This window comes from Rhinoderma darwinii, chromosome 1 (assembly GCF_050947455.1).
Source record: "Rhinoderma darwinii isolate aRhiDar2 chromosome 1, aRhiDar2.hap1, whole genome shotgun sequence".
NCBI classification, from domain to species: Eukaryota; Metazoa; Chordata; class Amphibia; order Anura; family Rhinodermatidae; genus Rhinoderma; species Rhinoderma darwinii.
Genome location: NC_134687.1, coordinates 130,969,529 through 131,041,617, shown reverse-complemented (window position 1 = coordinate 131,041,617; position 72,089 = coordinate 130,969,529). Strand labels below are relative to the sequence as shown.

Below are 72,089 nucleotides of genomic sequence, written 5' to 3'. Positions count from 1 at the left end.
CGCAACATCCATTGTATGCTGCGGACACCAAATTCCGCACCGCAGCCTATGCTCCGCTGCGGAATTTTCCGCATCGTCTAAACGAACACTACTAAAAAGCAGTGGAAGGCAATGGAGAAACGGGTCCGCTGCGGATTAACGCTGCGGAGTGTCCGCACCGGAATTCCAGAGCAATTCCGCCACGTGGGGCTTTGCCCTTAGGGTGCAGTCATCTGCGGCATATTTTGTTGCAGAAATTTCTGCGACTGAAAATCACTTCCATTTATCTGAATGGGGTTGTTTCTGCAGCAGGTGTATGGATTTCTGCAAGTTCCATTCAGATGAATCAAAATGATTTTCAGTGGCAGAAAATTTCTGCAACAAAATCTGCTGTGTGTGACTGCACCTTTATAACAGCCAGTTTAACTTGTCTGCCTTCACTAGCATTGGTCTATATCAAACCTAATATGCCATCTCCTTTACATTCTGCCTCTCGCCCAGACCTGTATATTTATTGTATTAAGTATTGTCACATAATTTCCATTCACATATTTCCTATTTTGATGCCAAAACTGGTGTTAACAGCAGGTGAGCACCGCCATTTATCACCTTACTTGACATAAAATTTCTCAGGAAAGAGGCAGCGTTAGAATAATAAGAAGACTCAGTAGGGGTTCGCTGATCAGCTCATGACTAAACCCCTGAGCTGGGTACATTCCAGATGTCCACGGTTTATTGACACCTTCTCTACTCCTTATTATGAGAGGCTTTATAGCTATGAATAAAATGTGCATGTGCCCCTCTTATGTGTAAGGGAATAATTGCTGGATTTCAGTTGCTGCAATAAAGGCCACACTTAGTAAGGGGAAAGACTTCCACCTCTAGCGACACCTTCAGCAGTAAAAAGTAATCAAAAACTTATGGCTTTCTCAAGTAACTTATAATAACATTTATGAAGTCAAAGCTATTAACCAGACCCAGTGCCTATCCCTGCAGAGTGATCACCATTAAATTCCATGTGCCGCGCTAGCGCTTGTATTACTGGAGAAGCTGACTGCTGGGATCATGCAGAATACTAGGGGTAGCTCGCTGGATTCCTATTATTGAATGCAGCATTTAGTGTAACCCATTACAGCATATCTTGCTCATGTGTTACTGATACATGGGTTTGGAGTAAAACATCTTTGCAGAAAAATACATTTACATAAAAAAAGTCAAAGACGTCTGATTTTACACAATCTTGGTTCTTGGGGCTTGTCTGCATGGCTGACCTTGGATACGTTGGACCAGTGCGATCAGATTAATCCTTTAGCTAGACTAAATAAAAGTTATATCTTAGTTTATTTCCACACATTTATTTGATAGCTGGGAAAGCTGGGTATTTTGTGTGCTCCTGCACAGTTGTCCTCTTTTGAATGTCTTTTGCCCGCCAGCTATCAGGGTCATTTCGTAGTCCGTGCACTACAAGGGGGCTGTGGGCAGTGTGGCTCTACCAACCAGGGGGCTGTGGGCTGTGTGGCACTACCAACCAGGGGCTGTGGGCTGTGTGGCACTACCAACCAGGGGGCTGTGGGGCACTACCAACCAGGGGGCTGTGTGGCACTACCAACCAGGGGGCTGTGTGGCACTACCAACCAGGGGGCTGTGGGACACTACAAACAAGGGGGCTGTGTGGCACTCCCTACCAGGGGTCTTTGCAGCACTCCCTACCAGGGGGCTGTGTGGCGCTCCGTACAGGGGGCTGTGTGGCGCACTCTACAGGGGGCTGGGTGGCGCTCTTTAGAGGGGGCTGTGTGGCGCTATCTACAAGGGGCCTGTGTGGCGCTATCTACAAGGGGGCTGTGTTGCGCTACCTACAAGGGGGCTGTCTGGCGCTACCTACAAGGGGCTGTGTGGTGCTACCCACAAGGGGGCTGTGTGGCGCTACCCACAAGGGGCTGTGTGGCGCTACCTACAAGGGGTTGTGTGGCGCTTCCTACAAGGGGCTGTGTGGTGCTACCTACAAGGGGGCTGTGTGGTGCTACCTACAAGGGGCTGTGTGGCGCTACCTACAAGGCGGCTGTGTGGTGCTACCTACAAGGGGCTGTGTGGTGCTACCCACAAGGGGGCTGTGTGGCGCTACCTACAAGGGGGCTGTGTGGTGCTACCTACAAGGGGCTATGTGGTGCTACCCACAAGGGGGTTGTGTGGCGCTACCCACAAGGGGCTGTGTGGCGCTACCTACAAGGGGCTGTGTGGCGCTACCTACAGGGGAAATATATGAGTGGTGGGCTGATGGTCATTTTACTGTGAGTGGTGGGCTGATGGTCATTTTACTGTGAGTGGCGGGCTGATGGTCATTTTACTGTGAGTGGGGGGCTGATGGTCTTCAAGTGGTTTCCGCCTTTGACCTCCAATTGAAATTAATAGGAGGCAGAAAATACCTGCGGCGCTCGTTTGGAGCTTTTTTTCCTGCGTCTTTTGCATTCGCTTCAACAGCTTAAGAAAAAACACAAAAAAAAGGTCACACAACGCTGTCAGTTGCTGAAGGAATTTTGAGGCAGATTTTTTTTGCTTTACAAAAAACGTGTGTGAACATACCCTACGAGTGGAGTGCTTGTTCTTAGTCGTTTTCTGGCTTTCTCGAAACAATTTCTGGTAGGGGGGCCCTAAGCAAATTTTATTTTTCCAGTGCTGCCTCGAGTCCGAAAAGGTTGGGAAACTCTGTACTAGGCTTCCTGTCATGGAGCAGCTCAGTTCGTCATGGGAACGGGGTCTAGGTGAGTACAATTTTTGTTTTTGTTTGGGGGCACTGTCTACAAGGGGTAGGTGGGAGACTGTATGGCACTGTCTACAAGGGGGAGGTGGGAGACTGTATGGCACGATCTACAAAAAGGAGGTGGGGGATTATGGCACTGTCTACAGGGAGGCTATATGGCAAAATCTACAGGGGGGCCCTATACTGTGTGGGGGCCACTAAGCGGACATTATACTGTGTAGGGGTACTATAGGTGGCATAATACTGTGGGCACAATTAGAGGACAAAATACTGTGTCCTTGAAGGGGTTGTAATTTATTATTAAATATTATTATTATACTGTATGGGGGCACTAAAGGGGCATTATAATTTTTTTATGGGCCATTTTTTTTTAAAGATAATTTCGCACAGGGCGCCACATATCCTAGGGCCGGCCCTGCTTGTCTGTACTAGATTTATTTTGCAGTTTGTCTTTTGATGACTGCGAACTAATGCAATGCAGTTTATCCAATAGAAGTTAATAGGATCTGTCGAACTAAGAATTATCTGTCCTGAAATAAACAGGAATATGCAAAACATAAAGTTAAGTTCAGTAAATTAAGCATATGGTAAAACTGTGAAGACTGCTTTATTGCTGTGACCATTATGGTCTTTTGGGGTTAAACAATTCTTCAGCGTTGCATTATAGCATTGATACTGGCAGTTGGATATTATTAATACAATCCTCCCTTTGAAGTCCCTACACGATGGTAACTAAACGGCAAGCATTCAGGTATTAGACTACAGGTCACTACATCTAATTTGGCTCAAGTATATATATATATATATACATATATATATATATATATATATATATATATATATATATATATACATATATATAAAAGACGGATGAATCTTCTTTTTATGTGACTACAAAAACTGAGCTATAAAACTACATCAAAACTGCATGTGCCATCCTGGCCGAAGGCTGGGTGCACATATTCTGTTTTGATTAAGCTTTCGGTGGTTTTTTTTTTAGCCAAAGCCAGAAGTGGATACAAAAGAGAGCAGATGAATTAGTATTTCCTCTATACTTTCCCTTACTTTTGTATCCACTCATGGCTTTGGCTCAAAAAACCGCATCAAATGTTGCACCAAAAATGGAATCAAAACTGCATGTGTGAATCTAGCTTAAAGAGGCTCTGTCACCACATTATAAGTGCCCTATCTCCTATAGGGCATGGCCAGACGTGGCGTTTTCTGCCAACACTGTCCGCATCAATGCCGCACGTAATCTGCGTTGCAGATTCTGTTGTGGCTCTGCCTAAAATGGGCAGGAAATTGATGTGGATTAGCCGTTGCGTCTTCAGGTGAAAGGTACTTCCCTTCTCTCTATCAGTGCAGGATAGAGAGAAGGGACAGCCCTTTCCCTAGTAAAAGTAAAAGAAATTCATACTTACCCGGCCGTTGTCTTGGTGACGCGTTCCTCTTTCGACATCCAGCCCGACCTCCTTGGATGACGCGGCAGTCCATGTGACCGCTGCAGCCTGTGATCGGCCTGTGAGTGGCTGCAGCCGTCACATGGACTGAAACGTCATCCCGGGAGGCCGGACTGGAGGAAGAAGCAGGGAGTTTTCGGTAAGTAGGAACTTCTATTTTTTTTAACACGTTGATCTATATTGTGATCGGAAGTCACTGTCCAGGGTGCTGAAACAGTTACTGCCGATCGTTTAACTCTTTCAGCACCCTGGACAGTGACTATTTACTGACGTTGCCTAGCAACGCTCCCGTAATTACGGGTGCACACACGTAGTCACCCTTAGTTACGGGAGCCCCATTGACTTCTATGGGCCTGCCCGTGCCGTAATAACGGCCCGTGATTACGGACGTTTTTACGTTAGTGACATGGGGCCTCAGTCTGGCTATAGACCTAGAAATACATAGGTCCAGCCAGAATGAAGAAATATCCTGTTCTTAAAACCAATACGCTACGCAACACACATAACATCTGCGGATTTCATTGCATAATTTTGAATCTCCATTGAAGTCAATGGAGAAATTCCGCAATGAGTCCGTAACAAGTCCGCTACACGTCCGCAAAAGCCAGTGTATGCTGCGACACCAAATTCCGCACCGCAGCCTATGGTCCGCAGCGGAGTTTTCCGCAACATGTGCACGAACCTAACAAAAAAGCAGTGGAAAGCAATGGAGAAAACGTCCGCTGCGGATTTCCGCAGCGGACTGGCCGCAGCGGAATTCCAGAGCAATTCCGCGACATCTGGCCATGCCCATATAAGGAGATCTGCGCTATAATGTAGGTGACAGTAATGCTTTTTATTTTCGAAAAATGATCTATTTGAAACCACTTTATGAGCAATTTTTAGCTTTATGCTAATGAGTTTCTTAATGCCCAAGTGGGCGTGTTTTACTTTAGAGCAAGTGGGCGTTGTACAGAGGAGTGTATGACGCTGACCAATCAGCGTCATACACTTCTCTCCATTCATTTACACTGCACTAGCAATATAGTTATATCGTTATGTGCAGCTACATACACAAATACTAACATTGCTGTAGTGTCCTGATAATGAATATACATCACTACCAGCCTGGACGTGATGTTTATTCAGAATCCTGACATGTCTGTAGCGTCTCTGTGAGATTCCAGCAAGGCAAGCATAATTTCGCGAGATTACGATGTAACCTGTCATTTCAAACGAGATTACGCTTGCCTTGCTGGAATCTCACAGAAAAGATTTAGTAGTGTGAGGATTCTGAATAAACATCATGTTCAGGCTGGTAGTGATGTATATTCATTATCAGGACACTACAGTAATGTTAGTGTGTGTGTGTGTGTGTGTGTGTATGTAGCTGCACATAATGATATAACTATATCGCTAGTGCAGTGTAAATGAATGGAGAGAAGTGCATGACGCTGATTGGTCAGCGTCATACACTCTTCTGTACAACGCCCACTTGGTCTAAAGTAAAACATGCCCACTTGGGCATAAAGAAATACATTAGCATAAAGCTAAAACTCGCTCATAAAGTGGTTTAAAATAGATTGTTTTTCTAAATAAAAAGCATTACTGTCACCTACATTACAGCGCCTATCTCCTTATGTAGGAGATAGGACACTTATAATGTGGTGACAAAGCCTCTTTAAACAGAAAAAAAGAGGCATCTTGCAATATGTTGCACCAGGCCAGGTTTCTGTTACATCTTGTTTAGCCAAATCAAGGAGAGGATACAAAAAGGAGAACAAGAATCTCTTTTATACTGTACTCCCTTTGGGCCAGGATCACACACACAGTTTTGATGCAGTTATTGTGACAGTTTTCAGCTCATTATTTTGAGTAAACCACAGACGTGGACACAAAAGAAAGGATATGCATCAGTGTTTCCTTTATAACTTACATTCCTTTTGGATCCACGTCTGGCTTTGGATAAAAAAAAACAGCCAAAAACTGCTACAAAAACTGCATGAAAACTGTGTGTATGCGATCCTGGCCTAAGGACCCACTCTTGGCTATGGGTGAAAAAACTGCAAAAAAAACTCTGTAAATCTGGCCAATTTGTATAGTTGTGAAATAATCTGTACTGTAGTCATTATGATTTGCACTGTTGTCTCAATAATGACAGTTTAGACATTTATCATAAAGGGAGTTCGTCGACAGCTTCACCCTTTAGGTTGTCATGCCTAAAAGCAGGTCTAATGTCAGCACCAGGCAATCCTAGGCATGATTCTCCTGGTGGGCCCTGGCTTGGGGTCACATCTATCTCAGTAAACATGCTTTGTGTTTTTCAAACTGAGGGTGGGGTAGACAGGGGGCCCACGGTGACTCGTCCAAGCAACCACATATACCATGCACACAAGCCTGAGATCATAATACATAATGCCAATGATTTTTCGTAGTACCATTTATTTGGCCATATAATGTACTAGGAAACGGGAAAAAAATTATTTGTGGGGTAGAAAATGAAAAAAACAGCGATTCCTCCATGTTTTTTTGCACGCCGTTTTTACGGAATTCACTGTGCAATTAAAACAACATTTTAATTTCATTCTGCGGGTCAATACGATTACACCGATACCAAATATATGTAGTTTTCTTCTATATTTTACTACTTTTACAAGTAAAAACCTAAGTGTAAAAAAAAGAAAATGTATTTTGTGTCGCCAAATTCTGAGAGCCATAACTTTTTTATTTTTCCGTCGATTAAGTGGTATGAGGGCATATTTTTTGCGGAATCAGCTGTCGTTTTTAATAATACCATTTTGGTGTACATGCAACGTTTTGATCACTTTTTATTTCATTTTTTGTGGGAGATTAGGTGACCAAAAAAATAGAGATTCTGGCGTTTACAATTTTTGTTTTACGGCGTTCACCGTGCGGGTTAAATAATGATATATTGTGATAGTTCAGACTTTTACAGACGCGGCGATACCAATTATGTTTATTTATTTATTTTTTTACTATGCTCTAGGGGGAAAATGGGAAAAGGGTTTTTTTTTGAACTTTTTATATATATATATTTTTTTTACACAAAAAACAACTTTATTTAACTCATTTTTACTTTTTTTATTAGTCCCCCTAGGGGACTTCAACCAGCGATCGTTAGATCGCTTGCACGATATACTGCAATACTAACGTATTGCAGTATAACGTGATTCTGACAGGCAACTATTAAGCCCTGCCAGAGGCAGGGCTTAATAGAAGCACAAAGATGGCAGACCTGGGGGACTTCATTAGGCCCCCAGGCAGCCATAGCAACTATCGCCCCCCGCAATTGCGTTGCGGGGGGCGCGATGAGCTATTAGAAGGGGTTGCCCCCCTCTTTCTAACGATTTAAATGCTGCGGTCGCTATTGACTGCGGCATTTAACGAGTTAAACGAGCGGGTTCGCACTCTAGCGCGATGCCGCTCGTTACTCTGAAGTGTCGGCTGTAACAAACAGCCGACACCCGCATCGTATGGAGAGGGTTAACTCCCTGAGCCCGCTCCATACTTCCCCTACCCGACTTTGGCGTATGTATACGTCAAATGTCGAGAAGGGGTTAAAGAATAGCCTTAAGTGGACACTCACTTTTCAACAAACTTTGCATAAACCAATAGTACAAGCGAATATAGGAAACTTTGTAATATATCTTATGACACGACGCGCTCACTGAGAGCCCAGGTTAAAGAGGCTCTGTCACCAGATTTTGCAACCCCTATCTGCTATTGCAGCAGATCGGCGCTGCAATGTAGATTACAGTAACGTTTTTATTTTTAAAAAACGAGCATTTTTGGCCAAGTTATGACCATTTTTGTAGTTATGCAAATGAGGCTTGCAAAAGTCCAAGTGGGTGTGTTTAAAAGTAAAAGTCCAAGTGGGCGTGTATTATGTGCGTACATCGGGGCGTATTTAATACTTTTACTAGCTGGGCGCTCTGACGAGAAGTATCATCCACTTCTCTTCAGAACGCCCAGCTTCTGGCAGTGCAGACACAGCGTGTTCTCGAGAGATCACGCTGTGACGTCACTCACAGGTCCTGCATCGTGTCAGACGAGCGAGGACACATCGGCACCAGAGGCTACAGTTGATTCTGCAGCAGCATCAGCGTTTGCAGGTAAGTAGCTACATCGACTTACCTGCTAACGCCGATGCTGCTGCAGAATCAACTGAAGCCTCTGGTGCCGATGTGTCCTCGCTCGTCTGACATGATGCAGGACCTGTGAGTGACGTCACAGCGTGATCTGGCAGAAGCTGGGCGTTCTGAAGAGAAGTGGATGATACTTCTCGTCAGAGCGCCCAGCTAGTAAAAGTATTAAAAACGCCCTGATGTACGCACATAATACACGCCCACTTGGACTTTTACTTTTAAACACACCCACTTGGACTTTTGCAAGCCTCATTTGCATAACTACAAAAATGGTCATAACTTGGCCAAAAATGCTCGTTTTTTAAAAATAAAAACGTTACTGTAATCTACATTGCAGCGCCTATCTGCTGCAATAGCAGATAGGGGCTGCAAAATCTGGTGACAGAGCCTCTTTAAAGCTGCCCATAGAAGTCTATGGATAGCAGGAAGGGAGCAGGAGCAGAATGAGAGAGAGGTGGAGAGAGATACAGACACTGCTGCAGCTTCGTAATACGTGTTCTATCTCACCCCAGTGCTGTATTCACAGCTACACTGTTGATTACTGCTGTATAATCTCCTATATATCAGGCTTGATAAAGATCCTATTGTAGGATTGAAACGTTGCTGTTGTATCTGGAGTGAATAAACCACCACTTTTTTCATATTGGAGTGCTGCAAAGTTTCTTTTTCTATACATTACATTACGTCCGAGGATCGGGACGTTTTGCTGGGCACCTGATCAACAATTTCTGTGTGAGTGCTGCTGCTTTCTTTTTTGCTATATATATATATATATATATATATATATATATATATATATATATACACACATTTTGGAGTGTGTATGTGGGGATTTTTGCCAATTTATCCAGAAAAGCATTTGCGAGTTCAGACACTGATGTTAAACGAGAGGGCCTGGTTCGAAATGTCTGTTCCAGTTCATACAAAAAGGTATTCAATTGGGTGAAGGTCAGGGCTCTGTGCAAGTCAGTCAAGTTTCTCCACACCAAACTCACCCAACCTTGCCTTTATGGACCGTGCTTTGTGCAGTTGGACACAGTCATGCTGGAACAGAAAAGGTCCTTCCCCAAACCGTTCCCGCAAAGTTGGAAGCATACAATTGTCCAAAATGTCTTGTTATGCTAAAGAATTAAGATTTCCCTTCACTTGAACAAAGGGGCCTAGGCCAAGCACTGAAAAACAATCCCATAGCATTATGCGTCCTCCACCAAACTGCTGTAGAGTTGGCACCATGCAGTCAGGCAGGTAGCCTGGCATTCTCCAAACCCAGACTCATCCGTCAGACTGCCAGATAGAGAAGCATGATTCGTCACTTCACAAAACACGTTGCCACTGCTCCACTAGTCCAGTGGCGGCGTGCTTTACAACACTCCATACATCGTAGAAACAGGGGACAAAGGTAGGATCCAGCGCTGAAGGCGTTAAAATGGAAAACGATTTTCCAAGTTTAATTGAAGATTTAAAAGGAAGTCCAGTGGTATATGGTCCTGGGTGTATAAGAAGTTGAGGGAGGGTATCCTCTTGGGCCTACGCGTTTCGGACGACGCTGCGTCCTTAGACTTGGCTGTGGTAAATTTTGAATAGAGCGCGCTGTCATTTATATCCTGTGAAGGTTGAAAACAGCTGATGGATATGTAATGATTGCGTGTCATGGTTGTATTGTTGTGGAACGCAAACACCGAAGTTAATTATCAGGTGGCCATGACTTATTTATGTATAACTGTATAATGATGACAAAGTCTTCTGCATACTATTGTGTAACGTAGAATTACTAAAACTTTTGGTTTTTGTTTGTACGTGTATATTTTGAATCATGTCAGATTGCATATTTGTCTGTTTTAATAAAGTTTTGTTTGGTTCGATTGCGTTCCAGGACTCGTTCTGGGAACCAACATGAAAGGCGATCGACAGCCCGATTCCAGTTCCTTTTCAAGTCTATCTTTGGATGTCGGTAAGTATTATTGAATTGTGTTGAGTTTTGAATTGAAATATATCGTACGTGGTGATGATAAAGATATTACAAAACACCTCTTGTTATTCGAACGAATATTAAGTTTGTGAAATTTTTTCAATTTTTGTAATCTTTTGGTGTCTTATAGAATCGATTGGGCTTTCAAGCTTTGGTTTTCCCATGAGCAGTTATTATTTTATATATCTCAATTTCCTTTAAGGAATCTTATTAATTAACTGTTTTAGGTAGAATTTTTTTTTCCCTTTTTGTCATTGAACATATAGTCTGTTCAGAAGTTGTTTAGTAAATTTAGGACAGGGCTCTAGAATTGATTTATCGAGGATATGGTGTGGGGAGGGGAAGTGTGGGTTGGACCACAACTGTAACTGGTAAAGTGGGGAAACTTGACATTATACAAACTTGAGTTGGTGATGTGACAGTTTATATGTACAGGACAACTAGCAAATATTATGTCTGTACATATGTGAACATGGATAAAAATGGGGATGTGTGAATACCTCATATTGACTTTGAAATATATTGGCTTGCTTGCGTTGTTGGTCATAAAGATGTTTGTCATGGTTGAGGTCCTAATTTATTTATGAATGGATTAATAGAGATACATCAATTCTTTTCTTAGGTTAAGACCTTCTGGAAATCTTGTATTTAGCCTATATATCCAATATGCTTCTCTTAGATGGGTTTTATGTTTGATATCTCCACCTCGCTTTGGCGGTTGAATTTTTTCAATAGCATAGCAACTAAAAGTTTTTGTAGATTTGTTGTGATGAGATATGAAATGTTTGGCCGCATTAGATATATTGAGGATATTTGCATTTCTTATATAGCTGAGATGTTCCAACATTCTTGTCTTGAATTTCCGATTCGTGCAGCCGACATATTTGAGATGACATTCCGTGCATTCAATTAGATAAATAACCGACTCTGAATTGCAGTTGATGTAATTTTGGATTATGAAATTATCTGTTCCTGTGGAATTGCTGAAGTTTTTGGTTGGATATACGTAGGAACAGGTTTTGCAGGGATGTTGGCCACATCTGTAAAAGCCTTTGGTCTCTAGCCATGTTGTTGTTGTATTAACATTAGATGTATATAACGAGGGAGACAGAGTATTCCCCAAGGAGGGGGCTTTTTTCGCTACTATCCTGCAGCCTCCTGATAGAATTGTCCGAAGTGTGTCGTCTTCCATAAGAATGGGTAGGTAATTGGTCACTATATTTTTTATTTTCGTAAATTGGTTACTTTGTTGTAAAATAAGTGTGGGTTGATTGGCAACAGGTAGTAGTTTTTGCTTATTGTTTTTGTGTTGGTCAAGAAGTTGTTTTCTTGATTTTTTGTTTATGATGTTGCTAGCTCTGGTCAACGTCCATTTTGGATAACCTCTTTCTTGTAATCTTGTTTGTATTGTGTTATGTTCAAGTTCAAACTGTTTTTGGTTAGTACAATTTCTTTTCGCTCTATGCATTTCACCTAGAGGTATAGCTCTGATGGTATGTTTTGTGTGATCACTTTTTGCATGAAGAATGTTGTTGGTAGCTGTAGGTTTACGATGGGTTTTAGTGGAGATGACAAAACCTTCATTTCCTATTAATTCCAAGTCTAGGAATATGATGTGTGAGGTGTCATGGTGGTGGGTGAATTTTAGATTGCACTGGTTGTTATTGAGGGCTGCCACAAATTCAGGGATAATGTCCATTTTTCCTTTCCAGATGATTAGAATATCGTCGATATATCTACCGTACCATTCTATACAGTTACTGTAGATGTTGTCAGGCGAAAAAATGTAGAAGTGTTCCCACCACGACATTACTATGTTGGCTATTGATGGGGAAAATTTTGCCCCCATAGACACACCTTTAAGTTGTAAATAGTATTTTGTGTCAAATTGGAAATAATTATTGGTTAGTAGAAACATGAGTACTTCTAGTATATAGGCTTGAAAAAATGTTTCATACGTACTTTATTTTGTTAAGTGAAAATTGAGGGCAGTAAATGCTATTTCATGCGGAATTGACGTGTATAGTGATACTACGTCGCATGTGAGCCACGTAAAATGTTTTTCCCAAATTTTGTTGTGAAATATGTTGAGAACATGTTTTGTATCCTTGAGGAAACCTGGTGTGTTTTGTGCCAGAGGCTGTAAAAGTGTGTCTAGCCATTCTGATAGCCTTTCTAGGATTGATCCTATGCCAGAGACTATCGGTCTCATAGGTGGAGGTACGGTTTGTTTATGGATCTTGGGTAGTGCATGGATTATAGGGGTAATCGGTTGTTCAATGTAAATATACTCTTTTTGTTTCTGAGTAATGTATCCACCTTGTTGTCCATCGTCCAATAGTTTTTTCATGTGCTGTTTGATTGTGTCCACAGGATTTCTAGCCAAAGTTTTGTAGGTGGTTGCGTCAGATAGCATGTTGATAATTGATTGTTCATAGTCTTTTTTGTTCAGGACTGTGACATTTCCACCTTTATCAGACATTTTGATAGTTAGATTTTTATTTTCATGTAATGATTTTACTGCTTTTTTCTGTTTAGTTGACATATTTGTTTTTGGATATTGATTTTTGAGACTGTCTGCAAGGTTGTGTAGTTCTTTTTCTATGACAGTTTGGAAGCGGTCCATTGAATCCGTACGTGAACTGATGGGGTAAAATTTTGGATTTGATGTTGTGAATTTGTGTGCCGTTGTGAAAATTTGATCTGCAGTTTCATTACGTAAATGGTCTAGGGATACCATGGTCGAAAGTTCCTGGAATGTGAAATCTGTAGGTATTGATGCTATTGTCGCTCTTGGTCTTATCTCATCTGACGGTGTGATTGTTGGTGTTGTCTCTGTAGATGTAATGTCAGAGCTTGTTTCATTTTTGAAAAAATGTTTTTTTACCGTTAAATTACGGATAAATTTATTTACGTCTAATATTGTGTTGAATAGGTTGACATTTTTCTTGGGGGCAAAGTTGAGACCTAACGTTAGTACTTCATTTTGCTCTGGGGTCAGCACGATAGAAGATAAGTTGGTTACATTTGTTAGCGGTATTGTTGGTATTTTCTTGGGCGGAGGCGTCAGGTGAGCTGGAGGATTTCTCCACTTTTTTCTATTGTGACAAATTCTCGGCATATTTTTTCTCCTCACGAGCTCCCAATGCGCAATGTGCAACCAGTGAGTCCTTTATATACCTAATGCATGTATATTCACACATGTGTATACTGAAGTAACTATAAAACGTATTATTTTACCAACAAGGAAAAGGCCACAACTTTTCAAGGAAATATATACAAGTAAATATGTTTCATGGATATAAGTCCTAACTAAACAATAAGTTGGCTTCAATAACACTGTGTTTGTTTTTAATGCAACTCACTTTATATCAATATCTCAGAGGAATCTCTTAGCATATCAAGAACCATACAAGCATTATGACTCAAGAACCCAAACATACCCGCTTTGAATTAGCAGAGAAAGTATTTGGTCATCATGATAACCTCCCAGAAAATAATCAAGACATGGAAGATCTGTTCCATACGTTGGAAAAACATCTAGCCCAACAAGCAAAAATCTGGTGGGATCTGACCACCCTCAAAAACTACATTGCAAAAAACATGATTCCCAGAGGCTTACGACTCAAAAAAACACCCAGTTTCATATATACAGATGAATTCCAGAACCAATGGAATCAGATCCTTTCTACCTGCTCTATTAATCTGATGAAACTAATAACGGAACAAGAAGATTTAAAATTAAAAGAATTGGACAATCTTATATTAGAAACAAATAAATCTTTAGAAATATTCATAAACTCACCTTCTTATGATCTTCTTCACACCAGAACGTCAGCAGCCATCGACAAACTAGATCATGCTATTGCAGAAACGAAGAAAAACAAATTTCAAAGAGATACAAAGGATTATATCAACAATGAAGTATACGACTGGAGTCAAAAAACAATGAACTACACCAGACCAAGACCTAAAGAAAAGGAATCAACAATTTAAACAATATAGAGATCTACCCAACAGAGTCAGCTTTAGTTCGACCGAACTAGAATCTGCGGATGGCACTTCAGAAGATGACAATAGCCAAACATGTCCCCGTCTCAATCAAAGATCAGAAAACCAATCTTATTTTTCAAAAAACGGGGAAGGAGGGGCGGTAGGAAACACAAGTCGTGTAAATCAAGAACAAAATCGCCGCCTCCGCCCAAGAAAATACCAACAATACCGCTAACAAATGTAACCAACTTATCTTCTATCGTGCTGACCCCAGAGCAAAATGAAGTACTAACGTTAGGTCTCAACTTTGCCCCCAAGAAAAATTTCAACCTATTCAACACAATATTAGACGTAAATAAATGTATCCGTAATTTAACGGTAAAAAAACATTTTTTCAAAAATTAAACAAGCTCTGACATTACATCTACAGAGACAACACCAACAATCACACCGTCAGATGAGATAAGACCAAGAGCGACAATAGCATCAATACCTACAGATTTCACATTCCAGGAACTTTCGACCATGGTATCCCTAGACCATTTACGTAATGAAACTGCAGATCAAATTGTCACAACGGCACACAAATTCACAACATCAAATCCAAAATTTTACCCCATCAGTTCACGTACGGATTCAATGGACCGCTTCCAAACTGTCATAGAAAAAGAACTACACAACCTTGCAGACAGTCTCAAAAATTAATATCCAAAAACAAATATGTTAACTAAACAGAAAAAAGCAGTAAAATCATTACATGAAAATAAAAATCTAACTATCAAAATGTCTGATAAAGGTGGAAATGTCACAGTCCTGAACAAAAAAGACTATGAACAATCAATTATCAACATGCTATCTGACGCAACCACCTACAAAACTTTGGCTAGAAATCCTGTGGACACAATCAAACAGCACATGAAAAAACTATTGGACGATGGACAACAAGGTGGATACATTACTCAGAAACAAAAAGAGTATATTTACATTGAACAACCGATTACCCCTATAATCCATGCACTACCCAAGATCCATAAACAAACCGTACCTCCACCTATGAGACCGATAGTCTCTGGCATAGGATCAATCCTAGAAAGGCTATCAGAATGGCTAGACACACTTTTACAGCCTCTGGCACAAAACACACCAGGTTTCCTCAAGGATACAAAACATGTTCTCAACATATTTCACAACAAAATTTGGGAAAAACATTTTACGTGGCTCACATGCGACGTAGTATCACTATACACGTCAATTCCGCATGAAATAGCATTTACTGCCCTCAATTTTCACTTAACAAAATACAGTACGTATGAAACATTTTTTCAAGCCTATATACTAGAAGTACTCATGTTTCTACTAACCAATAATTATTTCCAATTTGACACAAAATACTATTTACAACTTAAAGGTGTGTCTAAGGGGGCAAAATTTTCCCCATCAATAGCCAACATAGTAATGTCGTGGTGGGAACACTTCTACATTTTTTCGCCTGACAACATCTACAGTAACTGTATAGAATGGTACGGTAGATATATCGACGATATTCTAATCATCTGGAAAGGAAAAATGGACATTATCCCTGAATTTGTGGCAGCCCTCAATAACAACCAGTGCAATCTAAAATTCACCCACCACCATGACACCTCACACATCATATTCCTAGACTTGGAATTAATAGGAAATGAAGGTTTTGTCATCTCCACTAAAACCCATCGTAAACCTACAGCTACCAACAACATTCTTCATGCAAAAAGTGATCACACAAAACATACCATCAGAGCTATACCTCTAGGTGAAATGCATAGAGCGAAAAGAAATTGTACTAACCAAAAACAGTTTGAACTTGAACATAACACAATACAAACAAGATTACAAGAAAGAGGTTATCCAAAATGGACGTTGACCAGAGCTAGCAACATCATAAACAAAAAATCAAGAAAACAACTTCTTGACCAACACAAAAACAATAAGCAAAAACTACTACCTGTTGCCAATCAACCCACACTTATTTTACAACAAAGTAACCAATTTACGAAAATAAAAAATATAGTGACCAATTACCTACCCATTCTTATGGAAGACGACACACTTCGGACAATTCTATCAGGAGGCTGCAGGATAGTAGCGAAAAAAGCCCCCTCCTTGGGGAATACTCTGTCTCCCTCGTTATATACATCTAATGTTAATACAACAACAACATGGCTAGAGACCAAAGGCTTTTACAGATGTGGCCAACATCCCTGCAAAACCTGTTCCTACGTATATCCAACCAAAAACTTCAGCAATTCCACAGGAACAGATAATTTCATAATCCAAAATTACATCAACTGCAATTCAGAGTCGGTTATTTATCTAATTGAATGCACGGAATGTCATCTCAAATATGTCGGCTGCACGAATCGGAAATTCAAGACAAGAATGTTGGAACATCTCAGCTATATAAGAAATGCAAATATCCTCAATATATCTAATGCGGCCAAACATTTCATATCTCATCACAACAAATCTACAAAAACTTTTCGTTGCTATGCTATTGAAAAAATTCAACCGCCAAAGCGAGGTGGAGATATCAAACATAAAACCCATCTAAGAGAAGCATATTGGATATATAGGCTAAATACAAGATTTCCAGAAGGTCTTAACCTAAGAAAAGAATTGATGTATCTCTATTAATCCATTCATAAATAAATTAGGACCTCAACCATGACAAACATCTTTATGACCAACAACGCAAGCAAGCCAATATATTTCAAAGTCAATATGAGGTATTCACACATCCCCATTTTTATCCATGTTCACATATGTACAGACATAATATTTGCTAGTTGTCCTGTACATATAAACTGTCACATCACCAACCCAAGTTTGTATAATGTCAAGTTTCCCCACTTTACAAGTTACAGTTGTGGTCCAACCCACACTTCCCCTCCCCACACCATATCCTCGATAAATCAATTCTAGAGCCCTGTCCTAAATTTACTAAACAACTTCTGAACAGACTATATGTTCAATGACAAAAAGGGAAAAAAAAATTCTACCTAAAACAGTTAATTAATAAGATTCCTTAAAGGAAATTGAGATATATAAAATAATAACTGCTCATGGGAAAACCAAAGCTTGAAAGCCCAATCGATTCTATAAGACACCAAAAGATTACGAAAAATGGACATATTTCACAAACTTAATATTCGTTCGAATAACAAGAGGTGTTTTGTAATATCTTTATCATCACCACGTACGATATATTTCAATTCAAAACTCAACAATTTAAATAATACTTACCGACATCCAAAGATAGACTTGAAAAGGAACTGGAATCGGGCTGTCGATCGCCTTTCATGTTGGTTCCCAGAACGAGTCCTGGAACGCAATCGAACCAAACAAAACTTTATTAAAACAGACAAATATGCAATCTGACATGATTCAAAATATACACGTACAAACAAAAACCAAAAGTTTTAGTAATTCTACGTTACACAATATTATGCAGAAGACTTTGTCATCATTATACAGTTATACATAAATAAGTCATGGCCACCTGATAATTAACTTCGGTGTTTGCGTTCCACAACAATACAACCATGACACGCAATCATTACATATCCATCAGCTGTTTTCAACCTTCACAGGATATAAATGACAGCGCGCTCTATTCAAAATTTACCACAGCCAAGTCTAAGGACGCAGCGTCGTCCGAAACGCGTAGGCCCAAGAGGATACCCTCCCTGAACTTCTTATACACCCAGGACCATATACCACTGGACTTCCTTTTAAATCTTCAATTAAACTTGGAAAATCGTTTTCCATTTTAACGCCTTCAGCGCTGGATCCTACCTTTGTCCCCTGTTTCTACTTGATATTCCGTGTGCCGACACGAGGATCCGGGCGCTATCTACGACACACCGGAGTGTGTCAGGTGAGCTGGAGGATTTCTCCACTTTTTTCTATTGACTCCATACATCGCTTGGCATTGTGTTTGGTGATGTAAGTCTTGCATGCAGCTGCTCGGCCATGGAAACCCATGCCATGAAGCTTCCGGTGAACAGTTTTTGTGCTGATGTTAATGTCAGAGGAGGTTTGGAACTCTGCAGTTATTGAGTCAGCAGAGCGTTGGTGACTTTTATGCACTATGAGCCTCAGCACTTAGCGACCCCTAAGTTACTATGTAAATTTAAGTGGTCTGCTACTTCGTGGCTGAGTTGCTCTGGTTCCTAAATGCTTTGCAATAATACCATTCACAGTTGATTGTGGATCGTATCTAGGAGGGAAGACGTTTCACAAACGAACTTGTTGCAATGGTGGCATCCTATTACAGTACCACGCTGGAATTCAGTGATCTCATTAGAATGACCCATTCTCTCGCAAATGTTTGTAAAGGCAGACTACATGGTGAGGTGCTGGATTTTATACACCTGTGGCAATGGGACTGAGTCAAACTCAATCGAATTCAATAATTAAAAGGTGTACCACTACTTTTGTTCATATAGTGTATATATATATATATATATATATATATATATATATATGTATATATATATATATATATATATATGTATATATATATATATATATATATATATATATATACAGGGTGGGCCATTTATATGGATACACCTAAATAAAATGGGAATGGTTGGTGATATTAACTTCCTGTTTGTGGCATATTAGTATATGGGAGGGGGGAAACTTTTCAAGCTGGGTGTTGACCATGGCAGCCATTTTGAAGTCGGCCATTTTGTATCCAACTTTAGTTTTTTCAATGGGAAGAGGGTCATGTGACACATCAAACTTATCGAGAATTTCACAAGAAAAACAATGGTGTGCTTGGTTTTAACGTTACTTTATTCTTTCATGAGTTATTTACAAGCTTCTCTTTGTTTACAGCCATTGACATGTCGCAGAGGTTAACACGTGAGGAGCGGATAGAAATTGTGTTGATGTCTGGTGAACGCAGTACCCGGGTCATTGCAGCAGATTTCAATGCAAGACACCCTACGAGACCACCCATCTCCCATGCTACAGTTTGCAAACTGCTTGCCAAGTTTCGTGAAACTGGTTCAGTGTTGGATTTGCCCAAATGTGGACGCATGAAAACTGTCACTAATGAAGAAACATCAGTGGCTGTCCTAGCTTCATTCAGCAAGAGCCCACAGCGTAGCACTCGCCGCATGTCACTGGAGAGTGGCATCAGTCGAACATCCCTTCGGCGGATATTAGCTACTCACAAATGGCACCCTTACAAACTCCAGCTGCTGCAGCATCTCAACGAGGATGACCCAGATCGGCGCACTGAATTTGCAGAATGGGCAAAACAAAAATTGGAACAGGACCCTCAGTTTACACAGAACATTTTGTTCAGTGATGAGGCAAACTTTTATGTGAATGGTGAAGTTAACAAACAAAACCACCGCTATTGGTCTGACACTAACCCACATTGGATAGATCCCTCCAAGACTGTTGGAACACAAAAATTGATGGTATGGTGTGGTATATGGGGTACAAAGATAGTGGGGCCATTCTTCATCAATGGAAACCTCAAGGCCACGGGATATCTGAAATTGCTACATGATGATGGGTTTCCCTCTTTATGCACTGAAGCTGGCACGTTCCCTGAGTTTTTCCAGCAAGATGGTGCACCACCACATTATAGGTGTCAGGTCCGAGCATTCCTAGATGAACAGTTTCCTGGAAAATGGATTGGTCGTCGTGGGCCAGTTGAATGGCCCCCTAGGTCTCCCGATCTGACCCCCTTAGACTTTTATCTTTGGGGTCATCAGAAGGCAATTGTCTATGCTGTGAAGATACGAGATGTGCAGCAACTGAAACTACGGATACTGGAAGCCTGTGCTAGCATTTCTTCTGCGGTGTTGCTATTAGTGTGTGAAGAGTGGGAGAAGAGGGTTGCATTGACAATCCAACACAATGGGCAGCACTTTGAACACATTTTATAAGTGGTCAGAAACTTGTAAATATCTCATGAAAGAATAAAGTAACGTTAAAACCAAGCACACCATTGTTTTTCTTGTGAAATTCTCGATAAGTTTGATGTGTCACATGAACCTCTTCTTATTGAAAAAACTAAAGTTGGATACAAAATGTCCGACTTCAAAATGGCCGCCATGGTCAACACCCAGCTTGAAAAGTTTCCCCCCTCCCATATACTAATGTTCCACAAACAGGAAGTTAATATCACCAACCATTCCCATTTTATTTAGGTGCATCCATATAAATGGCCCACCCTGTATATATATATATATATATATATATATATATATATAGCAGCTTGTGCTGGCTTAATAAACCAACATTGTTTTCACTAACACGGAGTGCTGTGTGACTTTCTTCAATTTATATATATATATATATATATATATATATATATATATATATATATATATATATATATATATATATATATATATACATATATATATATATATATATATATATATATATATATATTTAGTACTGTGCAAACGTTTTGGACAGTTGTGGAAGAATGCTGTAAAGTAAGAGTGCTTTCTAAAATAGAAGTGTTAATAGTTTGTTTCTCAATTAACAAAATACAAAGTGAATAAACAGAAGAGAAATCCAAATCAAATCAATATTTGGTGTGACTACCCTTTGCCTTCAAGACAGCATCAATTCTTCTGGGTACATTGCACAAAGCCATGGATTGTAGGATTATAGTCAGGTGTATGATTAACCAATTATACCATACAAGTGATAATGATCTTAATTTTCATATGCAGGTTGAAACACAGTCATTAACTTAACAGAAACAGCTGTGTTGGAGACTTAAAACTGGATGAGGAACAGACAAACTCTGCTACAAAGTTTCATGTCACCGGTACACCATGGCATGACTGAGCAAAGCAACAAGACACCAGCTAGTTATACTGCATCAACAAGGTCTCTCCCAGGCAAAGATTTCAAAGCTGACTGGGGTTTTAAGATGTGCTGTGCAAGCTCTTTTGAAGAAGCACAAAGAAACGGGCAACGTTCAGGACCGTAGACGCAGTGGTTGGCCAAGGAAACTCAGTGCAGCAGATCAAAGACACATCATGCTTACTTCCCTTTGAAATTGGAAGATGTCCAGCAGTGCCATAAGCTCAGAACTGGCAGAAACCAGTGGGACCCATGTACACCCATCTACTCTTCGGAGAAGTCTAGCCAGAAGTGGTCTTTATGGAAGAATTGCGGTCAAAAAGCCATACCTTCGATGTGGAAACAAGGCGAAGCGACTTAAATATGCACGAAAACAGGAACTGGGGTGCAGAGAAATGGCAGCAGGTGCTCTGGACTGATGAGTCGAAATGTGAAATATTTGGCTGTAACAGAAGGCAGATTGTTCGCGAAGGGCTGGAGAGCAGTACAATAATGAGTGTCTGCAGTGAAGTTTGCAAGTTTGGGGCTGCATTTCAGCAAATGGAGTTGTGGATTTGGTCAGGAGTAATGGTGTCCTCAATGCTGAGAGATACAGGAAGATACTTATGCATTATTCAATACTATCAGGGAGGTGCGAAATTGGCTCCAAATTTATTCGGCAGCAGGACAGGGGCCCCAAACATACAGCTAATGTCATTAAGAACTATATTCAGTGTAAAGAAGAACAAGGAGGCCTGGAAGTGATGATATGGCCCCACAGAGCCCTGATCTCCACATTATTGAGTCTGTCTGGGATTACATGAAGATACAGAAGCATTTGAGGAAGCCTACATCCACAGAAGATCTGTGCTTAGTTCTCCAAGATGTTTAAAGGAAGTTTGCCACCGGAAATTTGCCTATCAAAGTAGCAGTACAGTATTATAGTGTGGCCTCACCAAATCGCATGCGCCGATTCGGAAGCAGCGGCGCGGGTGTGCTCATGGAGAGTATGGGGCCAGGCATGATCACAGCTTCTACACTGCCTGTCCCTGTCAATCAAATAGGGAAGAGAGGGAGGGTTGGATTGGGCATAGAAGGTAGAGCAGTTTGGAGCAATGGTGACACCCTCATTGTCCAAAAAGCTCATTTGCATATAATGAATAAAGTTGTTACCACTGCAACGGAGCCACTCAGCTAAAAAATGAAAACAGCATTAGATTCAGGTGAGGTTACACTATATTACTGTAATGCTGCTTTATGGTGACAGACTCCCTGCCGAGTTCCTTTAAAAACTATATGCAAGTGTACCTAGAAGAATTGATGCTGTTTTGAAGTGAAAGGTCACACCGAATATTGATTTGATTTAGATTTCTCTTCTTTTCATTCACTTTGCATTTTGTTAATTGATAAAAAAAACTTCTACAGTATTTTTGAAAACATTCTTTGCAGCATTTTTCCCCAACTGCTAAAAACTTTTGCACAGTACTGTATATTTATAAATATATATATTTTATAGATAGAAATAGGAGAGCAGAATTATCCTCCTCTCTGTGTGCTGTGTATAAAGACATAATAGCAGTTAGGGTATGTTCACACGGCCTATTTTCGGCCGTTTTTCGGGCCGTAATGCCCGAAAAATGGCCAAAAAATCAGAAGCAGAATCCCTCCAAACATCTGCCCATTGATTTCAATGGAAAAACGGCGTTCTGTTCCGACGGAGCGTTTTTCACAGCATTTTTTTACGCGTGAAAAAATGGCCGGAAAAAGAAGTGCAGGACACTTCTTGGGACGTTTTTGGAGCCGTTTTCCATAGACTCTACTGAAAAAAGCTCCAAAAATGTCCGTAAAAAACGCAGCGAAAATCGCGAGTGGCACAAAAAAACGTCTGAAAATCAGGAGCTGTTTTCTCTTGAAAAAAGCTCCGTATTTTGAGACATTTTGGAATCTGCGTGTGAACCTACCCTTAGGCTTCATCCCCTTGCTCAAAGAACACGGAGAATAAGAGACAGAGCCTGCAGAGGGGAAAACTTCTAAAAAAGTCCTAAATAATGTTATTTCTCATGTGCTTATTCTGAAAAGTCACCTGAAAAGTTAGGTACGCTTCAAAGAAAAATGTCAGGCGTAATGATGAAAGCAGTGTGTAATCCTAAAGAACCCTGTACAAGCTGTATGTGAGGAAGATCACCTCACTTAGGGCTTATTTACACGAGCGCGTTAAACGTCCGTGGGATGGCCGTTGAAACAGCGGGCGTCCCACGGACCTATGTAATTCAATGTGGCCGTTCCCACAGCCGTTGTTTCAACGGACCGTGTGAAGGCTCCGTGCGAAAATAGGACATGTCTGTTCTTTTCGCGCATCATGCATCCCTCCATAGACTCTCAAATATGGGGGATGCGTGACATCGTGTGAATCAGGCTTTAGTCTGTGACTGGTTTGACCAGGAATGAAGGAAGCAGTGCATGGGAGAAACTGAATCCAGAATCTGCAGGTCCTGTTACGGTATGTTCCCAAAAGCAGAATACGTGAATGCTGCAGAATTCTGTGCGGAAAATTCGCAACATTCACCGTGGCAGCAAAATGTTTGATATTTCTGCAAATCTCAGCCACACACTGTGGAAAAATATCTCGGAAAAGTAATGCGGAAAGTGTTCTGCAGCCTGTCAATTTATGCTACGAGTTCTGTGTGGAGATGCTGTTTGATCTATATACTGTATTTGAAAGGGGAGCATACATTTTGCACTAAAATACGCAAGTTGAGTATTGTTGTGATTTGTGCAGCGGAAACGAGGTAAAATCCACTGTAAATCCGCAGGTGCAGATAAAGTATATACTTTTTCATTATTCAGTGATAAATGGAGGTGTCTCATGAAGATAACACCTGTCCATTTGCCCTATTAGGTCATATGGATATCATAGAGAGGGGTTCCCTTCTCATGACGCCGTCCATCAGCCAAAGCGGACACTAGCTCTTAACAAAAACATTGTTACTTTCTTTTTAAAGTGCATTTATCATTTTATTTTATATAAATAGGTTTAAAATTCTGTGCTTATTCCTTTCATGATAATATATATAAGTTTTATAGTGTATTTTTCGAATACAAAACTACAACTTCTCTTCACACAGTCTAAGGGTATGTGCACACACACTAATTACGTCCGTAATTGACGGACGTATTTTGGCCGCAAGTACCGGACCGAACACAGTGCAGGGAGCCGGGCTCCTAGCATCATAGTTATGTACGATGCTAGGAGTCCCTGCCTCGCTGCAGGACAACTGTCCCGTACTGTAATCATGTTTTCAGTACAAGACAGTTGTCCTGCAGCGAGGCAGGGACTCCTAGCATCGTACATAAGTATGATGCTAGGAGCCCGGCTCCCTGCACTGTGTTCGGTCCGGGACTTGCGGCCGAAATACGTCCGTCAATTACGGACGTAATTAGTGTGTGTGCACATACCCTTAGACTGTGTGAAGAGAAGTTGTAGTTTTGTATTAGAAAAATACACTATAAAACTTATATATATTATCATGAAAGGAATAAGCACAGAATTTTAAACCTATTTATATAAAATAAAATGATAAATGCACTTTAAAAAGAAAGTAACAATGTTTTTGTTAAGAGCTAGTGTCCGCTTTGGCTGATGGAGGGCGTCATGAGAAGGGAACCCCTCTCTATGATATCCATATGACCTAATAGGGCAAATGGACAGGTGTTATCTTCATGAGACACCTCCATTTATCACTGAATAATGAAAAAGTATATACTTTATGTTTTAGTTCTCACCATTTTGAAGATGTTTATCAGTGAATGGGAACATTCTTGTTATCATTAAGAGTCCGAAAACCACATGCCTTCTACTTCTCTCAGCTGAGAGTTAGTCGACAATATACAATCATTTTCTCATTCACCATTGATAATTTTGTCCATTTACATAATATGCTATTAGCATTATAAATAATATAATCTGAATAATAATTGCTGTGTGAGGTATAAGCAAGTTGCGTGACTACTATGTATAATGGCAGATATAAGAACAGGCAGTAGAATCAGTATGCATGTGCAAAGCTTTTACAATGACCTATCAGCAACGTAGCCATCATTACAAAAATAAGTCACAATCCCTTCTTTGACAGCTGTAAATGTATCTTATATATAATACAGCCAAGAAATATTGTGTACAACCTCTATATGTTGGGTCTTCTTGCTTCCCTCTGCTGGTTTCTGTAAATGCACAATTTTTCTTTCCATGCTTACTGAGTGGGCGGTCTCTTCCTGGCGTGATGTCATAGCTGTTCTGAGTGCTCTGAGCCATTCACATGTCAGATGTTTGACTAAGACACTACCTGGGAAATTGCAGCTGTGTCCCCCTCCTCCCCCTCCATATCTTCTATTTACTGTGTCACTCTAAAGATATTTTTTGGGCGAGGTAAGAAAGTTTCTCATCATTCACAGAGAGCCTGTATGAAAAGAGGAACTTTAGGCTGCTGGAAGGTAAGGAATACTTCACTTTACCTAAATAAGATATGTTACTCAGTTTCATATTCATATGAACTAATGGTTTATGAAAAAATTAAGCTATGATGAGCATTGAGTAATCCATGAAAGTCAGGGGAACGGAGATGTAATTTAGCTTTTAAAGTGATCAGGCATCTTTTGGTGAAAACCCTCTTTTCTAGTTTCCCTCACTGTGCGTCAGTACTCCGATACAAAGATCCTGAAATCTTGGTGTAGTTGATTCGATATCACTATTATTGCACCTGTTGGAAGCATTTTTTTTTAATTCTTCGAATAGCTGACATATCACTGTGAAATAAACATGTTGCTTTTTTCATAACACATTTAATATACACATTTCATTTTTTAATTTTTTTATGAGACCAGAAGTTGCAAATGAACTAAATCTCACGCTTGGTTCACTACCATAAAGACTAGTAAATTCATTGCGCCCCACACACAATGGACAATATAAAATATATAAAGTATGTTCAAGCCATGTTTTTTGCTTATGATTCATAGGATTTCTATGACCAGCATTATAGATTACATACTTACATTACATGTATCGTACCTGAGTGCCTGAGAGTGAACAGGAAAAATATCCCTGCCCCAAGGAGTTGGCATAAAGTCAGTGCTTGACAGCATTTGTGCCAAGAACCTGTAAACAGGGGTAAACAGAAGCCTGTGCCATGTTTACCTTATCATGTTCCTCTGATTATTACTTAATCCATGAAGATCTATCTCAATGTGTTGAAAGGAGGAGGATGACGGGACAGCTGCATGCTTGTTTACATTCATGTTCCTAGTCACATACCCTACGCAATATAATCACACAGGGGGCACGTAGATCATTTTATTTTCCATAGAAAATGTAGAGGTATATAATAGAAATGAGATGGGTTTAGTCCCATTGTATGTGCAGTATAAGGGAATCCCAGTCTTTTTTTTACTTCACCATGGTATGACCAATACTGGCAAAATACTTCAATATTTACTTAAAGCGTACCTAACCTTTCAGGGAACTTTTCAGAGTAAGCTGTCATATGTGTGTACATGAGGAATAACACTATTTCTGGCCATTATATGACTTGTATTCTGCATTTTTTAGCAGTTTTCCCCTCTGCAGGCTCTAGCTCTAATCTTCAGTTTTCTCTGAACTAGTGTTAGGGCATGGCCCCACGTGGCGGTTTTCTTCCGCAACCGTCCGTATCAATGCTGCACAGAATCTGCGTTGCAGATTCTGTGGCGGATCTGCCCAAAATGTGCAGTAAATTGATGCGGACTAGCTGCTGCGTATTGCGGTGAAAGTACTTCCCTTCTCTCTATCAGTGCAGGATAGAGAGAAGGGACAGCACTTTCCCTAGTGAAAGTAAAAGAATTTCATACTTACCAGCCGTTGTCTTGGTGATGCGTCCCTCTTTCGGCATCCAGCCCGACCTCCCTGGATGACGCGGCAGTCCATGTGACCGCTGCAGCCTGTGATTGGCTGCAGCCATCACTTAGACTGAAACGTCATCCTGGGAAGCCGGACTGGAGAAAGAAGCAGGGAGTTCTCGGTAAGTATGAACTTCTATTTTTTTTACAAGTTGATGTATATTGTGATCGGTAGTCACTGTCCAGGGTGCTGAAACAGTTACTGCCGATCGCTTAACTCTTTCAGCACCCTGGACAGTGACTATTTACTGACGTCGCCTAGCAACGCTCCCATAATTACGGGTGCACACACGTAGTCACCCGTAATTACAGGAGCCCCATTGACTTCCTCAGTCTGGCTGTAGACCTAGAAATACATAGGTCCAGCCAGAATGAAGAAATGTCATGTTAAAAAAGCAATATTCATCCGCAGCACACATAACATGTACATGACATCTGCGGACTTCATTGCGGAATTTAGAATCTCCATTGAAGTCAATGGAGAACTTCCGCAATGAGTCCGCAACCAGTGCGCCACTGGTCCGCAACATCCATTGTATGCTGCGGACACCAAATTCCGCACCGCAGCCTATGCTCCGCAGCGGAATTTTCCGCCTCGTCTAAACCAAGCCTACTAAAAAGAAGTGGAAGGCAATGGAGAAACGGGTCCGCTGCGGATTAACGCTGCGCAGTGTCCGCAGCGGATTAACGCTGCGGAGTGTCCGCAGCGGAATTCCAGAGCAATTCCGCCATGTGGGGCTTTGCCCTTAGGCTGGGTTCACACGACCTATTTTCAGGCGTAAACGAGGCGTATTATGCCTCGATTTACGCCTGAAAATACGGCTACAATACGTCGGCAAACATCTGCCCATTCATTTGAATGGGTTTGCCGACGTACTGTGCCGACGACCTGTCATTTACGCGTCGTCGTTTGACAGCTGTCAAACGACGACGTGTAAAATGACTGCCTCGTCAAAGAAGTGCAAGACACTTCTTTGAAACGTAATTTGAGCCGTTTTTCATTGAATTCAATGAAAAACAGCTCAAATGTTCGGCCGTCAAAGACGCCTCGCAAAATGCGAGGAGGAGCATTTACGTCTGAAACGACGCAGCTGTTTTCTCCTGAAAACAGTCTGTCTTTTCAGACGTAAAAGCCAGTTCTCGTGTGCACATACCCTTAGGAGCCTAACTGCTATCATGTCTTCTATAAACTGCAGACAGAGGAGAATCCTGCTCTCCTATCGCTATCTATCACATAGAGTGGCGTAACAACCGCTGTGGCAGCCATAGCAGCTGCTACGGGGCCCGCGGCATGAGGGGGCCCGTGCCGCCCACTGTCTTGGCCCCCCATGTCCGGTGGCACTGCTCGCAGCCACTATGGCTGCTACAGCGGTAGCAACGCTACATCCTAAGGACTCAGATACTATTGAACCCTATGGCATTGCAGTGAGGTTGCTTCCTACTCTGCCATTTACTAGGCTCCCTGCGCAGGCCAGCGTGATGACATCACTGGATCACGCCGGCCTACGATAGGATCCCGTCAGCAATGACTCGCTCTGTTCGTCGCGGGAACGGGGCCTAGGTGAGTATGAATTGTTTTTGTTTTATTTGTTTGGGGGTTACTATATGGCGCTATCTACAGGAGGGGGGTTGCTATATGGTGCTATCTACAGGAGGGGGGGCTTTATGGGGCTATCTACAGGGGAAGCTGTATTGCGCTCTCTACAGGGGGCTGTATGGTGCTATCTACAGGGGAAGCCGTATGGCACTATCTACACGGGGGTGTATAGCGCTATCTACAGGGGCGGGGTATATGGCACTATCTACAGGGGGGGCCGTATGGCGCTATCTACAGAGGTGCCTTATGGTGCTATCTACAGGGGGCTGCACGGCGCTATCTACATGGGGGCTGTATGATAAGATCTACAGGGGGGCTGTATGGCACTCTCTACAGGGGGGGCTGTATGGCACTATCTACAGGGCTTCTTTATGGTGACATCTACAAGGGGCTGTATGGCACTATCTACAAGGGGAGGTGGGGTGCGCTATCTACAAGTGGGGAGCGACACTGTCTACAGCGGGGCTGTATAGCACTGTCTATAGGGGGCTGTATAGCACTGTCTACAGGAGGGCAGCATGGCACAATCTACAGGGGGGCACTATCTACAGGAGGCACTGTCTACAAGGGGGGCTGTGTGTGGCACCTAGGGGAGGTGGGCCCAGTCAAACGTTTGCTATGGGGCCCAGTCTTTCCTAGTTACGCCCCTGATCACACACACACAAACACACACACACACTAGTACTAGTATATATAAAAGTGACATATAACTCTTACCAGCAGCCTATTTTTCTCACTCTGTTCCCTCCTCCTGCTCCCCCTTCCCTTTCCATAGACTTTTAGTGGCTGCAGTGCCTGTGTCTGTATCTCTCTCTCCCTCTCTCTCTCTCTCTCTCTCTCTCTGCTACTGCTTACCCCTCCACTCTCCATAGGCATCTATGGACACGCTGTGAAGATACTGGAGTGTGCATTGGCAGAGACACCCCCCACAAGAAACTCCAACTCTGAATTGTTTAAAAGAAACAAACTTAAGGTTTAGGAGTGGATGATACTGTGGCAAGACCTTAAACAAGACATTAAGGCCTTATTCACACGAACGTGTCCGTTTTGCGCGTGCAAAAAATGCTGCATTTTGCGCACGCAAAAGTTTAGTGGGGCATCTGTATATGGTGCGTGGCTGCGTGATTTGCGCTGCCGGCATCATTAAGACACTCTGTTTTTATGTTTACAAACATAAAAGCAGGAGGTGCTTTTCTGTTTTCCTTCACTTATTTTACTACTGTAGCTCGAATCACGCGTGGCACCCGGAAGTGCTTCCGTGTGCCGAGCGCGATTTGCACGCATTAATTGACTTCAAATGTGTGCGTGCTGCGCGAAAAACGGGCAAGTATAGGACATGTCGTGAGTTTTATGCAGCGGACATACGCTGCGTGAAAATCACGACCTGTCAGAACGGCCCCATTGACTTACATAAGTCCGTGCGACACGGGTGATTTCCACTCGCGTAGCAGGGACATAAAACGCGTTCGTGTGAATAAGGCCTTATGCTCGAAAACCCTCCAATGTAGCCAAATGAAAAGAATTTGGCAAAATTCCTCCACAGCGATGTAAAAGACTCATTGCAAGTTATCGAAATATTTAATTGCAGTTGTTATTGCCAAGGGTGGCACAACCAATTATTAGGTTTAGGGGGTGTAGCGGCCACGGCGCGGACCGTCGGGATTACTCACCCCCCGAAGGCCGCAGCACAGCACTGTGCTTTTCAATAAGGTATATGTAATACTGTTCTTAAATGGTATGTACACCTTTGCAACCAATTTTATTTTTATTATTCCAATACATCCAAAATAAGAAATAAAGCAACTGCTAATAATCTTGTTAAAACTTTTCCTACCATTTTTTGTCAATAGCTTCTATGCAGACATATGTGTTTCCATGGTAATAAACCATAGCATTTAGATATCCATTATATATATATCAGAGAAAGCAGCTGCACTCAGTCTCGGTGAGAGAAAGCTTACATATGTGAACGGGTGCCAGCAAGCAGTCCAGATCCAGGGACTGTATCAATATTCAAGAGAAATAAATCTTGCAGCACTCCAACAGGAGGAGTGAAAAAACTGTGATTTATTCAAGCCAACATATGGCGGTGCAACATTTCAGTCCAACATTAGGACTTTTTTCAAGCATGAAAAAAGTCCTAATGTTGGACTGAAACGTTGCACCGCCATATGTTGGCTTGAATAAATCACTGTTTTTTCATTCATCCTGTTGGAGTGCTGCAAGCTTTATTTCTCTTGTATATATATATATATATATATATATATATATATATATATATATATATATATATATATATATATTCATGTGGGCCCGGTTTGACTGCAGTATGCCGTTTTTGATGCAGTTTTTTAACCAAAGCCAGAAGTAAATCCAGCAGAAAGGAAAGATCCTTCCTTTATACTTCCCCTTCATTTTGGATCCACTTCTGGCTCTGGTTTCAAAAACGGCATCAAAAACTGCACCAAAAGCTGCGGTGTGTGATTCCAGCCTTAGGTTTTCTTATATTATGTCACAGTATGGCAATTTTGCGTGTTCACTGTATAGCAGTAATATATCACCCATGTATGTTGTTTTCATGTAATCTCTGTAATTAAACGCTATGTAAACCTTTGAAGACTTTTAATTTTTTTACTAAAACAATGTATGGTAGTGTTTAATGTAACTTTGTAATGCCCCATACACACGAACATGCTTTTGCGGCCGCAATTCTCCCAAAAATCCACGGGAGAATTGCGGTCCCATTCATTCCTATGGGGTCATGCACACAACCGTGGTTTCCACGGACCATGCATGGCCCGGGAGCCTGGACTGCAGAAAGAACGGGCAAGCCTTATTACGGCCGCATTCTGCGGTCCAGGCTCATTGAAAATAATGGCCGCGGCCATGTGCACGGCTCAGGACTTGCGAGCGGCTCGCAGCTGACACTCCGCTGCCAGCCGATCCGAAAATCCCAGCCGTGCACATTGCTACAGTCGTGTGCATGAGGCCTAATTGGTTTTTATTTAAAATAAAATAACTTTTTGAAATACAGCTTCTATGTATCTTGGACACATAGAGGCTGTATCTTGCGCTAAAAACCCGAATCTGGCAGATCAGCGGGACTGACAGGTCAGCGTGTCTCTGACTTTTTTTAAATAAAAAACAATTACAAAGTTTCATTAAACACTATAATACATTGTTTTAGTAAAAAAATGAATAAAGAAAAGTCTTCAAAGGTTTACATAGCCTTTGAAGGCTAGGTACACATTCGAAAATGATTTTTTTAAATAATAAGGTTAATTACTGTGTTTTTTGCAACTTTATAATTAGTTTTTATTAAAAACTATTTTTACAATTTGAGATAAATCTGCTCTGTATCCTGTATACAGAACAGCTGTATCGTGCGCGAAAACCTGAATCCATCAGGACCGCGGGACCAATGAAAACTACAGATTGTCCCGCAACAAATAAGCTCTCACACGGCTCCGGTGGTGAAAAAAATTAAAAAGTTCTGGCTCTCAGAATATGGCGATGCAAAATGTGCAGTGTTCCAAAAGCGGATAAAATCGGGCATCATTTATCAGTGCGACACTGGCCATACATCTATGAATTATTATTTATTTACCGCATTATTATACCTTCTTATTATGCCCTGATGTACTGTGACCAGCCTACATGTGCCCCCACATTATAATCTGAAATACCAGTAAAACCCAAAACTACTACCAAGCAAAATCTGCGCTCCAAAAGCAAAATGGCGCTCCCTCCCTTCTGAGCCCTGCAGCATGCCCAAACAGCAGTTTGTGCCCACATATATGGCATCGCCATACCCAGGAGAACCCTCTTAACGTTTTATGAGGTATTTGTCTTCAGTGGCACAAACTGGGCACAACATATTATGCACTAAAATGGTATATCAGTGGAAAATTGCAATATTCACACCATCCGCTTTGAATTAACCCCTTTACGCACTATGACTTAATAGCACGTCATGGTGCGGGGTTTGATGTATGGAGAGGGCTCACGTGCTGAGCCCGCTCAATACGCTGCGGGTGTCAGCTGTGTATTACAGCTGACACCCCGGACTAACGGACAGGAACAGCAATCGTGCAGTTACAGAAGCCTGTAAAAATAACAATATACTGCAATACATTTGTATTGCAGTATATTGTACCAGCGATCCAATGATCGCTGGTTCAAGTCCCCTAAGGGGACTAATAAAATGTGTAGAAGAATTAAAGTTATTAGTAGTGAGAAAGAAAAAAGTTTAAAGTTAAAAAAACAAACCTTTTCCCACTTTTCTTCTAAAGTAATGTAAAAAAAGAAATAAAATTGGTATCGCTACGTCCGTAAAAGGCCGAACTATTATAATATACCATTATTTAACTCGCACAGTGAACACAGTAAAAAACGTAAGTAATTTAAACCGCCTAAATCGCAGTTTTTTTGTCGCTTTAGCTCTCAAAATAAAATGTAATACAACTTTTTCATCAGTTTTTATGTACCAAAAAATGGTACCAATAAAAACTACAGCTCGTCCCGCAAAAAATAAGACTTCCCACTGCTCAATCAACCGAAAAAAAAAGGTTACGGCTCTCAGAATGTGGTGAAACAAAACAATTTTTATTTTAACAAATACATTTTTCTTCGTAAAAGTAGTATAATACAAAAAAAATCTATATAAATGTGCTATCCCCGTAATTGGTATCACCGTAATTGTATTGAGCAGCAGTATAAAGTAAAGTTTTAGTTTTTACTGCACGGTGAAGTTGTAAAAACGAAACCCCCAAAAAATGGAATCAGATTTTTTTCCTATATCAGCCTGCAAATAATTTTTTTTTCAGTTTCCCAGTACATTTTATGGCACTTTAAATGGTGTTAGGGCGGGTTCACACATGGCGGAATTGCACTTAAATTCCGCTGCGGACACTCCGCAGCGTTAATCCGCAGCGGAGCCGTTTCTACATTGACTTTCACTTTAATTTAGCAGTGTTCGTTTACACGATGCGTACAATTCCGCTGCGGAGCATAGGCTGCGGAGCGGAATTTGGTGTCCGCAGCATGCTCTGTCTGTTGCGGAGCAGTGGCGGACTCATGGCGGAATTTCTCCATTGACTTCAATGGAGATTCAAAGTTCCGCAATGAAGTCCGCAGCTGTCATGCACATGTCATGTGTGCTGCGGATGCGTCTTGCTTTTTTTACTTGACATTTCTTCATTCTGGCTGGACCTATGTATTTCTAGGTCTACAGCCAGACTGAGGAAGTCAATGGGGCTCCCGTAATGACGGGAGCGTTGCTAGGAGACGTCAGTAAATAGTCACTGTCCAGGGTGCTGAAAGAGTTAAGCGATCGGCAGTAACTGTTTCTGCACCCGGGACAGTGACTACCGATCCCAATATACATGTATCTGTAAAAAAAAATGAAGTTCGTACTTACCGAGAACTCCCTGTTTCTGTCTCCAGTCCGGCCTCCCAGGATGACGTTTCAGTGTAAGTGACGGCTGCAGCCAATCACAGGCCAAGCACAGGCTGCAGCGGTCACATGGACTGGCGCGTCATCCAGGGAGGTCGGGCTGGATGCCGAAGGAGGGACGCGTCATAAAGACAACGGGCGGTAAGTATGAATTTCTTTTACTTTCACTAGGGAAAGTGCTGTCCCTTCTCTCTATCCTGCACTGATAGGGAGAAGGGAAGCACTTTTCCCGCAGTCCGCAGCAGCTAGTCCGCATCAATTTTCTGCACATTTTGTGCAGATCCGCAGCCGTAATCCGCAACCCGGATTAGGTGCGGCATTGATGCGGACAGTTGCGGAGGAATTCCGCCATGTGTGGTCATGCCCTTAATAGAAACTACAACTCCTCCCGCAAGAAATAAGCCCTCACACCACTCTACTGACTGAAAAAGAAAAAAGTTATGGCCCTTGGAAGGCGGAGAGTGAAAAACAAAAATAAGAAAACAAAAAATGGATCAGTCCTGAAAGGGTTAATTCATTTCTAATGAAAAAAAATATATATGACCACATGTGGGGTATTTCCGTACTCGGGTGAAATTGCTTTACGAAAATTGGTTGTTTTTTTCTCCTTTATCCCTTGTGAAAATGAGAAAATTCAGGCTGGGTTCACACGACCTATTTTCAGACGTAAACGAGGCGTATTATGCCTTGTTTTACGTCTGAAAATAGGGCTACAATACGTCGGCAAACATCTGCCCATTCATTTGAATGGGTTTGCCGACGTACTGTGCAGACGACCTGTCATTTACGCGTCGTCGTTTGACAGCTGTCAAACGACGACGCGTAAAAATACAGCCTCGTCAAAAGAAGTGCAGGACACTTCTTTCAGACGTAATTTGAGCCGTACTTCATTGAACTCAATGAAGCACAGCTCAAAATTTACGGCTGTCAGAGAAGCCTCGCAAAATGCGAGGAGGAGGAATTACGGCTGAAACGAGGCAGCTGTTTTCTCCTGAAAACAGTGTGTCATTTCAGCTGTAAAAGCCTCTCATCGTGGAAACATTATTTCTGCACTCTTTTTGGCAATATTATGTCAGCCCTGTATGGCTTTAGCATGTGGGCACTATATGGTAGTATTATGTGAGCACTGTATGGTGTTATTAAGTGGGCACTTTCAAAATTGGAGCTTTCCTGTATGGAAATTGGACTCATGACCCCAAAGTGCAGCATAAAATCAAATGAGCAAGTTCTTGTGGATCAGTTTAAGGCCTTATTCACAAGAACGTGTTTTACGTCCGTGCTACGCGAGTGGAAATCACGCGCGTCGCACGGACTTATGTAAGTCAATGGGGCCGTTCTGACAGGTCGTGATTTTCATGCAGCGTGTGTCCGCTGTGTAAAACTCACGACATGTCCTATACTTGCCCGTTTTTCGCGCAGCACGCATCCATTGAAGTCAATCGGTGCGTGCAAATCGCGCTCGGCACACGGAAGCACTTCCGGGTGCCGCGCGTGATTCGCGCTACAGTAGTAAAACAAATGAATGAAAACAGAAAAGCACCTCTTGTTTTTATGTTTGTAAACATAAAAACAGAGTGTCTTAATAATGCCGGCTGCGTGAAAATCACGCAGCCGCGCACCATTTACAGATGCCACACTGAAAACGGACACGTTCGTGTGAATAAGGCCTTAGTGTGAATCCACATTAAAAAATAAAAGTCGAGTGATCTGAGCTAGTTTGAAGGAGGCATGGTCATCGATGCTAGACTAGCCAGGTCCAGTTTTTCAAAAACTGCCAACCTTGTGGAATTTTTTCGTGCAATGGTGTCGAGGGTATACTGAGTTTAGTGTGATCGAGGAAAAACATCCACCTAAAGGGGATCCTGTGGACGTCAATAACTCGTCGACGCAAGGGGTCAAGAATCTTTTTGACAGACAAGCGGTGCACAGTCAAGCAAATTTCAGCCAAATACAACAATGGTGCTCCAACGAATGTGTCCAAATGCACAAATCATCGTTCCTTAGCATGGATGAGCTATTACAGCAGTTGGCAAGTTTGAGTGCCATTGCTGTCTAAGGTAAACAGATTGGCAAGATTTCAGTCAGCAAAAGAGCACAAAAACTGAGCAGTGGAAAAACATTTCCCGGTCAGATAAATCTAAATTTCTGTGGCACCATGCAGATAAGGGGGTCAGAATTTGTTGCAAGCAGCATGAATCTTTGAACCCTTCCTGTCAGGTGTCACGATGGGGATTGTTGTGTGGGGAATATTTTCACCTGCCCATTATGTAAATATGGACTTTTCTGTGTGTTTTTTGGGGAATATTTTCTTGGCACACCCTGAGTCCTCTGACACATCATCAACTACAAAAAACCTCTGACTGCTGTGCTTGCCAACAAGGGTTTTGCCACCAAGTATTAAGTCTTGTTTGCCAAAGGGATCAAATACTTATTTCTCTGTGCACAATGCAAATAAATATATATAATTTTGACAATGTGATTTTCTGTTGTTTTTTTTAAAATATATAATCTATCTCTCACTGGTAAAATTAACCTAGCCTAAAAATTCTAGACTGTTCATGTGACTTTTTGTGTTCATTTTTAGTATTTTTTTTGGTGCAAAAATATGTGTTTGTAAGTTATAAAAATACATACCTGCTATAATAATGTTTTATAGTTATCCCAGAAATAAGCTCAGAGGCAAAAATCTCTTCAATAATAATAAAGTAACAATAAAACCCTAGCAAATATAAATAAAGATAACGTGCAATAAATAATGAAATAAATGTACTAAAGTAAAGGTAATTATTGCAAAAACAGGTGTATTTTTATTCACTTGTTACAAAAACAAGTACATTTTTGTACAACAATACTGTCTCTATATTGTAAGATAAATACCACTTTAAATATGCCCTCTAAAGTCATGCTGAACTACAATCTGCTCTCCACTATCGTCAGTAAGCTGTGGAGGGCAACATGGGGTCCATAGAAGTCAATTGATTCTCATTGTTTTAAATGGGCACACTTCCGTGCTTCAAGTATTTACACTGCGTCTCCCCTGGCGATAGCAGATGAATGTGGGGGGGCTATCAGCAGTGAGACCTCTATGATCAGTATCATGAAGCACTAGATTCTGAATTGATAATATTATGCTTATTTGGGTATGCCCAGACGTGGCGGAGTTCTGCATACACTGTCCGCATCAATGCCGCACAGAATCTGCGTTGCAGATTCTGTTGCGGCTCTGCCTAAAATGGGCATTAAATTGATGCGGACTAGCCATTGCGTATTGAGGGGAAGAGGGCTTCCCTTCTCTCTATCGGTGCAGGATAGAGAGAAGGGACAGCCCTATCCCTAGTAAAAGAAAAAGAAATTCATACTTACCCGGCCGTTGCCTTGGTGACTCGTCCCTCTCTTGACATCCAGCCCGACCCTCCTGGATGACGCGGCAGTCCATGTGACAGGACTGCAGCCGTCACTTGGACTGAAACGTCATCCTGGGAGGCCGGACTGGAGGAAGAAGCAGGGAGTTCTCGGTAAGTATGAATAACTATTTTTTTTACAGGTTGATGTCAATTTTGATCGGAAGTCACTGTCCAGGGTGCTGAAACAGTTACTGACGATTGTTTAACTCTTTCAGCATCCTGGACAGTGACTATTTACTGACGTCGCCTAGCAACGCTCCCGTAATTACGGGTGCTCACACGTAGTCACCCGTAATTACGGGAGCCCCATTGACTTCCTCAGTCTTGCTGTAGACCTAGAAATACATAGGTCCAGCCAGAATGAAGAAATGTCATGTTAAAAAACCAATACGCTCCGCAGCACACATAACATGTACATGACATCTGCGGACTTCATTGCGGAATTTAGAATCTCCATTGAAGTCAATGGAGAAATTCCGCAATGAGTCTGCAACAAATCCGCTACACGTCCGCAACAACCAGTGTATGCTGCGGACACCAAATTCCGCACCGCAGCCTATGCTCCACAGCGGAATTGTCCGCAACGTGTAAATGAACCCAACCACAAAGCTGTGGAAGGCAATGGAGAAACGTGTACGCTGCGGATTTCCGCTGCGGACTGTCCGCAGCGGAATTCCAGAGCAATTCCGCCACGTCTGGTCATGCCCTTAGGGTCTGTTCACACTAGTGCTAATGTTATGTTTTGTCAGCTTTCTGTTTCCCCCTGATGTGCAGAATAGCGTAATCGGCTGCGCTATTCTGCCTGGTAATAAAAAACTGAAATCTAATTATATATACTGTATATGGGATCCTTTAGGATCCGTTACAAAACATATGAAAATGGATCTGTCATACAGTATCTGATTAGAAAGCTTGTAAAATCAGGACTTATGATGCAGAAATGTTTAATATATAAAAGCTAGGAAACTAATATAATAATTGAATCAAACTTATAGAAATCTGAAGATGTGACATTTTAGGGGCAACTATTTTTAAGGACAAATTTTAAATTCATGGACTGTCAGTGGAGATTATGTACAACTGTCCACTATGGAAATTAGGTTAGGAGAAACTTTTTAAAATGATCAATTTCTTTGAATGCGGTTTTATAGCTTATATATATACAAAAAGAAAGGCTAAAAATATCTTATAGTGGGATACTCTTTAACATTCATAGATGTCAACAAAACTCTTCTCATGCTTTGTTTTTCAGCATATAACCAGCGACACATGCAATTTTGTAGCTGCAACTTCATGACACAATGGTGTATTGTGACATCATAACAATCTATCACCTTCTAGCTATTAGCCGTACGGCATCAGGACAACTCTGAATGATGGTGGCAGCCTTACAGGTTAATATGTAGCATGGGCAGAGCCGTCTATAAACAGGTAGCAGCCATTGATACCAATGCCATGACACATTTGGACATAACAGCTGCTTATTATTACTTGTACTCACTTAATCATACTGAGTATATTCATTATTCTTAACAGGATATACAAGCAAACTCACATAATTCCTAGAATATGAAACTATGTGGACAAAACTCAATTCCAATCCCACACATCCCTCTATTCTTCTGGTTGTATGAAATAAGGACATGATTTATAATATTTTCTCTCCCATATACAGGAAATGAAGTGTCCCGGATCAGATGGAGCACTGTACAGATGTATTATGAAACCACTGGCCAAATGACTGCTTGGCAGATATTTCATATGAAGCCTCACATAACATGGGGACATGGCGTTCTAAGTCTGGCTCTGCTCTCCATTCAGTAATGGTTATCAATCCTTGTTTTTGTCAGAAATGTACAATGAATAATACCCCTCTCGTATGGAGAACATGCTCTCCAAAGGACTCTTTTTGGCAAAATGGCTTTCCTATTAGCCGCCTATGGGAACATCTTTTGAAAATGCAGCATAATAATTCTACAACATATTATTTACACTCATACAAGCTAAGCATGAAGAGAGCTGTTTTATGCCATGGTAATACAAATGGCTTCATAAAGATGATGGAAACCATCTTTCCTGAGCAAGACTCAGATTTGAATGCATGACTTGTAGGGGACAGAAGGTAATGTGGAATGTTATATATGAAGATCGACAACACTGCTCATTACTAATGGAAGGGGCTCAACACATCTATCTTGTGGCAATGTGTGCATATATTTCGTTAAACATATACCGAATGATGTTTTCTATATTTTAAGATGATAAAGCAAGACGACTACACAATGCAATAACACTGCACTTGTCCATATGCCATACACCGTGGCCATATACAAAACATATGAAAAATTTATATGGACTGCCATTTTACCAATCTCTGCTGTAAGCTGTTCTGCGTGGCAAACCAGAGAAAAAATGATGCCAGCTATGTAAGAGCATTCCTTATATATGTAAGCACTATCAAACGAACCAAACTATATTCTGTAGGTAAGCCCTATCATATAACAGTCACAAGAAAATAAAGGGACCATGTCAGGTTCTTTACAGGTTTCCAACATAAAAGTGTCCAGTAAATCCCATTAAAGGAGTTGTCTGGTTTGGACAGCCCTGTTTCATATTGAAGGACCCTTCAGGCTAGTTCTTGTCTCACTGCTGGGGGTCTCCGGATGGAAAACTACAGTGTTATACCTCATGATATGGATGCAGTCCTTGCTAGAAGCTGCACTGGACAAAGCATTTTGGTTCTAGATATTAGAGAGGATCCTAACATCGTACCACTGTCCGGGAACTAAACAAGAATAGAAAAAAAGAGCCACCAGTGAATATCATTTCTAATATGGGTCCATGGTTTTAAATCATATAATGTTTCGTAGCATAAGAATCTCTCGCTTTAAAGGGACACAATCTCAAAATAAGAACAGAAAACATTTAACACAACACTACTAAACATGATATTCCTATACATGCATCTCAACCTAAAACTGGAAAATTAAGTTTGGTCAGAGTTAAGCTTATTATCCTACCTCCCTCTACCCCCAAGGTTTACAAACAGGAGACAGGATCTGGGCTATTGACCCTAGCTCTGGACTAAAAGGTTCTTTTACACAGGGCCATGTAAATAAGCGCCGATCAACGAGACAGCTCGTTGATCGGCGCTCGTTTGCTCCTTTCACAAGGAGCTATGTATGGGGACAAGCGCTCGTTACTACGATCGCTTGTCCCATACATTTTTATCATGTCCGCAGAACCTATCCCTATTTACACAGGGAGATGTGCTGCCAACAACAATAATATTTTCTGCATTTAAAACGATGCAATCAGCCGATGATTAAAGTATTGAAAAAGCGTGCATCAACACTAAACGGCTGTAGGCTTGCTCCACATCAAACAGACCAAGATCTTGGAATAAAGACGTTTTTATTGCCGTAATCGTGCCTCAAATTTTTCTACTTTCTTCGCTTCTAAGTTATGAACTTAGATGTGATAAATTACAGGAGGATTCTAGGTGTCAGAGACACGCTGTCACTGAACCCGTCAGGTCCGTGGGACTGACGGATTTAGTGAAACGTCCTGGATGCAGCTGCTCTGTATAGAGAATACAGAGCAGCTGTATCTTAAAAAGTAAAAATAATTTTTAATAAAATGTATTTACAAAGTTTATTAACACGCACTAATACAGATTTTTATTAAAAAACAAACAAAAAAACAAAACGCTTTCAAACACTCACATAGCCTTTAAAAGGTATTGAAACACGACTTGGGTTATCAGACAATCCAGAGACACCTATCTGTAGACAGCACTGTTTTGTATTTGGTGCTCCTCATACCACCTAGTTAAATATTGCCTAATGCATAACTGTAATATATAATGTAATGCATAACTAAATAATAAGTATGTGTCCAACCGCTAAGACCTATACCTATCATTAGAATGAAGGAGCCGCAGCTTTAATAAAGCACATCAGTGCTGTGCAGGTACTGCAAGACAGCCCTGTCAAAGTGAAATAGCAGTTCTCCCCAGTCAAGAAAGAGACTGTGCAGAAAAAATGCTCAAGGAGCCACAAGACCCTTATTTTGAGGATCAATTGGGTTGTCCCCCTATGATTTGTAAGTTATGATGTGCCGTAGCGACATGCCAAACATTATATATGCCCTTTAAATGTTAGGATTTGGGCGGAGATATGGTTTAAATATGAATTGATTTTTTTATATATTAATTTAGTATATTTTATACTGTTTTATGTGTTGCAATAAATGGTGGTAAGAACTGCTCCCATATTGTTATTCATTCTAACTCAATTAGAACCTATTGACAGACCATTGGGTAGAAGTGTTCTATATGCATTGCTGCATTGTCGTGAATCCATCCATCTTGCCCATCCACTCTTCAAGTCATGTATAGGTTAAAGTAGATTAAATAAGCATGTACCCTGCACGCAGAAGTGTTCCCAAGCATAATGCTATTTACTCATCCATCTGTCATAGGATGAGAATTCCACACACAATCTTCCCAAGGGACAAAGTATCATGTAGAATTAGAGCATTGTTTGTGTTGGTGCCAGGTCAGCATGGGGACATCAAGAAAATCAGCAAAGTGTGTCCAGGTACAATATATATATATATATATGTATATAATATCAATGTTTTTTTTTTTCAACCTGCACACAACTGTTAGCTGTGAAAGGGATAAATGGCAGTCTGGAGATTCTTGTGAAAACCTCTGAGTGACATGCACAATGAGTTTAGTATATGTCTGTGTGAAATGGATGTGTCTTTAGTTGTGTGTCCGTTTGTGCTGCAGATCTATTAATCATATCCAAAAGCATTGGCAACATGGCATGGCAATCCTCGCCTCCCAGTTTATACAGAACAGAATCATTTACATAAAGTCCTTAAGGCAAATAACTGTTGGGGCTCTAATTTATATCTGATGGAAAATTAGCCGTCATTATGCACTCCATTAGCAGCGTCTTTAATGTGCTTCTAAGCACCATTTGTCAAGCGGCTTGTTAATATCCTTCAAGTCTTTAAAGTTGAGAGCTCATTAAAGACTGCGCGCTGTTATTGATGTAATTTAGATGAGTTTGGAAGAGCAAGTATTCATCGCCTTCAGTGGACAAGTCACCAGAAAGAAGAGGATACCGCTCACCACACAAGCTTTACAGGTTCTACTGGATTTACACAATTTACACTATACTCCCCACACATTATCCTGATTTCTTTATATGAGGCACACAGAGCTTCTTCTATTTGTGACAAGCCATACAAGCAAACTGTTTACAGAACAAAATTACTGTATTTTATTATTACATGTTCTTCTATTAACCCTTATATTAAATCAAGATGAACTACAAACCATAACCCATAGAAGCATGATCGTAACTGTGGCCTAGTGTTTAGTTATTTCTAACAGAGGTATTTTTGAATTTAAAGGGGTTTTCCGAGATAAAATGACTGTGTGTTAATGCTTGTAATTTATAAATGTAAATACAGTTGTAATATACTTACATTTTCCAAATTGGTCCCGTTTCCAGATGCTGCCATGGGGTACTTGACAGGTGACGTCACTCTCTGGCCGCTGTGTTGATTTTGAATTATTTTCCGGGTATACGACACGTCACTTGTGACATGTCATATATGGGCTGTTGTGTTATCGCGAGAAGAGCAGGTACCGCGAGAACAACAGGGACCGCGCATGCGCTTTACGGGCTGTACACGGCACATCACAAATAACGTGTCGTATACCCGTAAAAGAATTGAAGATCAACACAGCGGCCAGAGAGTGACATCCCCCGTCAAGTACCCCACGGCAGCATCTGGAAATGGGGCCAATTTATTTACAATAATAAATTACAAGCATTAACACATAGTTATTTTATCTCGGAAAACCCCTTTAATGGCTATATATGCCTTTGAAGCTTTTTTTTTTTTTTTTTATAAATAGATTAGTCAGTGTGTTTAGAGATACAGCTGTTCTGTGTACTCTATACATAGCAGCTGTATCGTTCGCTTTACACTGAATCCGTCAGTCCCGTGGACCTGCGTGTCTCTGACACACAGGACTCACCTGTAATCTATCACATCTACGTTATGAACTTAGATGTGATCTTTTACAGGTGGATAGCCGACATTGAACCCGGCAGGTCCGTGGGACTGACTGATTCAGTGTAAAGTAAACGATACAGCTGTTCTGTATAGAGAATACAGAACAGCTGTATCTCCAAAAGTACAACAAATTTTGAATAAAAACGAATAAAGATGTTACAGTAATCACACTGACTAATCTATTTATTTAAAATTAAAAAGAAAAGCCGTCAAAAGGTGTATATAGCCTTTAATGGTATTTTGTTGATTTGTGAAAAAAGCTATTTTTTTTGGTCAAAAAAAATAATCTGTTGCTACTGGAAACCATCAGCAAGCAGGGAGCTGCTGATAGATATCATTATAGCTTTATTTATTTCTTTTTTTAAACATATTTTTATTTGATTGTAGGCAAACAAACGAAAAATAACAGGACAAAATAAAATAAATGAAAACATAATAAGAAAAACAAAAATAAACATAAAGTTTGCCCATTGTGGGCCTGCACAACATTGAGCGTGTTAAAGAAGGTAAATATAAAACAGTCATTTAGGTGTCTGGACTTCACTTTTTTCCAGCATGTCAAGGAGAACACCCTTCCCCTGGCTTCAAAGCAACCAGGACAAAACTAAAGAGGGAATTCTTGCATAAAAAAAAAAATTCTCCGCCATACCCAAATGTGAGTGAAATTATATATCAGGTACCTAGCCCAACCCCATGGACTACAAAGATATAGGACACGTGAGGAAACAATATGTATACCGAACGGCTGAGGTAAATATTGGGGTTGTCATTAATGATATGCATTGATATGCATTGACTCACCACCCGCACCAAGCAGTCTCTATAGACCCTATAAAGAAGAGCAGTCCAGGTATCTAGACGTTCAAGAAGAACGTGGCGATCGTCTTTCTCTTGGTGCTAAATCAAACATCTCTCCGTCCTTGTGTCTCCTAGTCCCCTCTCCTCCTCTCTTTCAGCCGTCTTTGTCCCTCTTCTGGAGATCGGCAACTTTTTAGATGTGGCTCTGTCAGGGCCTCCTCTGCCTACTCTGGGGAGGAAAATGACCTGGTACTTCCATCAGGAAGAAAGACCCGCAGAGCAGCCAGGTATTGTAACTGAAAGCGCTGTTTGCGTTGGTGAAGAGTGGAGCAAATTTTGCTGAATGCTCATCTCTTTTTCGCCACATCAGCAGAATAGTCTTCAAAGTTTGCTTGAGCCCCTCAGCTCCAGTGGTTGCGTTTTTTTCCGATACGCTCTCAACAGCTAAACCTTATCATTGAAATCCAACAGTTTCATGATAACTTGTCTTGGTCTTACTGATTGGGCAGCTTGATTATCCATGTGAATTGCAGGATCAGGACCTATGAGATGAGCTCTTTCCACCCTACAATAGAATTCCAGGCCCAGAGCTTTCGGCAGTTCCTTCTCGCATATTAATTGTAATTCCGAGAATTTAATCTTTTCAGAGAGGCCCACCAACCTGAGATTATTTTGGCGTGATCTATTTTCCACATCCTCCACTTTATCTCCCAGACGGTTCTTTTCGGCCAAAGATCTACAGCGAGTGGAATGTATGGTTTCATAGAAAGACAAAGAAAGGACCCCTAGTGGTTGGCAGGGATATATTAACAATGAAGGATAGAGTGCCTAGGCACAAGGTCCCAATTTCCCAACCACCATATGAATAGTGTCAGTTAAAATATAACTTTTATTAATGAATCAGATAGAGACAAACAACAGGCAAGAGTTAAAATTGTTTTCAAAGGGCGGCCAGTGTGTGTCACAGAGGATAGAGCAAGTGTATACATCACGTCGCTGTACACTGTGTGAGAAACTGATTCGGCAGCTGCAGACTGCCGTTTAATGAGTGCAGTCCCACACTAGTAAAGAGGATCACTGGACCGTCGGTGAATATTAAAATGGCGATAGCTATCCTCTGTGACACACACTGGCCGCCCTTTGAAAACAATTTTAACTCTTGCCTGTTGTTTGTCTCTATCTGATTCATTAATAAAAGTTATATTTTAACTGACACTATTCATATGGTGGTTGGGAAATTGGGACCTTGTGCCTAGGCACTCTATCCTTCATTGAATGTATGGTTTCGTTCTTCTCTTCTAACATAGTAATCCGCTGTTCCAACTCATCTAAACGGGTACCTCGGGTTGGCTCACCTCGTTTAGAAGTCTGGAGAAGGAGTCTTGAATTGTGGATTCCACAGATTTTTGAATGTCAGGAGCAAGTTGCCGCGCCACTTCAATAGCTAACTTCCTATAATCTATTAGAGAGGCTCCCTCCTGGTCCAAATTAAATTCACCCCAGATGGAGTCAGGCAATTGCAACATTGGTGTGTCAGGCACTGCAGCATTACTCAAGGAATGTGGTTTCTGTCCGCTGTGCAGCAGATAATGGTCCATATGGGCAGCAGGGGCTGTTATTACCAAGAACAATTCGATGGACCAGGTGAGTTTGGTGTGTCAACACACAGTTGCTAGTTCAAGCCTTATCCCCACAGCACATGGGGAGCCGAGGAAAAACAATCGTGTGCTTGGTTTTAACGTTACTTGATTCTTTCATGAGTTATTTACAAGTTTCTGACCACTTATAAAATGTGTTCAAAGTGCTGCCCATTGTGCTGGATTGTCAATGCAACCCTCTTCTCCCACCCTTCACACACTGATAGCAACACCGCAGAAGAAATGCTAGCACAGGCTTCCAGTATCCGTAGTTTCAGTTGCTGCACATCTCGTATCTTAACAGCATAGACAATTGCCTTCAGATGACCCCAAAGATAAAAGTCTAAGGGGGTCAGATCGGGAGACCTAGGGGGCCATTCAACTGGCCCACGACGACCAATCCACTTTCCAGGAAACTGTTCATCCAGGAATGCGACATGTCAATGGCTGTAAACAAAGAGAAGCTTGTAAATAACTCATGAAAGAATAAAGTAAAGTTAAAACCAAGCACCCCATTGTTTTTCTTGTGAAATTCTCGATAAGTTTGATGTGTCACATGACCCTCTTCCCATTGAAAAAACTAACGTTGGATACAAAATGGCCGACTTCAAAATGGCCGCCATGGTCAACACCCAGCTTGAAAAGTTTCCCCCCTCCCATATACTAATGTGCCACAAACAGGAAGTTAATATCACCAACCATTCCCATTTTATTTAGATGTATCCATATAAATGGCCCACCCTGTACATTTAATCGATTAGTAAGAAGTAGAGGGCAGATAGAAGGGAATAGGACTGCAGGATCAGACTACATAGGGTTTGTTTGTCGTCTGTAGTAATGGAGACACAATTATCTACATAGCAGCTACAGACATAAAATGGTAAGACATTTTTAATTAAGACTATTTGCAAAATTGCTTAATTTTTATTTTTGACGCATTGGAGGAAAAAATAGGTTGTCAAAGTGTACCAAACCTTTAAGGCTTCGTTTGTATCTGCGTCAGGGTCCCGTTCTGACGTTCCGTCGGAGCTTCCCGTCAGAATGGGACCTTGACTGAAACAAACGGAAACCATAGGTTTCCGTTTGCATCTCCATTAATTTTAATGGTGACAGATTTGATGCAAATGGTTTCCGTTTGTCTCGGTTGTGCAAGGGTTCCGTCGTTTTGACGGAATCAATACCATAGTCGACTACGCTATTGATTCCGTCAAAACGACGGAACCCTTGAACAACTGAGACAAACGGAAACCATTGGCACCGGATCCATCACCATTGAAATCAATGGTGATGGAAACTGAAGCCTATGGTTTCGGTTTGTTTCAGTCAGGGCTCCATTCTGATGGAGAGCTCAGACAGAGCGTCAGAATAGAGCCCTGACGGATAGGTGAACGAAGCCTAAATTTACTACTTTTCTGTATGCTAAACTTAGTGTAACAGGCTTCGATGGGTCATGTGGCTAGCACATCTCCAATTATATGTATCTCCTTGGTATGCAAGCTGTGTCATCCTCTTAATGATATGGCTGGCTTTCTTCAGAAAGCTTAAAGGGAAGGTGTCATGACATTTTTTATTTTTTTATCATATTGCTTTTAATATGATATTAACATTTTATTTATTTGAATTCTCATGTTCTACTTTTTATTTTGTTCTTACTTTTTCTTCTCTATGGGGGCTGCCATATTTTTTCATCTCTGTATGTGTCAATTAACGACACATACAGAGATGGAATACGGCACATATAACCCCATAGAGAATGCGAAGGGGAGCTGTTCCATTCTCTGAAGCGTACGCCGCTCCCACACAAACCAAAACGAAGCTCGTTTGCAGAGCGAAATCCGGCGCCATTTTCATGTGGACCGGAAGCCGCTGCCGGACAGTAAGATGACGACTTCCGGCCGCGGCTTCCGGTCATATGTTCAAGGAAGCAAAGGCGCAAGGAATAGGAGCGGAGGCGGCAGGAGAAGGTAATTTATGTTCGTGTATGTGATGTATGTATTATGTTCGTATATGTTCGTGTTATACTGTCTGCTGAGCACTGTATCTAATCCTCCTACACTGTGCAGTCGCTCAGAAAATGGCGGCATACAGTGTAGGAGGTTTGAAGATTCAAACCCCTCCTTCTCCTGGCACTAGCCGGAATAAGGGAGGGGGGATTGTGTGAGGACACTAGAGAGAGTGTGTCTACCCCAAATTTGCAGCATAAAGCAATGAGGTTGCTTTACCACATTGACCATGCTGCAATTTTGGGAACTGCTCCCTCTAGTGCTCAGCACATGGAAATGTTATAAATTAGAATCTAATTTATAATATTTCCTGACTTGTGAAAAAATTAAAACAATGTGTAATCACTTAAATAATAATTGTTTAACTAAAAAATAAAAAATAAAAAATTTCTAGCGACACATTCCCTTTAAGGAATCACATGCATTACATGGCCATAATGATATGGACACTAAAATATTACCTCCTTATGTGTGTGTTGAGGATTTTATTTCAAAGTCATGGGCATTAATATGAGGTTGGTACATTCAGCCTTGCCTGTTTTTATCAGACTTTTCACTAGATTTTGGAACATGATTGCAGGGATTTGCATTAATGAGGTTGGGCACTGATGTTGGATGATAATTCCTAGTCATTGTTCCAATTAATCTCAAAGATGTTCAATGGGTTGCATGTGACACATTTGGCAGGAAGCATTCACCAAAACCGGACTTGCCTGTCAGACTGCTAGATAAAGAAATGTGATTCATCAATCCAGGGAACACATTTCTACTTCTCTTTAACAGTTTGATAGTGTAAGGGCCTGTTCACATCAGCGTTGTCTTTCCGTTGAGGGGTTCTGTCTGAGGTTTCCGTCAGAGAAACCCCTCAACGGAATGGCAAATGAATACCTTAGCAAAGTCGACTGCGCTATTGATCCCGTCACCATTGAGATCAACAGAAGCTAAGGTTTCCGTTTGCCTTTCCGTTGAGGGTTTCCCCGACGTAAACCACAGATGGAACCCCTAAACGGAAAGACAACGCTGATGTGAACACAGCCTAAGCAATGACACAGCCACTCTGTGATGCTCCATATGAACAGCTATTGACCTGAAGGCAGTTTGGAAGTTGGTGGTCAGTGTTACAGCTTAGGGCAGATTAATTTTACTTGCCTCTACACTGTGTGGTTCTATTCTGTGAGGATGTGTGGTCTGCTGAACCGCAGCTGAACTGTTGTCCCAAATATTTCCACTTTAATGGTTACAATGGTTACAATTGTCTTTAGCAGCTCAATTATTGGTGTGCGTAATACTTTCCACAATCTACGACGAGTTGGGCCCCTATTTATGCACCCACGTTTTGAATTACCTGGTGCTTTCTAAACTTATTTCCCCTATGAAAGTGCCACATTGAAAGTCCATGACCTGTTAATTATGACTCTGCTGCTAATGTTTCTCCATAGAGATTACATGTTAGTATAGTTGATTTTATGCATCATTTAGCTCTAAGTGCACTCTTGACCATGAATTGGAGTAATTATTATTATTATTATTATTATTATTAATAATATAATTAATTATTTATGATATAGTAGACTATAAAGTATACTTGTTATACAGAAGAAAACAAAAGTACAGGTGAGTGGAGAGCATTATTTATAGGCAGGGATATACACAGTTTATCCATAACATTAAAACCACCTGCCTAATAATGTGTAGGTCCCCCACCTGCCGCCAAAACATTTTTGACCAGTCGAGTCATGGACTTCACAAGACCTCTGAAGGTGTCCTTTGGTATCTGGCACCAAACGTTATAAGCAGATCTTTTAAGTCCTGTAAGTTGGGAATTGGGGCTTCCATGGATTGGACTTGTTTTGCCAGCACATTCCACAGCTGATCGATCTGTTTGAGAATTGGGAATTCGGAGGCCAAGTCAGCACCACTTTGTCATGTTCCTCAAACCATTTTTGAACAATTTTTGCAGTGTGGCAGGGAACATTATTCTTCTAAAATAGGCCTCTGCTACTAAGCGATACTCTTGCCTTGAAGGGGTGTACTTGGTCTGAAATAACGTTTAGGTAGGTGGTACGTGTCAAATTAACATCCACATGAATGCCAGGACCCAAGGTTTCCCAGCAGTACATTGCTCATAGCATTACATTGTCTCTGCAGGCTGGCCGCCTTCCCATAGTGCATCCTAGTGCCATCTCTTCCCCAGGTAAGCAACGCACACGCACTTGGCCATCCACATGATGTAAAATAAAATGTGATTTATCCGATCAGGCCACCTTCTTCCATGGTCCTTGCTCCATGGTCCAGTTCGGATTCTCATGTGCCCATTGTAAGCATTTTTGACTGTGAACAGGGGAAAGCATGGGCACCCTGACTTTTCTGCGGCTACGCAGCCCCAATAGGAGCAAATTTTGATGTACTGTATGTTCTGACACCTTTCTATCATAGCCAGAATTTACTTTTTCAGCAATTTGTGTTACAGTAACTCTTCTTTCGGAAAGGACCAGAAGGGCTAGCCTTTGCTTCACACGTCTATCAATGAGTCTTGGGTACCAATGACCCTGTCACTGGTTCACTGGTGGTCTCTCCTTGGGCCATATTTGGTAGGTACTAACCGCTGCATAATGGGAATACCTCAAAGGACATGCTGTTTTTAAGATTCTCTGACCCAGTCATCTAGCCATCACAGCTTGGCCCCATGTCAAAGTTGCTCAGATCCTTACATTTGCCCATTATTCCCGTTTCCAATTCATCAACTTCAAGAACTGACTGTTCACTTGCTGCTTAATATATCCCCCTCCTAAATAGGCACCATTGTAACAAAATAATCAATGTTATTTATTTCCCCTGTCAGTGGTTTTAATGTTATGGCTGATCGGTTTATATACAGGCCAATGAAAAATGGTGTTGATTTATATTATTGAAGTTCACATTTTAAAATGATAGGCAAAAAAATGCAGATTTTAATAACTTTATGAACGGAAATCCCAAGACTCTAGATATCATTCTTAGAATTTTTTTTATATAATATGAACCTTTATAAACATCTATGTCTAGTTCTATTTTTTCAAATATTTTTGAATACAGGATGGGATGAACCCTCACACTGAATATAAAATGGGAAAATATAAAAAAATATAGATAAAAGATATATTTAATATAACAGAGGTAGAAAAAAAAAATTGGGTTATACTTTCAGCACAGCAACAGAAAAACATACAGGCCAAAATGTACATTCAGGTGTTTTTCTTGTATGATGTGCAGACTCAAGAAAGAAAAACTTACAGCCTTGGGAAGAACTGTATTTTGTAGTGATGTGTAATATTACTATATAATTGTACCATAAGAATGAGTTGAAATTGTACATAAAGCCAGTGATTTGCATAGTCTAATAAATGTATTCTTGAAAATGAGTAAAGTTATAACAGGATGAATTTAAGGACATATTGAGGTCATCTGGCAGCACAAATATTCTCAAGTGCAGTGGATAATATGCAGTGGGGATTTTAGGCAGTTTTATTGTTAGTAGGATCCTCCTCATATCAGTTGTTTTTTACGGTATTCCTCGAGGCTAAAGTAATAAAGTAGATAATTAGAATGCTAAAGACAGATGTAAATAAAAGGAATGAGACAGTGCTGACAGATGAGTGGCTGGGTCAGATTCTCATCGAGGAGCCCAGTTGGTATAAATGACAAACACTCACAATGCCAGTGGCCTTAGGCAACAAACTGGGGACAGAATGGGCAAAATTACATTCAAGAGCACAGCAAGAGCAGCGTGCAAAAAAAGCAGAGGTGCGGAATATGAAATGCCGTTCTCTCATATGGTTCTTTGTTCAAATGTGAGGTTGTGAATGGTGAAAGAGTTAAATTATGCAGTGGCTTCTCCTGACTGTTTCTTCTTAGAAAACATGCTTTACTTATCTAATTTCTTTGTGAAGACATTAGGTCAGCATGATCCTGCTCTCTGAAACCTAAATTCAAGTCACATAAGGAAACCTAATACAATTATGAGACAGATTTTATATGGGCGCCTTTCCATCAGAGCTTGTCTGTAGTGAGAATATATGACCCAGTGAGTAGATTGATAATTGTGCCTTGCCAGTCCTGGGCTAGCCCTCTGCCACACAACTTTATAGAACAAATTCTACTGGGAATAAAAGGCTATTCTTTCCTTTGTATTAGGTTTATTTTCTATATGATTAGAAACGGCGCTATAAATCACCCAAAGCCGGACTTCAAATCTGCAATTCACAATGATATTTCTTCCTTTTAATATATCTCATTGTTATTATGTGTACTACATATCCTAGTGTTTGAAAACTGTATGATCTTACACACTGCGCATTACCATGCGGTAAAGAGTATAACTAAATGAATAAACTGTATTCATTGTCTTTCATTTTCACATATGGTACCCAACAGAATAAGGCTTCATGCACACGACCGTAGCCATGTGCACGGCCGTGATTTTCGGGTCGGCCGGCAGCGGACTGTAAGCCGCAAGCCGCCCGCAAATCGCGGGTCATGCACGTGGCCGCGGCCATTATTTTCAATTTGCCGGCTCCCGGGCCATGCATGGACCGTAAAAACTACGGTCGTGTGCATGGCCCCATAGAAATGAATGGGGCCGCAATTCTCCTGTGGATTTTCGGGGGAATTGCGGCCGCAAAAGCATGTTCGTGTGCATGGGGCCTAAGGAATTTCTCCCCATATTGACGTTCATATGTCGCACTGTTACTGCATAGAAATATTATCCTGCGTTAATTTAGCCCTGTCCAAAGAGTACAAGTTATTCCTGATTTACCAAACAGTCATGTCAATAAATGGCCTGGAAGATACCGTTTCTAAATTAGGGGTAAATATAAAATATGGCTGAAATACAAAATAAGTTTTTCGTTTCAGAAGGCTAGGTAAGGCTAAGTTCACACTTGTGTTGTATAATCCGTTACTCTGTTCCGTTTTTAGATCAGAATAAGGATAAAAACGGATCCCTTAAAAATCACATTGAAATAAATAGGATTTTTAATTGTAAACGTTAGTATCCGTTTGTGTCCGTTATGTTAGTCATCTGTTTTATTGACGGAGATAAAATGTGCAGAGTACAGGACTTTTACTTTGTTCAAAAAACCGGATGTCTAACGGATGGGTTGTCTTAATTATTGGTGTCCATGTAAAATGGATGCAAACGGATTGTAATCCCTATGCATCTGTTATTTTGATTTCAATGGGATTTTTAACTGATTCGTTTTTATCCCTATTCTGATCTAAAAACGGATCAGAGTAACGCAATATACAACGCAAGTGTGAGGCTTCGTTCACATCTGCGTCAGGGTCCCGTTCTGACGTTCTGTCTGAGTTTTATGTCAGAACGGGACCCAGACTGAAACAAACGGAAACCATAGATTTGAATCACTATCGATTTCAATGGTGCGTTTGTCTCAGTTGTGCAAAGGTTCCGTCGTTTGACCGGAATCAATAGTGTAGTCGAGTACGGTATTCATTCCGTCAAAACGATGGAACCCTTACACAACTGAGACAAACCGAAACCATTGGCACCAGATCTGTCACCGTTGAAATCAATGGTGATGAAAACGGAAACCTATGGTTTCCGTTTGTTTTAGTCAGGGTCCCGTTCTGATGGAAAACTCAAACGGAACGTCAGAACGGGACCCTGACGCAAATGTGAACAAAGCCTAAGAATACCAGTACAAATAACTAAAAATAAATAAATCCAAGAGGCAAGAACCACAGGTAACAAGGTAAAATACTCTTATATAAATAATATGTATGAACAAGGGGGGAGGAGATAGAATCAGGAAGACCAATAAAAGCACAAAACAAAATACATTTAAAAAAAAGCAATAAACACCACAGTTTTTCTCCACCGTTTAATTTTGCATTTAGGAAGCAAATGAACAACAATAAAAAAAAATGAAACATTTTTTTTAAAAAAAAGAGTGCGAAGATGTCCATAACCTTTAAGCTCAGAGAAATGACTAGACAGGATAGAAGTGTATCAAGTTCTCAGCTGTAAGTTGTGTACATGTTTTTATCCTGTGGCTGTGAATAAGACCCTGTTTACATCACGCTATTGCTCTCTGTTTGACGTACAGCTCAGGAAAAGCTCCTGACACATACCTCCAACAGTATAAGCATAGGCTCTTATTATAAAAAAATGTATAATGTGCAGTTTTAGTTTTTCTTTACTGTATATTGTATGGAATAGCATAGTTTGTTACGCTATTCTAAACATTTATAGCGTAATATGGCCTCTGTCAGTCTAATGAAGCCCTATGGACACCTGTAGCGTGTACGCTAAGTGATACTTCACAAATGGGACTGCGAGCAGGGCCTAAGAATGTTTACACTTAGACCTCATGCACACGGCCGTGCCCGTAATCACGGCTCGCGATTACGGGCACGGCCAGGCGCCGACGGCCGCGGCCCGCATTTTTCGTTCTCCCATGCAAAGTATGGGAGCACGGCCCGTAAAATACGAAAAATACGAAAAATAGGACATGCTCCATAATTCCCCGCACAGTTCTACGGCACGGACGCTTATCCATAGCGATATGGAAAGGTGTCCGCGGCCAATAGACTGAATGGGTCCGTAATTTTTTACAGTCGTGTGCATGGGGCCTTACTGACAACAAGGTGAGATCTTGAGGAATTGAAACAAAAAGTATATTAAAAAGGTGCATAACTTTTTATTACACAATTGTATAGCAACAGATATTTCAGAATATAAAAGAGACACTCCATCTGCATTTCTTTTTTGAGAAGTTTTATGAATAAAGCCGGCGAAGCAGGGAAACAACAGTGCCTCTGACCACTTACTCACTGCTTTACCCCTTCTCAATTGTCAGCACAACCCAGCTCTGAGCTGAGTCATTTGAAACAGACTGGTTGCTAGGGATACGCTGCTACAGTCAAAGTGGTTGCCACCAGGCAGTGTTCCCCTAGCAACTAGTCTGTCTTTGATCAATCAATTATTCTGCTCAAGGTGAAATGTGCATTAAGCTGAGAGTAGAGAAAAGGCCTAGTAGCGTTTAAGCCCCCTCATGTACAGCAGCAACACCCCACACATTTCAGATTGCTAACCACTAGATAACTTTTCAAGAACACCATTACTGTATTATGTTCTGTATGCTTATTTTATGGTGTTTGATGATTAGAATATAAAATGTTTATTATTGTCAATTACAGTCTACCCACCAGAGCGAGGGAGCAAAGAGGCTGGCTGTCCTGGCCTATCCCTAACAGGTTAAAACTTTATTAAATTAGCAATTATTTGTTCATTAACATTTTACCTCTAAAATATTAACCAGTATACTGAGAATGATTCAACTGGGCATATTTAGACGTAGAGGAAATGCAATTCTATCATCAGCATAGGAAAGGATTCTTAAGAGTAGTTAAACTTTGGAATGCGCAGAGTTAATACATGCCACGTACAGTGAAGGAAATAAGTATTTGATCCCTTGCTGATTTCGTAAGTTTGCCCACTGTCAAAGACATGAACAGTCTAGAATTTTTAGGCTAGGTTAATTTTACCAGTGAGAGATAGATTATATATAAAAAAAAAACAGAAAATCACATAGTCAAAATTATATATATTTATTTGCATTGTGCACAGAGAAATAAGTATTTGATCCCCTACCAACCATTAAGAGTTCAGCCTCCTCCAGACCAGTTACACGCTCCAAATCAACTTGGTGCCTGCATTAAAGACAGCTGTCTTACATGGTCACCTGTATAAAAGACTCCTGTCCACAGACTCAATTAATCAGTCTGACTCTAACCTCTACAACATGGGCAAGACCAAAGAGCTTTCTAAGGATGTCAGGGACAAGATCATAGACCTGCACAAGGCTGGAATGGGCTACAAAACCATAAGTAAGACGCTGGGTGAGAAGGAGACAACTGTTGGTGCAATAGTAAGAAAATGGAAGACATACAAAATGACTGTCAATCGACATTGATCTGGGGCTCCATGCAAAATCTCACCTCGTGGGGTATCCTTGATCCTGAGGAAGGTGAGAGCTCAGCCGAAAACTACACGGGGGGAACTTGTTAATGATCTCAAGGCAGCTGGGACCACAGTCACCAAGAAAACCATTGGTAACACATTACACCGTAATGGATTAAAATCCTGCAGTGCCCGCAAGGTTCCCAAGCTCAAGAAGGCACATGTACAGGCCCGTCTGAAGTTTGCAAATGAACATCTGGATGATTCTGAGAGTGATTGGGAGAAGGTGCTGTGTTCAGATGAGACTAAAATTGAGCTCTTTGGCATTAACTCAACTCGCCGTGTTTGGAGGCAGAGAAATGCTGCCTATGACCCAAAGAACACCATCCCCACTGTCAAGCATGGAGGTGGAAACATTATGTTTTGGGGGTGTTTCTCTGCTAGGGGCACAGGACTACTTCACCGCATCAATGGGAGAATGGATGGAGCCATGTACCGTCAAATCCTGAGTGACAACCTCCTTCCCTCCACCAGGACATTAAAAATGGCTCGTGGCTGGGTCTTCCAGCACGACAATGACCCAAAACATACAGCCAAGGCAACAAAGGAGTGGCTCAAAAAGAAGCACATTAAGGTCATGGAGTGGCCTAGCCAGTCTCCAGACCTTAATCCCATCGAAAACTTATGGAGGGAGCTGAAGATCCGAGTTGCCAAGCGACAGCCTCGAAATCTTAATGATTTACAGATGATCTGCAAAGAGGAGTGGGTCAAAATTCCATCTAACATGTGTGCAAACCTCATCACCAACTACAAAAAACGTCTGACTGCTGTGCTTGCCAACAAGGGTTTTGCCACCAAGTATTAAGTCTTGTTTGCCAAAGGGATCAAATACTTATTTCTCTGTGCACAATGCAAATAAATATATATAATTTTGACTGTGATTTTCTGTTTGTTTTTTTTATATAATCTATCTCTCACTTGTAAAATTAACCTAGCCTAAAAATTCTAGACTGTTCATGTCTTTGACAGTGGGCAAACTTACAAAATCAGCAAGGGATCAAATACTTATTTCCTTCACTGTATGCCTATGTAAACCATAAAAATGTAAAAGAACAAAAATCTACAAAAAATGCAGTTCTATCATCAGATGCCTGTAAACATGCAAATCACGGAGTCATCAAATGGACTGATTAGGCGCAGATGGTGATTAGATGTACAAATGTTCATTTTCTCACTTATTTAACCCCTTAACGACGAGTGACGGATATATCCGTCACAAGAAGGTGTTAGTTCCTGCATAGCGACGGATATATCCGTCACTCTGATCGCGTGGGCACTGCCAGTGTACCCAGGCGATCAGCGGCAGGAGCACGGCTGTTATTCACAGCCTGGCTCCTGCCGCAACTGCCGGAACCGAAGCGCGCTCCGATTCCGGAAGTTTAACCCTTTAGATGCCGCTGTCAATAGCGACAGCAGCATCTAATGTGTTTGACAGAGGGAGGAAGCTCCATCTGTCACCCCATCGGCGACCCCGCAGAGAAATTACAGGGCGCCATTGGGTTTCCATGGCAGCCTGGGGGCCCAAAAAAGGCCCCCAGGTCTGCCTTCAGCAAGTGCCTATTTTTACACAGGCAATAATGCTTTGGTATGCTAAGTATACCAAAGCATTATATAAGCGATCAGCAATCAGCAGATCGCATGGTAAAGTCCTCTAGTGGGACAAAAAAAAAAAAAGGAAAACAGTTAAATAAAGTTTATGAAGGAAAAAAAAAAAGATTACAGTAAAAATAAAATGAAACCCCTATTTTCCCCAAAAAGTGGTTTTATTTAGTAAAAGTGTAAAAAAAAATAACACATATATGGTATCGCCATGATCGTAACAACTCAAACAATAAAGTTAACACATTCATTAAACCGCCGGGTGAACGACGTTAAAAAAACAAACGCAAAAAAACAACGGCAAAATTCCTTTTTTTTCTCCCATTTCCCCCATAAAGAAATAAAATAAAAGTTAATCAATAAGTACCCCAAATCAATAAGTATCCCATGTACCCCAAATTACTACCAATGAAAACAACACCTTGTCGAGGCAAAAAACAAGCCCACATATGGCTACATCGACGGAAAAATAAAAAAGTTACAGCTCTTGAAATGCGGAGAGGCAAAGTAATTTTTTTTGTTTAAAGGATTTTTATTTTGCAAACATAGGAAAACATAAAACCTTTACATATTTGGTATCCCTGTAAGGGTATGTTCACACGCACTGTTTTCAGACGTAATGTGGGCGTTTTACGCCTCGAATTACGCCTGAAAAAACAGCTCCATTACTCCTACAAACATCTGCCCATTGCTTTCAATGGGTTTTACGGTGTTCTGTTCCCACGAGGTGTAATTTTACACGTCGCTGTAAAAATACGGCGCGTACAAAGACGCCCTCGAAAAAGATGTGCATGTCACTTCTTGGGACATTTTTGGAGCCGTTTTTCATTGACTCCATTGAAAAACAGCTCCAATAACGTTCGTAAAATACGCCACGAAAATCGCTCTGTATTTTCAGACGTATTTTGCGTTTTCGTGTGAACATACCCTAATCGTGCTGACCCATAAAATAAAGGTAACATGTTATTTATGCCGCATAGTGAACAGCAATTCAAAATGGTGCAATTAAAAAATACAACTGTAAAGGATCTGCCAGGCACTATGTCTGGGTATACTCCCAGGATTAATCAGTCGACACCTGAGGCCAGACCTCTGAGACTGACACCTGCTCCCACCAATCAGGGTGGCAGGCTCAGGAGTGGGAGAGCCTATCGCGGCCTGGTCAGTCAGAGTTAGCTCCGCCCCCTGTCCATTTATACCTGCCGTTTTCTCTTCCTCCTTGCTTGTTATTCTCTTGGATTCCTGGCCCCACTGCTGCCTTGCTCCAGCCTGCTTCTGCCGTGCTTCTGCCTTGCTTCAGTTCCGTTTATCCTGCGTTGCTCTGCCCCTGGCTTGCTTCTGCTCCGTGCTCCCGTTTGTATACTCCACTACTTCCTGATCCTGACTGGCTCTTTCCCGCTCCGTTTCCTCGCGGCGTTCCGTGGGCTACTGTATTCCCTTGCGTGTTCCCTGTTTGTACCCCCTTGCACTTAGACAGCGTAGGGACCGCCGCCCAGTTGTACCCCGTCGCCTAGGGCGGGTCGTTGCAAGTAGGCAGGGACAGGGCGGTGGGTAGATTAGGGCTCACTTGTTCCCTTCACCTCCTTCCGCCATTACATAATAACAAGCCTTACCTAGTCTACCATTTCTTCTAGGCTGACGCTATAATGGACCCCCTTGAGACCCTAACCCAGCAGATGCAGGGCCTCTCCCTACAGGTCCAGGCCCTGGCTCAGAGGGTCAATCAGTCTGACGCTGCCTTTGTAGTACCCCTCACCTCACCTTTAGAACCCAACCTCCAGTTACCTGACCGGTTCTCAGGGGACCGTAAGACTTTTCTCTCCTTCCGGGAGAGTTGCAGACTTTATTTCCGCCTAAGACCTCACTCCTCAGGTTCCGAGAACCAGCGGGTGGGTATCATTATATCCCGACTCCAGGAAGGGCCCCAAGAGTGGGCCTTCTCCTTGGCTCCTGACGCCCCTGAACTTTCCTCCGTTGATCGGTTTTTCTCTGCCCTCGGTCTCATTTACGACGAGACTGACAGGACTGCCTTAGCCGAGAGTCAGCTGGTGACCTTACGTCAGGGTAGGAGACCTGTTGAGGAATACTGTGCTGATTTTAGAAAGTGGTGCGTAGCTTCCCGGTGGAACGACCCGGCCCTAAAGTGCCAGTTTAGGTTAGGATTATCTGACGCCCTGAAGGATCTGCTGGTTAGCTACCCCTCTTCTGACTCCCTAGACCAGATTATGGCCCTAGCAGTACGACTTGACCGACGTCTCAGGGAACGTCAGCTTGAACGTTTCAATGTTTTCCCCTCTGACTGCCCTGCGATTCCCCCCGAGGTCCCGTCTCCTCGCTCTTCCACGGAGGACTCGGAGGTACCTATGCAACTCGGGGCCTCCATGTCCCCTCGACAACGTAGAGAGTTTCGCAGGAAGAATGGTCTATGCTTCTATTGTGGGGACGACAAGCATCTACTGAACACCTGTCCCAGGCGCAAGAATAAGCAGCCGGAAAACTTCCGCGCCTAAGTGATCATCGGGGAGGTCACTTGGGCGCACAGGTATTTCCCGTTAATACTAAACGCAATAAGATTTTGCTTCCCTTTCAGGTCTCGTTTGCTGGCCGGTCTGCCACTGGCAGTGCCTTCGTGGATTCGGGCTCATCTGCTAATATCATGTCTGTGGAATTTGCTATGTCTCTAGAGATGCCTTTTATTGATTTACCTTATCCTATCCCCGTAGTGGGTATCGACTCCACTCCTCTTGCTAATGGTTATTTTACTCAGCATACTCCTGTTTTTGAACTCCGTGTTGGCTCCATGCATTTGGAGCAGTGCTCTGTACTGGTGATGCAGGGATTATCGTCCGATCTGGTATTAGGTCTTCCCTGGTTGCAGCTGCATAATCCCACGTTTGATTGGAATACTGGGGATCTCACCAAATGGGGTAGTGAATGCCTGATGTCATGTCTTTCGGTTAACTCTATTTCTCCCCGGGAGGAGGTAAACACGCTTCCTGAGTTTGTTCAGGACTTCGCTGATGTGTTTTCTAAGGAGGCCTCCGAGGTGTTGCCCCCTCATAGAGATTACGATTGCGCCATCGATTTGGTGCCTGATGCCAAGCTTCCTAAGGGGAGGATATTTAATCTTTCATGTCCTGAACGTAAAGCTATGAGGGAGTATATCCAAGAATGCCTGGCCAAGGGTTTCATTCGCCCCTCGACTTCTCCTGTAGGTGCTGGCTTCTTCTTCGTGGGGAAGAAGGATGGTGGTCTTAGGCCGTGCATTGATTATCGGAACTTGAATAAGGTCACAGTAAGGAACCAGTATCCCCTGCCTTTGATTCCGGATCTTTTTAATCAGGTTCAGGGGGCCCAATGGTTCTCTAAGTTCGATCTACGGGGGGCGTATAACCTTATCCGCATCAAAGAGGGGGATGAGTGGAAAACTGCGTTCAACACGCCCGAAGGTCATTTCGAATACCTAGTCATGCCCTTTGGGTTGTGTAATGCCCCTGCCGTCTTCCAGAATTTTATTAATGAAATCCTGAGAGATTACCTGGGTAATTTTCTTGTAGTGTACCTTGATGACATACTGGTGTTTTCCAAGGACTGGTCCTCGCACGTGGAGCATATCAGGAAGGTCCTCCAGGTCCTTCGGGAAAATAATCTGTTTGCGAAGACCGAAAAATGTGTGTTTGGGGTACAGGAAATACCATTTTTAGGTCAAATCCTCACTCCTCATGAATTCCGCATGGACCCTGCCAAGGTTCAGGCTGTGGCGGAATGGGTCCAACCTGCCTCCCTGAAGGCGCTACAGTGTTTTTTGGGATTCGCTAACTATTACAGGAGATTTATTGCCAACTTCTCGGTCGTCGCTAAGCCTCTTACGGACCTCACTCGCAAGGGTGCTGATGTCCTCCATTGGCCCCCTGAGGCCGTCCAGGCTTTTGAGACCCTCAAGAAGTGCTTTATCTCGGCCCCCGTGCTGGTTCAGCCCAACCAAAGGGAGCCATTTATTGTGGAGGTTGACGCGTCCGAGGTGGGAGTGGGGGCCGTCTTGTCCCAGGGTACCAGCTCCCTCACCCATCTCCGCCCCTGTGCTTACTTCTCTAGGAAGTTTTCGTCCACGGAGTGTAACTATGATATTGGCAACCGCGAACTTTTAGCCATTAAATGGGCTTTTGAAGAATGGCGTCACTTCTTGGAGGGGGCCAGACACCAGGTAACGGTCCTTACTGACCACAAGAATCTGGTTTTCCTAGAATCTGCCCGGAGGCTTAATCCTAGACAAGCTCGTTGGGCACTATTCTTTACCAGATTTAATTTCTTGGTTACCTATAGGGCTGGGTCCAAAAATATTAAGGCTGATGCACTGTCACGTAGTTTCATGGCTAATCCTCCTTCTGAGAAGGATCCTGCTTGTATTTTACCCCCTGGTATAATTGTTTCTGCCACTGATTCTGACTTAGCCTCTGACATCGCGGCTGATCAAGGTTCAGCTCCCGGGAACCTCCCTGGGGACAAACTGTTTGTCCCCCTGCAATACCGGCTAAGGGTGCTCAGGGAAAACCATGACTCCGCTCTATCTGGTCATCCTGGCATCCTGGGTACCAAACTCCTCATTACCAGAAACTATTGGTGGCCTGGGTTGCCTAAAGACGTTAGGGCTTACGTCGCCGCTTGTGAGGTCTGTGCTAGGTCCAAGACCCCTAGGTCCCGACCTGCGGGCTTACTACGTTCCTTGCCCATTCCCCAGAGACCTTGGACCCATATCTCCATGGATTTTATCACCGATTTGCCTCCATCTCAGGGCAAGTCGGTGGTGTGGGTGGTAGTAGACCGCTTCAGCAAGATGTGCCACTTTGTGCCCCTTAAGAAACTACCTAACGCCAAGACGTTAGCTTCTTTGTTTGTGAAACACATTTTGCGTCTCCATGGGGCCCCAGTCAATATCGTTTCGGACAGAGGGGTACAATTTGTTTCCTTATTTTGGAGAGCTTTTTGTAAAAAATTGGAGATTGATCTGTCCTTCTCCTCCGCCTTCCATCCCGAAACTAATGGCCAAACGGAAAGGACTAACCAATCCCTGGAACAATATTTAAGGTGTTTCATTTCTGACTGTCAATTTGATTGGGTCTCATTCCTTCCCCTCGCCGAATTTTCCCTGAATAACCGGGTCAGTAACTCGTCAGGGGTCTCCCCGTTTTTCTGTAATTTCGGGTTTAATCCTAGGTTCTCCTCCGTTTCCCCTGGTGGTTCCAATAATCCCGAGGTAGAGGACGTTCATCGGGAACTGTGCACAGTCTGGGCCCAGGTTCAGAAGAACCTAGAGGCGTCCCAGAGCGTACAAAAGATTCAGGCTGATTGTAGACGTTCTGCTAACCCCCGGTTTGTCGTCGGGGATCTTGTGTGGTTGTCGTCGAGGAACTTGCGCCTTAAGGTCCCGTCCAGGAAGTTTGCTCCCCGATTTATTGGACCTTATAAGGTCATTGAAGTCCTCAACCCTGTATCCTTCCGTCTGGAGCTGCCCCCATCCTTTCGTATACACGATGTCTTCCATGCCTCCCTCCTGAAACGCTGCTCCCCGTCCTGGTCCCCCTCGAGGAAACCTCCTGTTCCCGTTCTCACCCCTGAGGGGGTGGAATTCGAGGTGGCCAAGATTGTGGACAGTAGGATGATCCAGGGCTCCCTCCAGTACCTGGTCCATTGGAGAGGATACGGGCCGGAGGAGAGGACTTGGGTTCCTGCTCGAGATGTTCACGCTGGGGTATTGATCAGGAGGTTCCACCTTCTCTTCCCCACTAAACCGGGTCCTCTTAGTAAGGGTCCGGTGGCCCCTCATAAAGGGGGGAGTACTGTAAAGGATCTGCCAGGCACTATGTCTGGGTATACTCCCAGGATTAATCAGTCGACACCTGAGGCCAGACCTCTGAGACTGACACCTGCTCCCACCAATCAGGGTGGCAGGCTCAGGAGTGGGAGAGCCTATCGCGGCCTGGTCAGTCAGAGTTAGCTCCGCCCCCTGTCCATTTATACCTGCCGTTTTCTCTTCCTCCTTGCTTGTTATTCTCTTGGATTCCTGGCCCCACTGCTGCCTTGCTCCAGCCTGCTTCTGCCGTGCTTCTGCCTTGCTTCAGTTCCGTTTATCCTGCGTTGCTCTGCCCCTGGCTTGCTTCTGCTCCGTGCTCCCGTTTGTATACTCCACTACTTCCTGATCCTGACTGGCTCTTTCCCGCTCCGTTTCCTCGCGGCGTTCCGTGGGCTACTGTATTCCCTTGCGTGTTCCCTGTTTGTACCCCCTTGCACTTAGACAGCGTAGGGACCGCCGCCCAGTTGTACCCCGTCGCCTAGGGCGGGTCGTTGCAAGTAGGCAGGGACAGGGCGGTGGGTAGATTGGGGCTCACTTGTTCCCTTCACCTCCTTCCGCCATTACAACAACTCGTCCCGACACTTAGAATGCGACAGTGAAAAAACAAAAAATATTCTTTGGTCAATAACGTGCAAAAGGGCCTGGTCATTAAGGGGTTAATATAAAATAAAGAACCCATAAATGTGACTTTAAGGGAGTATAGTACATATCCTCTAATTGGTAAACGGGGTGATAACATGAAGACTAGTTCCTGTATCACACCCCTGGGTCACTGGAGACTGTACAGGGGGAGATATGACAGTAACCGGCAGTGGTCTTCCTTCCGGTTGTCACTTGCAGTCTTCCCCCCTCCCACCTTATTTCTTCCAAAGTGACAATGCCAGGAAATAAAACTGTTCATCTTGTTTCAGACTTCAAATGAGTGCTGCACCCCTAATATTGCACCTAGGCTCTGAGTCTGGACTTTAAAATATATTAAGATCTAAACTGGATCCCTGATATTCTAGACAAGCATTTAAGGTCATGACATAATACATACATCTTTGACAGTGAATGGGTTAAAGGGGTTTTCTGACTCCTTAAAATAGGGACCAAATGCTACATTATATTAAAGAAAATATTTATGAAATCTGGTTTAAATGAAGTATGATCTGTATCCCAACTAGAAGTTTACATTTCACCCACAAGTCTCTACAGATATTCTGTCAGCCTGACCCAATAAGTATTACATAAGATGTTTGTCTTACTACACGAACATGTTTACAGCGTTCACCCGCATGTCGGCTTGGAAATCAGTGAAGTCAGTGATCTCATTGGTAAATTCTTTTTCTCTCCTCTTCACCTATGAATATATCTTGAGCATGTGATAAAAACGAATGCAGTGAAAAATAAATAAAAATAAACCGCTAACTTATAACTAGCTTTTTGTTGGTTTTGAAGCACATTCAAAGCACTTTGAAATGTCAACACATTTGCCATAGGGATGCATTTTATATCCTGTGAAAAACATTGAAATGCATAAGGGCACATTCACACGTGGCGGAATTACTGTTGAATTCCGCTGTGGACAGTCCGCAGTGGAATTCTGCAGCAGACGTTTTTTACATTTGTTTCTATACATTTTTAGGAAAGTTAGTTCAGACGTTGTGGAAAATAACTGTGCGGAAATCAGGCTGCGGTGCAGAATTTTCCCTCCGCAGCATGCTCATGACGTTGCGGAGGAGAAGCGGAATTTCACTGCGGATTTCAGCCTTTGCAATGCAAAAACTGAAATCTGTGGCAAATCCGCTGTGATATTTGCAACGTCTGAATTACCTGTCAAATATGCAAATGTTGGTGCAGATTCATTGCTTAATTGCCCCAAATCTGCACCATCATTTGCAGCGGAAAAATTCTGCCGCGTCTGAACGTGCCCTTAGAGTCCACAAGTGTGGATAACTCAATATTCAGGCGGTGGGATGTAATATGTGCTATTTTATCAATGATGGGGATCTATCCATGATGACCTGACCCTGTAGAGCAGATTTAAAACTTGCAGGCTCAACTTTTGGTGTTAGAAGGCAATATCTAGTTACACAACATTTCCCATAAATGGCATAACGTTTTATTTCAGGCAGATATCTGAGAATTATCAGAAGTGAGTTCAAATCTTAATTTTGAGAAAAGTTATTTAAAACTTGAATCCCATATTGTACAATTGTACATCATCTTATGTTCTGTTCCGTATGCTTTTTATTTCATATCTATTTTATTAAATAAAATATATTTCATCAAAAAAAATGTATGTGTGTACTTTTTTAACAATATAATGGCATATTTCTCCAAACCAGCATATAGTGCCTGTGGAGGTCTAAAAAACAGCCTTGCTCGTGAGGCTGATCTTATGGGTGCACTGGCACTGTCCGAAAGTCAATAATGTATATCACAGTGTGGCAACTAATGTACATTCTCGTCATGGGTCTGTAACCAGTTACCCAATAGCTGAAGCCCTTCCAGTAAGTTCCATCATCCTCAGCATCATCTATTTGAGAAGTTCTTTAAATGAAGCATAATTCCACAAAGTAGTAAATGTTGACTGACTCTGCAGGTAGCAATGTCATAGGAAAAACGAACCGAATGTTGGTTGACCTTCAATTAATATCTATTTCTATAATATATCCATAATAGAGCCCTCTCTTCATCAAATTTGTTGTGTTGTGAGCTTAACATATGGAGAAAAGGGAGCTAGAAAGCATAAAAAGAAACACAGCGCCTAATGGTGTAAGATGCCCTGATAGTTGGTAAGAGTGTGTTGTTCACACGGCTTCTGTACGAAGCAGAAAAAGAAAAGGCTATTTTCAAGAGAAAACAGGCTGTGACAACAAGGCGTTTCTGAGGCAGATTTGCCAAACGTTTTTAAAGTGTTTTTCTGCACTACGTAGCTTTTAACCATTGAAATCAATGGGAACGTGGCATTTTAAGGCTATGTTCACATGGAGTATTTTTGGGGAGGAATATCTGCCTCAAAATTCCGTTTGGAACTTTGAGGCAGATTTTCCTCTCCCTGCACGCCGATTTTCGCGGCAATTTTCGCCCACGGCCATTGAGCGCCGCGGGCATAAAACAGCGCGAAATACGCTTTCTCTGCCTCCCATTGAAGTCAATGGGAGGTCAGAGGCGGAAGCGCCCGAAGATAGGGCATGTCGCTTCTTTTTCCCGCGAGGCAGTTTTACTGCTCGCGGGAAAAAGACGCCGACGCCTCCCATTGAAATCAATGGGAGGCGTTCTCGGGCCGTTTTTGCGACGCGGTTTCCGCGTCAAAAAACTCGGCAAAATACTCTGTGTGAACATCCCCTAAAGGTGTATTTCGGATCGTAATGCGACCATTTTTCACTCTGAGATATGCCTGAAAGTGGGAACATACCCTAATGTTGTGCAAAGTACAGGCACAGGTCTGCTGTAGACATACAGTGGCAGATTTATTAAGATTTCATACACTAGTCTTAGTGTAAAAAGCACTGGAGTCAAATGTGCCTAATTTACGCCTCTTAATAAATTAGTTGAATCTCTAGCTGTCTGTGCGCCCAAAATGGAAATCCACATCAGTTGCAGGCTGGAGTAGATTTCCGCTATAATATTATATTATAATGAAATTGTCGGGCCGCGAGTGGCCATGTGCCCTCTTGCTAAGCCCCACTCATTTTTTTTTTAAAGTGGCACAGATGGCGTGAAAACGCAAATGAAAAAAAATTTCACACCTCAAAACTGGCTTGATAAATTCCCCCCACAGTGTTTAATCTGTTGCTGCGGCTGCTTTCAATCCAGGGAATGCATTTCACATCACTATAAAATGGACAGTTATAAATGCAGAAACAATAGGAAGCTTGGATGGCGCTACTGCCAATAAAGACTTGAGTAAATATTAAAGCATATCATTTATTGTGACGCATTTCTTTTTTTTTCATAATTTAGATTTTTATTGTAAAATTTACAAACACACGAGAACAAGAATAAAGTGCGTGAATACTTTCGTAATCGATCAGAACAGAACATATCAAATCAAAACAAATCCTATCATATAGATAGAAGCAAACGCTTATGTACATCAATATCCTTGTTACTCCGGGGCAGTTGTCACCTGCATTTAGAAAAATATACAGTCGGGCACATGGCACATGAGGTAGAGGATGCCTTTCTATATTTGCAAGGCACATATTCCCTGACTTGACACATATTATGAATAGTGACCCACCCCCCCCCCCCCCCCCCCCCGAACAGGTAAGAAGAGGAAAGATTAAGACAAACCAAAAGAAGACAAAAAGAAAGGGAAGAGAAGACGGACAAAAGAAGAGCAAGGGAAAGAAGATTAGGAATCTTAATGAGTGCTGGGAGCAGAAGAGACATTACCACAAGAGGAATATTGTACCGCCTCCATTTCTGATGAAGCCCAATCAGGACCTAGCTATATAGACCACTATATGGAATACTCTGCGAAATGAGGACCAGATTTGAAGGATGACCATGCGTTCCATAGATAAAGCACCGCGTCACAGCTGCCTCTGTCTTCTGCAAGAAGAGACTCCATTCTACACAGTAGGTCCATTTCCACAACCCATTCACCAATCGTAGGCACCGCAGAAGTCTTCCAGTGTCTAGGAATTACTGTCCGTGCTGCTGTCAGGAAATGTCTGAGTAGGCCCTTTTTTATGCCTGACAGAGGACCCGGAATCAAGGATAACAGAGCCATCTGAGGAGTGGGTATGATAGGAGCACACTCCATCAATGCATAGATGTCGAACACCGCTTTCCAAAAAGTCTGCAACAATGGGCAGGACCACCAAATGTGCAACATCGTGCCAGTCTCGTTGCTACACCGCCAACAGACATCTGATACTTCTGGGTACATTTTATGTAGAATCTGTGGGCAACGGTACCATCTGGTCAGTATTTTAAAAAAAAATTCCTGAGCGTGGCAAGCCATTGGCATTTTATGGGTCAGGAGGAAACCCCTGTCCCAATCAAGCAGAGATATGGAGAAACCTAGGTCCTCTTCCCATGCGCTAACATATGCAGGGGGCTGATTGACAGAAGTCTCCAATAGGATGGCATACATCTTGGAGATCACACGAGTAGGTGGCTCTTGTAAGAGCAACAATGATTCAAAGGACGTGGTCACTGAGATGCAGATACCATCCGGGAGGGCCGAGTGTAAAAAGGTAGACAATTGTGCATATTCCAACCATGAAAGAGTCCTCTCCGGGCAGGTCTCTCTCAACATATGTAGCGGAGGGAGGCGACCCCCATCCGACATCACCTGACATAGCCTAGTATCTTCTGAAGCGGTCCAACTCAAAAAGGTAGCTTTGTGAACAGCTGGTGGAAACTCAGAGTTATCGAACAGAGGGCTAAGAAGTCCTGGTCTATGGGAAAGCCCCTTTCGAACCATCAATCTGTCCCAGAGAGTGAGAAAATGATGGGTAAGCATAGGAAGGGTCGAGAGGGGTGGTCGATGATCCGGCAGAATCCACGGCAGCGATCTCAGAGAGAGCGCCACCAAGGACCTCTCAATCCCCACCCATTGTTTATTGGTGTCATTATGAAACCAATCTATCACTCTAGAAAGCACTACAGCTTGGTGGTACAACCCCAAATCTGGGAGTCCCGCTCCCCCTTTCAGCTTAGGGTGAGACAATGAGCTCATACTAATGCGAGGCCTCAGAGTGCCCCAGACGAACTTACGAAACGCTGCCTCCAATGTCTTAAAATACGCCCTAGGAACCATAACAGGGATTGCCTGAAATAGATACAAGAACCTAGGGAGGATATCCATTTTGATGGCATTAATACGTCCAAACCATGACAATTGTGCTCTGTCATAGGATTGGAGATCTTTCAGCGTACGTTGCATTAGGTGAGGATAATTAAGGGAGTACAGATCCGTTAAAGTGCCAGAAATCTGAACCACCAGGTATTTGATAGATGTCGCTTGCCATTTGAAAGAGAAGGATGATCTTAGAAGATCAACCAACTCCTGTGGAAGCGATACATTTAGCGCTTCCGTCTTTGTGTAATTGACCTTGAAATTACTGACCCTTCCGAACTCTTCAAATTCTCGAATAAGCACCGGGAAGGAAATAACAGGATTAGTAATGAACAATAAGGGTATGTTCACACGGCCTATTTACGGACGTAAAGCGGGCGTTTTTGCCCCGAATTACGCCCGAAAATAGCGCCTCAATAGCGCTGACAAACATCTGCCCATTGAAAGCAATGGGCAGACGTTTGTCTGTTCACACGAGGCGTATATTTACGCGCCGCTGTCAAAAGACGGCGCGTAAATAGACGCCCGCGTCAAAGAAGTGACCTGTCACTTCTTTGGCCGTAATTGGAGCCGTTATTCATTGACTCCAATGAATAGCAGCGCTAATTACGGCCGTAATGGACGCGGCGTTCAAGCGCCTGCACATGCCGGTACGGCTGAAATTACGGGGATGTTTTCAGGCTGAAACATCCCCGAAATTTCAGCCGTAACGGACGCCCTCGTGTGAACATACCCTAAGAGGTCGTCTGCATATAACGCCAGCTTATGGTATTCACCAGCTACCCTAATCCCAGAAATATCTGGAGATGTACGGATCGCCACTGCCAGATGTTCCATTGTGATCACATATAGTAATGGGGACAGCGGGCACCCCTGTCTGGTTCCGTTAGCAATCTGTAGAGCTGCGGAGTAAATGCCATTGGCCCTGACTCTAGCCGTGGGTTTCTGATATAGAGCAAAGATCCTTTCTATCATTACCGGGCCAATTCCCATTTGTTGTAAGGCCGATCTCAAGAAGACCCAGTGGACTCGGTCGAAAGCTTTCTCTGCATCAACTGAGATCAGACAAGTGGGTATGGACTTTTTCTTCGCGTGGGACATCAGGAGAAGAGTTTTAATGGTATTGTCCCTCGCTTCTCTCCGGAGGACAAACCCCGCTTGATCAGTATGGATGATTCCCGGGAGCAGAGGTGCCAATCTATTTGCAATTGCCTTGGAATAATGCTTAACATCAACATTTATTAGCGAAATCGGGCGGTAATTGGCACAGATAGAATGGTCTTTCCCTGGTTTAGGAATAACCGTAATGGTAGCTTCCAACGTTTGCGGCGTGAAGGGCATTGACGACGTGACCGAATTGAATACCTTAGTCATAAAGGGAAGGAGCTGCGGAAGAAAAGCCTTGTAGAAGGACGTCGGGAAACCATCCGGGCCCGGACTTTTACCCGACGGAGCGGACTTGATAACGCCCTGGATTTCTTCATCAGAAAAATCCGCGCTCAACTCCTCGGTCTCAGCCCTTTCCAGCTCTGGCAGTGCTGTTTTAGCCACATATTGGTCAATTTTCTTTTGCAGAGCAGCAGAGGACATATCTTGTAAAGGTCCCCTGAGATTATACAAGGAGTGGTAATACTCCCGAAAGGTTTGCACTATCTCTTCTGGCTTATGTTTAATGTCACCCGAGCATGACTTAATCGTTGGAATATAAGAGGTGGGGACCCGTGGCTTGAGTGCTCTGGCTAGTGCTCTGCCACACTTATTAGAGTGTTGGTAAAAGAAACCCCTAGCACGATCTCTGAAAGAGGCCTGAGCCTGATCCAGCAACTCTCTCAAGGAATTCCTGGCCTCTGATAATTCCACTAACGTTTGAGGCTGTCTCGACTGTTTATGTGCAGACTCTAGGGACTGAATACAAGACAGTAACTTCTTCATTTTAAAAGCTCTCTCTTTTTTAAGCCTGGAGCCCTGTTGGATAAAGATACCTCTCACGACACTTTTCAGCGCTTCCCACTGTATCGGTAGGGGGGTGGGATCTAGGTTGTGATGATCTAAGAACTCTGAGATCGAACGGGTAACAGCCGCTCGACACACCGAATCCTTCAAAAGAAGAGGATTTAGCTTCCAATGCCATTCCCTCGCCTCCCCCCCAGGGAACCGTAGTGAGAGGAAAACTGGCGCATGATCTGTCCAGATCATCGAACCAATCCGAGACGCCGGAGCCCAGGACAATAGGTGATGACTCACAAAGAACATGTCTATCCTGCTGTACATGTCATGGACCGCAGAATAGAAGGTATAATCCCTTGTTTGAGGGTTAAGTATCCTCCAAACATCCACCAGCTGCATTGCAAAAAGTTTAGCCTTAAGAGCAGATAGTTGTGTTGCTGCTACCGAGGACCTGCCCGAAGACGAGTCCATAACTCGGTCTAAGACAAAGTTAAAGTCACCTGCAGTGATCAAGAGGCCCTCTGTGAAGTTGGCAAGTTCTGTCAAGTAGCTCCTGCAAGTGCGCACCTGATCATGATTAGGGAGGTACAGATTAGCCACTGTGAACATTTTCCCACAGACCTGAAGTTTCACAAACAAAAAGCGCCCATGACTTCAGATCGGGTTTCTACAATAGACACTGGCAGAGATCTATGTATCGCAATACTCACTCCTCTTGACTTAGCTTCCGGGTTGGTACTATGGAACCACTGTGTATAGTACCTATGAGTCAAA

The 72,089-nt window shown here is 42.2% G+C and overlaps 1 long non-coding RNA gene across 1 annotated transcript; it reads left to right on the top strand.

Annotated features, from left to right (window-relative positions):
- The first annotated feature begins 25,504 nt into the window (after nucleotides 1-25,504).
- Nucleotides 25,505-44,121, top strand: LOC142737249 (uncharacterized). The gene is made up of 5 exons (XR_012880572.1): nucleotides 25,505-25,662; nucleotides 38,811-38,989; nucleotides 39,234-39,680; nucleotides 42,041-42,159; nucleotides 44,048-44,121. It is a non-coding gene; the product is annotated as an uncharacterized LOC142737249 (long non-coding RNA).
- Nucleotides 44,122-72,089: the final 27,968 nt, after the last annotated feature.